This window comes from Rhipicephalus sanguineus, chromosome 8, assembly GCF_013339695.2.
Source record: "Rhipicephalus sanguineus isolate Rsan-2018 chromosome 8, BIME_Rsan_1.4, whole genome shotgun sequence".
Classification (NCBI taxonomy): domain Eukaryota; kingdom Metazoa; phylum Arthropoda; class Arachnida; order Ixodida; family Ixodidae; genus Rhipicephalus; species Rhipicephalus sanguineus.
Window position 1 is genome coordinate 27604347 of NC_051183.1, and position 71590 is coordinate 27675936.

General features: G+C 45.6%; 3 protein-coding genes, 2 long non-coding RNA genes and 1 pseudogene across 5 annotated transcripts in view; 5 read left to right on the forward strand and 1 right to left on the reverse strand.

The window, feature by feature from the left end:
• The window catches only part of LOC119402645 (uncharacterized), a 3340-nt gene extending 1732 nt beyond the window's left edge, over positions 1 to 1608 (forward strand). Inside the window, exon 3 of the long non-coding RNA XR_005185860.2 lies at positions 1555 to 1608. This is a non-coding gene — a long non-coding RNA (uncharacterized LOC119402645). The remainder of the gene's footprint in view (positions 1 to 1554) is intronic.
• A 105-nt stretch (positions 1609 to 1713) lies between these two features.
• On the forward strand, positions 1714 to 4182 carry LOC119402644 (TNF receptor-associated factor 5-like). The gene is made up of 3 exons (XM_037669765.2): positions 1714 to 1751; positions 2921 to 3163; positions 3821 to 4182. Exons 2-3 carry the CDS (start codon positions 2984 to 2986, stop codon positions 4049 to 4051), a joined length of 411 nt encoding a protein of 136 aa, XP_037525693.1. The 5' UTR covers positions 1714 to 1751; positions 2921 to 2983; the 3' UTR covers positions 4052 to 4182.
• A 2603-nt stretch (positions 4183 to 6785) lies between these two features.
• LOC119401587 (uncharacterized) lies at positions 6786 to 40319 on the forward strand. The gene is made up of 18 exons (XM_049418797.1): positions 6786 to 6807; positions 9894 to 10131; positions 10942 to 11046; positions 11778 to 11849; positions 12445 to 12513; positions 23918 to 24034; positions 25995 to 26048; positions 26126 to 26170; positions 26231 to 26293; positions 27956 to 28006; positions 29128 to 29190; positions 29484 to 29510; positions 29574 to 29630; positions 32702 to 32761; positions 32849 to 32917; positions 34394 to 34453; positions 35786 to 35842; positions 40078 to 40319. Exons 2-18 carry the CDS (start codon positions 9898 to 9900, stop codon positions 40165 to 40167), a joined length of 1293 nt encoding a protein of 430 aa, XP_049274754.1. The 5' UTR covers positions 6786 to 6807; positions 9894 to 9897; the 3' UTR covers positions 40168 to 40319.
• LOC119401586 (uncharacterized) lies at positions 16363 to 18894 on the reverse strand (annotated as a pseudogene).
• Positions 40320 to 47546: 7227 nt separating the features above from the next.
• Positions 47547 to 53625, forward strand: LOC119402646 (uncharacterized). Its single transcript, XR_005185861.2, has 4 exons — positions 47547 to 47615; positions 48250 to 48309; positions 51845 to 51901; positions 53548 to 53625. It is a non-coding gene; the product is annotated as an uncharacterized LOC119402646 (long non-coding RNA).
• Positions 53626 to 66046: 12421 nt separating this feature from the next.
• LOC119401589 (beta-parvin-like) overlaps positions 66047 to 71590 on the forward strand; it is a 48971-nt gene continuing 43427 nt past the window's right edge. The window contains 2 exon segments of the mRNA XM_049418796.1: positions 66047 to 66102; positions 67642 to 67993. Of these exon segments, the coding sequence (XP_049274753.1) occupies positions 66062 to 66102; positions 67642 to 67993 (393 nt within the window). The 5' untranslated portion in view covers positions 66047 to 66061.

Consider the following 71590-nt stretch of genomic DNA (forward strand, 5'->3'; position numbering starts at 1 on the left):
TATATATATATATATATATATATATATATATATATATATATATTTATTTATTTATTATTTATTTTGTTATCCTAAACAACTATGTGGAAAGGGGTAGCCGTCACCAAGCAATGGTGACACTCCTTCATTTATTTTCCATTTCAATAAAAAGAAACATAGGGGGCGTTGTCTGAAGCCTACAGTTGTTGTATAGTAACCATGCCACAGAGGAAAGTGAAAGTGGATAAAAAAAAAAGCAACCGAACCCACAATCTTTGCTTATAGCAAGACATCGCCTACGGGTCCATCCACTCCCGTTTCACATCTCAGAGAAGCCTGTTCTGATCAAATTTCGTGGCAAGTGACCTTCCACAGACGTCAACCGTGCGCTTTCATTTTCTCTGTAACAAGGCAGTGAACTAAGCAGAGCCACGAGTGAGTGGTGGTAATGATTTGCTTTACTTTTACCGGACTGAGCCTACAAGAAACGCCCATAACGCAACCACTGAGCGACTGTTTGCAAGGGCAACGCAGGTCTGCGTTAGTGGACTATAAAGGTTCAGTTGAAAGTCTACTAGTTTGCACTTCAAGAAAGAGAAAGAGATACCAAGAGGAAAGGCAGGGTGGTTCACCTCGCTTGCAATGGGAATATAGCTAGACATAGATTTTGTTACAAAATGAAATGGAATGCAATGAGATTTCGCTATAAGGAGCAGCCGCCATATTTGCTCAAGGTAGACGGCGTCTTCAGTCTATGATGCCATGGGCCCTGGTTGTTCGCTGCGCCCTGTCCACCAGGCCCCCCTGGTCCATAGCGTGCATCGATGCTTTTCTTTTTTTGCACTTGCTATACCACCAGAACGTACCTTCAAGACTCAATTCAACTGAAACATACATGTGTACTTCAGAGTAGGTGTCAACACTCATCGTCGATTCGTGCAACGCTATTGTCTGAAAAAGCACGAAAGATGCAAACTCTAATAATAACAATAATAATTTGTAGAGTTTTATATGCCACAGCAACGATATCATTATCAGGCACGCCGTAGTGGAGGCTTCCGGAAATTTGTACCACCTTGTGTTCTCGAACATGCACTTAAAGCACACGGACCTCTACCATATCGCCTCCATCGAAATGTAACGAAACCGCCACTTTGCAGGTGAGCGCCTCAACCACGCACCACCCTGGCAGCATAAACATTCAAACTCTGTAGTCGAGTAAACTTCATCTTCGTTTGATGAATGAACGAGATGTAACTGCTTTATCTCGCTTTAGCTGAATACAACCGTTTCCTTTGAAAACTTCAACTTCGCGATGCAAATTTCAGCAGAAGTAGATTGGTTAGCCACATTGGGCTATGCATTCGTGCCCTTTGAGTGTTATGAGATACAATTTTGGCTAGCACACAATTTATCAAAGTCCTGATTATGATGTCAGATAGATAGTGCAACTACTTACTAGCATTAAATAGAAAGACTTGGTTACTGCACTGCCCTAGCCTAATCGAACAGCTACATTCACGACGTTTCTCTAAAAGCAAGCACTGAAGTGATCTCTTTCCTTTCGTTTGCCAGGCACTAACAACGAAACAGAACATTGAAAATGGTCAACTTTCCGAACAAATTGCTTGCTAAGTATAGGTTTCAAGCCATAATGTCGGTTCTGTCAAGTTCTCTCTAACTTTTTTCGTTTTACCATATTTCATGTTCCATCATTTGCAGGAGACAAAAATTCTGTGGAGCGCATCACCCGCGATGTACATCTGGACCCCGTATGTAATTATATAAACCTCCTTCACGAATGAATTGCGAATGTCACGTGCACATTAGAGTGTGCTATTAAGCCATATATCAAGTTAACGTTCATCGTTAAATAGCGTTCGGGAAACTTCATCGTGATTGTTTTTTACCAAGGAAATGCTTAAGTTTGAAAGAAAATCGTGCTTTAGCGGTCCGCATGCCGTTAGCATCATTCAAACTACCCGCCTCCGAGAACGGCCTTGTGACGTAGCATTCGCCATGCCAGCCCTTTACTGCCCGACAGCCCGACTGTGTGGCAAACACCGCACTGCCCGACAAAAACCGAACTCGCGTGGTTCTCAAGGGTAACGTCTAGTTCTTTACTTGAATCAGACTGAAATGCACAAGTGCACTTTATTCCGTCTTGTAATCCACCGAAATGTTCTTTTTTTGTCGTGGGTAGCTTTAAATACTTGTGATTGATTGTACTGAGGCCCTACTACGTCATGGCGCTTGTGTTCCAGAATGTCCCACTGGTGGCGGAAATCGTGTTTTACATTTAGCTTTATTTCTAGATTACTATAGCGCTGCTGTGAATAATAATGACGTGTTAGACGCTCCAAGCCTTGACCTTTCACTCACCATGAAACCTTAAACATTCTCAAGAATGCTTATGACCGTGATGCGATCTTAATCATGTCCTGCGTAAAGTTCTAGATACAGCCAGGAAACTGGACCTTGTTGCTTAGTTTCCCTGGTTATAGCTAGCACTTTATGCACAATCCGAATAAGAGTACCCATGTGTTTGGGGTAGAAGAGCGGGAATTAAGGAAAGGCTGGGAGGTTAACCAGACGCACGTGCGATTTACTACTCTGCACTGGGGAGGGCATAAAAGGGCAAAAAGAGAGACCGAATAAAAAGGCAGAGATTGACAATAAATACGCGCACATTTGGGGAGCATGTCAAGCCTACAGGCGGTCCTACATACGTGTTTCACTCTTAGGTACGTCACCAACGTTTTCGTTGGCTTCTACGCCTTTGAGGCACATGTCCATGGTCCTAGAACTTTTGGCTACAAAACTGCCTACACAACTTGCACAGAATGCACAAAACAGACTCCACTACGAGAAGATTTCGCTACGTGTATTTCTTTGTCTCGTTTTGCTATGAAAAGTCGCTTTTCATTATTCCCCTGTACAGGTAAAACCAGGCTTCGTGCACATCTGGAAACTGCAGCCGTACTATGCCCTGAAAAATGCAGCCATGACCTTTTCCGAGGAAATCTCGTCGGGCACAATGTACATCAACACACCGGGTTATCACGTTGAGTTCACAGTCGGCTTCGGTCGTAATTCAATTGTGTCGTCGCCGCACCTGTCGTTTAACTGCCAGATTTGCCCTGGCCAATACGACCACATGCTTTCCTGGCCCTTCAAGAACAAGGTGAGCACTATATATATTGAATTACGAATGCTTTCTGTCACGTACAATTGTGCAGCTCTTTATTGCAAGCAAGAAAAATGTTGGTTACAAGGGCAAAACACAGATGTGCTCTGCCTGACAGGGAACCCCAGTACCCGAATACAAACACTCAGAAGATGCAGCAACAAAAACAAGAACTTTACATACTATCAAGCATACAGATTGTAGTTTCAATCAAAGTAAACAGGATAACAAAGAGGATTGTTTCACAACCATAAATAAAGATTTTAAAAATTTACAAATCAATAACGGGAACCTCAGGACGATAACATTTCTTCATGCACAGCTTATTGATTATTAGGGCAGGAGAGGAGATAAGCTTCAACATTTTTCTTGAAAGAGTTCAGGGCCACGCATTTCTGAATAATTTATGGCCTGTGTATGTCTGTTGATAAGACTGAGGATTAAGTACGAAGGATTTGCTCATACAGACCTCTGCATGTTTACGCTTTAGTCGTAGGTCATTGGCGTGACCTGTGCAACAACATCTGTGCAGCAACAACATTATAATGCTTTGCATTAAAATTCTTGTTTAATGAGCTTTCTCGTGGGAAATGATGTTCCTACTTCCAACCATTCGCGGCCCGTACGAGAAACTGTACATTTGGCCTTTTCCAGATCATTGTGGTTCTTGTGAACCAGCTAGAAGAACAAGCCCAGCGATATTTCGAAATGCACGCGGCCTCTGCTGAACACGCCGTCGAGTGCTTGAAGAGACCGGAATCCGAACAACGGAACCCCAAGTTCGGCGTCTCTCAGATCATATCCGTGCCACTACTTGAGAATGTCAAGAAAGGATTCCTCTCCCAGAACTGCGTCGTATTCAAGATCATCGTGCCGCCAATTTAATTATTACCTCACCATAACTACTGAAACGTTCCGTACACCATTCCAATAATTCCGTATGCTTCCGTAAAATTTTTACGGAAATATATGGCAAATATATGTAAACATATGTATTCATTCGAAAAGACAGGGCGTGCAAACATGGACACAAGAAAGAAGTCAGGACACCACAAACGCCGTTTGTGGTGTCCTGACTTCCTTCTTGTGTCCGTGTTTGCACGCCCTGTCTTTTTAGAATGAATACTTACCAACTAGCTCAGCTCTCTGTTATTCTAAACATATGTACTATATTCAAATATATGGAGACATATGGACTGCGTATGGATTCTGTAAGGAAACATGAAATTATTGGAATGGCATACGGTGCGTCTCAATAAGGATTAGGGAGTGCAGTACGTTGTGGCAGCGAATACCAAAAAACTTAGTTCCATAACACAGGGACCATATGGAAACATATCGAATTATTGGAATGGCATACTGAACTTTTCAGTAGGCATTATGGAGTACTACGTTGTGACAGCGAATATAAAAAAACAGTTCCTGAGCACCGGGACCATATGGGGACATATGGCAAGATATGGACTCTATATAGAAGGGAGTACAATACGTTGTGACAGTGAATATAAAAAAAAGTTCCTGAACATATGGAATTTCTTCAGTGCTTAGGCGCAATACATGTACCTTTGAAGCTACAGTTGATCTTTCACGTTTTGTCCGATGGAGCTCCACCTTGAACACTGCAAATCAAAACCTGCAGGTCCTGTGGCAGTCTACAGTTCTACGCTGAAACATAGCGAATCAGTAGTGAGTAATTTACTGGTGACTGCCACTTACTCTTCTTTTTTTTTTGTTCGCGAAGTTTTTAACTTGTTTTCAACATGTCCTCCCGTTTGTGAGAAAGGCATCAAAAATGTAGTCTCGTGTGCCTGGGCATTGATGCTGAATTTGTAATAAAGTATTTGCTACGTGTTCTGTCGTTCATGATGTGTAACAAACGAATTCGCCGGGTGTACCTGAAACCAATTCCTGCATCAAATACAACGCTTATGTATTTACACAACCTAATAATTCCAAAAATGAAGCCAAGGGAAGCATAGGAGACATTAATTGTAGTTTTTAATCGCAGCGTAGTAGTTACGACGTAAGCTGAAATGAATTGGAGCAGTCGAAAAAAACACCGTTGACGTCGGTGGGGCTCGAACCCACAACCTTTGAGTAATGCGTCCGATGACCTAGCAAATTAGCTATGACTTTGGGCGTTCCCCCGTCCACTTCGCTACGTATTTCCGTGTATGTTATTCTGGGAGTGTTAGACAGTGCAACTCGTGGCCCGCGCGGCGTGCGCAGAACAGTCTTTTGCCAAGTGACGCCACCGGGTAAATAGGGTGTGCCGCACTATCCGTGATCAGCGCTCATCGTGGAGGCCACGGCTTGACAATACAGCATCACCTTCAAAATAGGGAAGCAACGCTAGAATCCGAGCTCAGTGGTTCGAACAATGCAGTGTGGCGACCACGCGTCAGTACATGTTTCTATTTAAAATTCTTGCCAACCAATTAGCTACCTCACGAAATGCGGCCGCCGGGACAGGGAATCGAACCCTTGCCCTCGTGATTAGCAGCACAATACGTTAGCCACTAAGACATCACGGTGGGCAGTGTCTCCATTTCATTTAAAACATTTCAGAGCCTATAGAATCCTGCATAATGGGAAGTTCTCGAACAATGAGGAAAATAATTTCGTCTTAAATCAAGCGTTGACTTGACGAGATAAGCGGTGAAGTTATAGACCATGGATCCACCCTAGACCCGTTCTTTATCGCAGGTCTGATGAGCGTCGGTAAATTCTCGGCGCTGGGGAAGAGGGAACAGGGAGCTCTACACACTCGCTAAAGTGACGTCCAGCACGTTGCTTCGCGGCGGGGTGAACGCGATTCTTTTTTTAATAGAATGTAAGCATTACGTCTTCGGCTCGACCACAATTTTCATTTAAAAAATAATCACGTTGGTTGCTGCGCATTGGCGCGCCCTGCGCTGGCGACATTGGCTTTGACAGCAGTGATGCGTGTGAATGTCTAGAATGTCTAGAGCGCCGAAGGCTCACTAAGAAATGGGAACCTATGTAACTGGCCCCACAGTGACGCGGGCCAACCACTGACAATGACGAAACAGCGAGGACCGAAGGCAAAGCGCGAAGCAACATGCTAAATGTTCCCCAGCGCCGCGGACTTACCAACGCCGATTACACCTGTTATTTTTAGCTATGGTATAATTTCGGTACAGCATAGTTCAAGAGATGCGCGATGCTTTATAGATGATCGGCAGCGACCCGCAAACGGAAAGTGATAAGCACTCGTTTTGCACGCGTCTCTCGTTTCCTGCTTTCGTAGCGCTTGTCAACTGCGCGACCGGAGAGCAACGATGCAGCCAGGAGACCTTCGGTTCCTGCTTATCGTTCGTTGCTATGGCAACGGATATCGCACCGCGCCGGCTTCTGTAGTAAGGCCAGCTTGCCGCCTCGAAACATCGCTCCGGCAAAGCAAGGTGGGTGCTGTTTTTTCCCAGTTTCCATTCTGAGATTTCCGTAATTGCCCCTATAGCTATTGTGTATTCTTGTGTTCGACTTCCAGTCGTTTACTAGTTAGGGTAGGGCGCGAAGCCTTCGTTTGACACGCCCAGCGGCAAGTGTATACAAAGGACAAAATTGCAAGAAAGGCCTCGCTATTTCGTTCTGTTGGCACTCGCTGCACACCTTTTCGGGTAAGCCTGCTCGTCGGCATTCATCGCTATTGAAACGAAGACGGAAGTCTTGTCGTTACATTAAGTGTTGCGCAGAGTTCGCGCTTTTGTTGTGTGGGCGTAAACACTTCGAAGTTCCCATCAGTACTCAAGCTGCATAGACTAGGCTTCGCGAGCCAGGCTCCGTTAGTCGCATCATACCGGTCAGTATTCGACGCGTCACTCTCGCGTTCCGCCATGGTCTCACCCACATAAGCAATACGATGTATATACACCCGCCAAATGAGTATTTCTGCTGTGTTAGAGAATGACGCTATTTATCTAGTGGGTAATTGTATTGGTGGCAATGACTACTAAAGTATTTGATCGGAGGCTATGTTTACAGGGAACGCAGGAATATATGTTTTCTTTAAATGTCATGTTCCGTAAACTTTTGCTCTTGGGTGTACGCTCTTCACGCAATGAAACTAGACATCGACACTTTTTACCATGACGACTGGTATGCACAATTGTTCGAGATGACCGCGTCATGTTGATGACCGCGTCATGGCAGCACTTATGTAAGTGTTACAGTCAAAATTACGCCGATATGACGCGATCTGCAGACACCGGAATCAAAAGCACCAGCATTACTTCGCCCTAAATTTTCGCGTTTCAATGCGTGAGCACCGTACATAGTTACTTCCTTAATTTAAAATGTAATTAAATGAAATAAGGTCCCTTAATCTTGCTTTTTTGTTGTTTAGGAAAATGTCCCCTGCAGTTTATGCGGATACGCCTCCAATGATGTGCCCAAGTTTCGAATTCATCGGTTGCCGTATATTTCCTCGTAAAACTCGCACTTTAATAAATCTGCTTCAGGCTGAAAGCTGCATGTCGCTCTAGTTTGATTCAGTCGACGCATTAAATCTTGTTACCAGGTAGCGTCACTCTTGCGAAGCATATTGTTTTCGTAATCTGTGAGCGATCCGGAACTGTCTGCGATAATTTTCGGAGCAAATAGATGCAATTTTCCCTGCGAAAGCTTCGGCGCTGCTTAGCGATGGATTTATAAGTTCCGATCATAAGATTACCTATGCCGTCCTTTCACATACGGTCCATGCTTATAGCTCGTCATTTCTTAACTGGTTCCCAAACTTCTATTAGATAGCTTATAGCAGAAGAATCGAAAGCTGTGCCGTCTGGTGTAAGTTCGTTACCAGATTTCAAAAACTAGCCCAAACACTGACATAGAAATAAGAGTGCAGTGTTGTGTGTTTGTTCTACTTCTGTCCGTGCCGGTTTTCGCGCTGGTTTTTCAAATATGTTCAAAAGCTATTACTACGAAACACTGCGCAAACTAAACACGGACAGGGAAGACACACGCACAATTGCAACTAGCAACTGGAAGTTTATTGAAGGAAAGACAAATATAGATAACAGGAAAAACCACGTGAACCACGTGAATTATTCGCCTCGGTCAGTTAAGCCCATTCTCAATTTTCATTCTTGTCACTCCATGTTAGTAAAGAATGGCATCGCCACATCGTGCTTGGAATCTGCTTTGCGCAAGTCGTGCCCGCATCAAATGCCGGTGGCTTTTGATAACTTTCCTGAAGGAAACTTGGCGTGTCTTAGTGAAAGTTTATTGAATAAACTCAAACAGCAAAGAAAAGGAGGTGGCGACAGGGTGGACACTGATAAAGATATGCCCATCGCCTGCATTCCGTATCTTCCCGCTCTCTTCCACCGTATCAAAAAGGTGGGAAGCCGGTATGGTGTTAAGGTGGTTTTTTTCTTCTAGGAACAAGTTGGGCCGAGTCTGCGCATCAGTAGATAGGAAAGTAGAAGGCAAAGGGAAAAAGTGGAGTGGATGTGAAGTCAATCATCGGGAGGGGTTAGTTGAATGCAGCAAGGGTGTTGTCCTTATCCTTTGTCTTGCGGAAATGCTATATCGGGCAAACCGGGATGTGTTTGAACAATCGTCTAATGGATCACAGGGCTTCGCTGAAGGCTCAGCCTTCGTCAAATTTGTGCTTGCATTGCAAAGTTTGCAAATGTCACCCGTTGCTGCATGAAACAAAGCTGCTGCCTCGGCATTGATATAGGACAGCGCGAGAAGTGGCTGAGGCATTTTATATCCACAAGTAGGGCAGCATGCGCGTTGCCAGGTCATCGGTTACGTTACACAAACCAGAGATAGATTATCTGTATTAACGTCTTGAATTGGGCTTTTTTATACATACATACTGCGTTATCGCTGCGCAAATATGAAATGTTGTACTTTTCAAAACGCTGATTTGGCAATTTTACAGCGCTATCTTGTTCCCCGATGTATATACTGATTGTGTTTCCCCTGTATATATTGACGTGCAAACGCAATAAGATATGTTTGTTAGTCAGCGCCGCGTTTGTGTCCTCTCGTCTTCGTCCTCTTCTAGCGCTGTTTCTCCGTAAAAAAAAAAAAAAAAGATTATCTAACCGCCAACCTCTAATCGTTCACGTGGTTTTTCCTGTTATTTATATTTGTGTTTCCTTCAATAAACTTTCAGTTGCTATTCTGCGCTTGTGCGTGAGCTATTCGTATATCTTGTGAACACAATATGCGAATATAGTCGCGTCGAATGAATGTGACACGTAAACACCTACATGCTTTTATTTATAAAACATTACGGCACATTCCTTTCGATATATTTTCCATGATTCGCATTAAAGAAATGTCGTGGGAGGGAGGGAGGGGGTGGGGGATGCTCTAGACTAGTAGTATACCGCTAGAATGAACCTCGCGTACACAAAGTTGCGAATTTTTTATAAAAAAGTGCAGATTTATTTTCTCTACCTGACTCTCCCCGCACAGTGAACTGTTAGTCCGTCTGGCTCCTGGAAAGGGCGGGAAATACATCGACCAGCAAGTGTCACATAATCATCTAGCATAGATTTCTGCCGTAGCGCGTGCTTCCAGGTGTTGTTATTAACTAAATCAAGTCAACGGTGTTAACACTTGCGAGGACAGTGCACTTGTCTTAAATGTTTTTTTTTTTCTAGAACGCCACTTCTCGTTCGGTGACTCCTCGTCACTCCGATTAGAAACAGTCGCGTCACGAAGCACTTACGCGCACTTTCTGCAGAGTCATGCTGGACGTCGTGCTGCTCCGGGACTTTGAGGACGGTGTTCCCAAGGATTTCCGGGTCGCTTTCTGCCACGCCTTACCGCAGGATGCGCTGTGCGTACTGTGTGAAAACGTGTCGGCCCGTCTGTACAGGGATCCCCTGGGACACGGTTACTGCCATTCCTGTCGTGAAATGTGTAAGCGTGAAGATATGTTCGACTGTGCTACTTGCGGTGAGAAGTGGCACATTGCCCAGGTAAGCAAAAGGAGTCCCCCTGCCTTCTCCTTTTGTTTTCCTCCTTGGAGGGTTGAAAGAAAACTGGGCGTGTGCAACTACCCGGCCAATTTAATCTATCTATCTATCTATCTATCTATCTATCTATCTGTCTGTCTGTCTGTCTGTCTGTCTGTCTGTCTGTCTGTCTGTCTGTCTGTCTGTCTGTCTGTCTGTCTGTGTCTGTCTGTCTGTCTGTCTGTCTGTCTGTCTGTCTGTCTGTCTGTCTGTCTGTCTGTCTGTCTGTCTGTCTGCTGTCTGTCGTCTGTCTGTCTGTCTGTCTGTCGTCTGTCTGTCTGTCTGTCCTGTCTGTCTGTCGTCTGTCTGTCTGTCTGTCTGTCTGTCTGTCAATGCATTATTAGAAAGCCGTGCAATATATGACATATATGACAAACTGCTCGCACATTACGTAAGGGCTGCAACTTACTGTTGTTTCAGCTTACAGTTGAAGAAAACTCAAATGGACAGAGCATGTTGCAATTTACCAGTACTCTTATCTAAAACTTAATACCCAATGATAATAAACTGGCACTTAATTTCACTCCATCTATGCTATGATGAAAATGCTTTACACTATGAACACTCGATCGTTTTTGAGGCAGCCGTCATATTTCGCCGGCTGTGGAAAGCCAATACGTTTTCATAGCTGCCTAGTACTCCTCCCAATAAGTTTCGAAAGGTCGCTAACAAGCTCTCACTTTCAAACCTTTTGGAAGTGTAACCCAGCTCACCTTTTGATGACAATTTCTTGATGCGAAGAACTCCTCATAGCAGTGATCTTCTTTTTTTAAGGTGAAGCGAGAACAATCTGTACACGAAGCGATATGGAATGCTCGAGTTATCTGTCCCAAGAGCAGACCAGATGAACCTGTGAAGATCCCCTTTATTGCTCTAAAGGTAAGATGTACTTAAAATTGAATTGATTCTTTTGCCAAATTAAGACTGCAGAGCCTATCTGCATGAACTGTCCCCTTTTTTTATTTTTGTATAACAAAATGACACATTCCATGCCGCATTAATCCTAACGGATAAGGAAGCGTACTTATCATGCAACGGCCAGAGGGTGCCCCCAATGGCGCACCAAGGGGGGGTGGCTTCACTCCCACCCCGAATTTTTTAAAATTTTTTGTGTCTCTATATGCTCGCACACGTAACAATGTGCGCACGAACATATATAAAGTATACCTGGACCTGCCGCGAGGAAACGGCGCAATAAGCTGCTGTGTGAAGGCACATGCGCCAGACGTCGACGCCTCGGCACAAGGGAAGTCCCTGTGAACGGGTCCTAACGAGGACGCTAAACAACTCTAACACGACTCATCTAACACGAATCTAAATTGAATTATGAATATGCTATGTCGCTGTGTTGTCTCGTGCACTTACAGAGAACCACATAATTCGCTGTGCGAGATACCATTCTCGTTACCGCATGAGAAACCTGTTTCACTTCGTAATTTTTTCGTTCGTATCCAATTTGTTCGTGACTGTGGCTTAACGACGAGATGTTATCACGTTTCCTGGGATGGTCATGTGACGTTACTCTTCCAACAATACCGAAGCTTGAGTTCCGACTTGCTTCACTCGAAAAACAAACAAAATGTAGTTTAATTCGTGTATTTTTTTTTCAGGCCCACCTCAAGAATTGCTCTTGCAATGTTGCCGAGCGAGCTCCAACGGCCAAAATGTGGTCCTCTGACTCGGTAATTAGTATTTCCTTTAATCGTGGGCAGCAACGGCGCGATGGACATTTTTAATATTTTAGCATGTTAGCCGTATAATTTCTACACGTCTAATGCAGACAGTTTTCGTTTCCTTGCCCATTTCGGCATATTTAAGTGGCCGTTCATAAGAACCTTTAGGTAGTGTACATTTGAAATTAGGGGACATAATCTTTTGGTCGGGCATGCGAAATAACTCGAAAGATATTCAAAACAGCGCAGCTGTGTGTGGGTCTCTGAATTTGCGTGAAGACGATTATGTACGCTGTTAGGTAGGCTCCTTAATCTGTCAAATTTTGTCATTACAATTTTATTTTTCATTCAACACCGGAATGAATACACTTTTGCCAGGTTTCGCAAGCGTTTCTATCAGGAAAGCAACAACGCGCTGTTTTCCATGGCGATCCGCAAGATGAAAGCACCTATTCGAAGGTAAAAAAAAAAAGTTTGAAATTTCTTAAAGCAAATGTCACAACGTAAAACAAATTAACATGTCCAATCTATCATACTGTGTCGTTCGCACTTTCTGCGTCATCGCACAATCGGACGCTCACATATTTGTCCGCTTTCGATACAGCATCTGTCAGGAAAGGAACAAAGCTCTGTTCGCTCTGGAGAGCCTCAAGGAGAAAGCAAGAGTTCCAAGGTAAGAATAACAAGAAGGGTAAAAAACGCATTCCACAAGTGCGTCCAATTATGTGTTACTCAGTGACATTAGCTTGCGACATCCGGAAGACTCATTCCCGAAATAATCGCGTACACAATCCTGGAAGTCGTGAGTCGCCAATCGGGACTCTGTATTTGGAGTATAGCAGCGTCTCAACGGGTGTTATGCATCCTAGAACAAATAGGTCGCCGGTTCGATTGGCGGCCACATTCCAACTGAGGTGGAAAATGAATGTTTTACAGAACGACATAAAGTTGGCATAGTTGATAGCAATTTTTTTTTATTGAAGTAATGAATAGGAGGGGTTGGTGCCATTATGGTGGCACAGGCTACTCCTCGCTTAGCAGAGACAATATGTAGCAATAGATGATGATGATGATGGTAATAATAATAATAATATTATTATTATTATTATTAATAATAATAATATTACACAGCCGAATATAAGATGTGCAAATGCAGTGCAATCGAACACCACATGAGCCTCTTGTAGTCGAGCACAAGATCAAATAGGTAAAATAAGTTCATACGTATTCGCAATGCCCACGAACTATAGGTGGCGCGCCGTTCGATTCAAGATGGCGTCCGGAGGAGGGTCACCCCGTTTCTTAGCATGGGAACCGATAGGACGTGCAGAGGTATGGCCCGCGCCACTTTCACTGAATGAAGCCATGAGCTGCACTGAAATGGATATGAGACCAAAATACATTCCCAAACCTTGGAAAGTGCCAAGTGCTCGCCACCTAATTATCTGCTGCGGTGTGAAAGGTTATATTTCAGCTCCGTTACCGTGCATCAACGATGCTTTGCGAAATCCTGGGTGTGCTACAGAAGACTGCAAACTGAACGGCACTCCGAGGTAGTACGTACTGAGCCTGCCTAACGGATTTGGCGCAGTAGTAGGCCGCAGCGAGTAGCGCCATCGCTGCTGCACGGGACCATATGTCTAACGTGTTGATCGTTTCCAAACGTATAATACGCCGTCGTCGTTACTTGAGCAGTCAGGAACGATGAGTTACTTCGTCAACGGAACACAAGCATCCAACGTCCAGTTCAGTAGCGCTAGTGTCAGTCATGCTCAGCCGTGTGCAATTCACTTCACTGGGATGTTGCAGGTTCGATCAGCACAATCCAAAAACTAATATCGAAGAGAATGCACACGTATGCTTTCCGTAACATGGAAGAATTCGACGTTGCGAAATTCGTCGAACAACAATGCAGTTCGGAAGGTACCGCTGAAATACTGGAGAAGTTAGCCGAGAGGCGTGGATTGTGGCCGTGACGGCGCGTTTCATTGCTCTAACCATAACTGCGCTACATGCAATGCGCAAGAAAAACTATGATTTTATTTTGATCTCGCTCAAGGATATTATACATTAAATACAATCAGTTACTTACGAGCGTGAAAAAACATGAACGCACGAGGGGACGTGAAGTGCAACTCGCTCCTCGTTAGTTAGCAGCTGATTGTTCATCGTCGCTGTCACTCTCGGTGCTTTCACAACCTTCTATATCCAGTGAAAAATCCTCGTCGTCAAGATGGTTTCTTTGAACTGGAAGCAATCTGAAGAATTTCCACCGCTGAACATCTTCGACCACTCCGGGTCACCATGTTTACAATTAGACGTGTGGGCGCGGAGAACATTTTGCTTTCAAACCGGTCAACAAGCAACTCACTTGCAGTGTACTGCCACCTATCAACAAACGTACAAAAACAAGCAGCGCAGCGCTGGCTATGAAACCAACATGCTGGTGACGGACGGCGTTGAGAGCGTTCGCTCCACGAAAGGCGTGGAGTGGACGCTTCCTCGAATGACTGAAACGTCGCTCGCACGACTCATAACAGCGTTTTCCTGACAAAGGATAGAGGCCTTATTTTTTATGTATCGCCAACTTAAGACTGCTCAGTTGTAGAAGAGCACATCGCGAGCCCGTGTGACCTCCCGTGTACAATGTTATGGGATTCATGCACTACAAAAACACTGACGAGGGCTATATGCAAGTAAAACTGTTTCAACTGAAAATGTCAGACGATAACATTTAACTAACCTACGTGGCTACAGAAAACCTCGCGATGCTTATATGTGTATGCTTTGGGCTATCATTGAAAGCGCGAGTTGCCACGTACGTTTACGAAAATTTCGCGTCTCGCAAGAACGAATCAGATTTCTCGTGTCACGGAGGGCCCGATTAGTTCACTGATGCAGGAAACATGCAAAGTCGTTGTGTTCCTTTCTTGCCAACACGTTAACACTGAGCCAGCCGAACAAGGGAGCGACAGCGTAGTGCTGCCATTTTGTCTTCTACTAACCCTCCTCGAGCGAGAGGACGCTCCTGAATTCAGTTTGGTGGCGCGGCAGTCCATGGACATTGCGAATACACAAGTAGTCGAGCACAAGTTCAAATAGGTAAAATAGTGTCATGTGTGGACGTCCAGACTCAGATATTCTGTATGACTTATACACAGGAAAACACACTAAGACAAATAATTACACATAATATAAAACACACGACCATAACATTATACATTTGCTTCAGTATTAAGAGGAAGGAAACACCATCGCAACATTGTGTACGTTAATATTTCCATAAAATATTTGATTCTTCAAGAAGCTTCTTGAAGGCGACAAGCGCTGTTTCCTGAAGACCCGCTGTTGGTCATGGACTTAGTGTTTTCTTTGCAGTGAATGGTCTTCTACCTAAAAGCAACAAACTTGCTCGTGATATCTTTCGTGGGGAATCGTATGTCTCGCACTCTGGGAGTGGATTATGTACGTCTTCGTCTAGGTGGCCGCAAGAGCACTCAGGACTAGAAGCACGCTTTATCCTGCATAGGAAGTGTCGCGCAAATGATGTACAGTGCAAAGCCGCAGGCGGTGAACTAATGTTTCGAATTTTCTATTTTTCCTCAAATCCGATAAAATGGTTAGTTTTTTGCAAGGGTCTAGTAATTATAAGTACGAACTTTTAGATTGTTGATAGAACCATTTGTCTTTGGTGATACTACAGGATATCTGTGTCAGGAGGACGCGGATTTCATTGCGTGAAAGAGCAAGAAATTGTCTCTGCGTTATTGTGAATCCGACTTGCAGCTGCGTCCGCTGCAGTGTTTCCTGGAACGTTGCAGTGGTCTGGTATCTATCAAAATACAATCATGTGGTTCATTGCACTTTGCACTTCCTTTTGCGTGTTTTTTTATAGTGTGGTATAACAATTAAAGAAGACTTTAGATCATTTTTCATTGCTTTTTAGCGATGCGAGAGGGGCCTGCGAATCGCTACGAATGACCCAATTTTGTCTGACTGATGTTATAAAGCGCGACGCGGATAGAATTGCAGTTCTGCAACAGTAGAAGACGTCACTAGATATATTTTAAATGTTTGCTCTGTTGCCAAATGTGCAATGACAAAAGCTGGAGAGGAGGAATTTGTATGACAAGCACCGTCTGTATACACATGAATATACTGCGGATATAGGGTATAAATTTGTAATAGTGCCAGCTGCTGTGCGACTGTCATGAACATGTCCCTATTAGATATTATATCCTTCTACCGATAGCAGAATTTCGGTCTTGATAGCATCCAAGGAGGGTAATTGTTATCAACTGTGTTTAATTCAAAGCTCGGTAATAATGTTCTCTGTTCTTGAACAGTGCTGTGTAGCTTGCATTTATTTCTTTCGCCAAGTGCAAGGTCCAATGGATACTTTTCGTGCTGAGCTAAAATTCGGTAAACATGGCGACAAGTTTCGACCGTTCGTATGCCGGAAAATGGCGGTGGTGGTGGTGGTTTCTTTATTGCTCACAGAACAAACAAAAAAAATAATAAAGAGGGGACCAGTACGAAGACTAGTTGCGCTATTTCAGAGGAGGTCGGCGGGGATCCCTTGGGATACCGCAGCCTCCACCGCGCGCTGGATGAGCCGGCGTTGGTCTTCTGGCTCGGAGGTACGCAAGAGGGACTCCCACGACTCTGGAGTGTTTGTGTTGTCTGTGTTGTAGTGCGTGCACGTCCACACCATATGTATGAGTGTCGCCGGATATGAGCAATGTTTGCACCTTGGCGCTATCCGTTCCGGAAAAATTCTGCTGTATAAGAGGGGGTGTGGGAAGCTGCCTGTCTGTAGTTTGCGCCATTGGACGGCCTCACGTCTTGTTAGATCGTGGTGTGCAGGGGGGTATACGCATCTTCCGAGTCGGTAATACTGGAGGATGTCCGTATAAGTGGTGAGTAGTGAGTCGCGCGGCATAGTTGTATCAGGGGAAGCGGCGCGGTGAACCCTACACTCGGCTCGGCAGCTAAGATCTCGGGCGAGTGTGTGCACCTGGGCGTTTCCGCTCAACGACTCGTGGGCTGGAGCCCAACGGAGTAAACGGGATGTAGAAGAGGGGGAGCAGAATTTATAATGTGTAATGCCTGGCGGCAGATGCGGCCGGCATCGTACTTGCGGATGGCTTGTTGAGAGTTACTGATGACAACTTTGGTAGTAGGGTCAGCTAGCGCAAGCGCGATGGCAACCTCTTCTGCTGCGGTGACCGTTTCTGTTTTGCGAATGCTGCATGCTGTGTACCAGCTACGGTAGGGGGCGAGGGCCACCGCCACCATCGCTGGCTTCGAGGGGTGGTAAGAGGCGTCCGTATACGTGACGTCCGGACGTCCGCTGAAGCGCTTCTCGAACTGAAGTGCCCGGTCGGCCCGTCTCTCGGCGTGGTGTTCCGGATGCATCCGCTTGGGAATGGGAGGGATGCAGAGACTTCGACGATATTCTGTTGTGAGGTCTGCATAGTTGGGGGCCGCCCTCGTTGGTGAGATCCCAATTTGGTGCAGTATCGCTCGGCCGGCGTGTGTGAGTGACAGCCGCTCCTATTGGGCGGTGAGGGTAGCTTCAATCAGCTCGCTCACTGTGTTGGTGATGCCGAGAGCCATAAGCTTGTGAGTGGCTGTGGACATGGGAAGACTCAGGGCCGTTTTGTATGCTTTACGAAGTGTCGCCTCTAGCCGTTCGCTTTCGGCGCGGGTGAGACGTAGGTAAGGTGCAGAGTAGGTGATGCGGGAGCAGATGAAGGCTTGGACGAGGCGCAGGAGGTTGGACTCTCGCATACCTCGGTGTTTGTTGGAGACTCGCTTGAGAAGGCGTCCGATTTGTACAACCGACTGGTCGATGCGTTGGAGCGAAATAGTATTGCTGCCGTTTGCCTGTAAGTGCAGGCCTAGAATCCTGATGTGATCCGTTCGAGGGATGGGGTTACCTTGGACCTGGAGGTTCATCTCAGGAAGTACCTTTGGTGCACGTCGTCCTGGGGACGGGATGATGATGTACAGCGGTGAGCACTGTTAGGGTGAACACGCGAGCGCGTGGCCGACGGCACTATCAGCGCCGCGTAACAGCCATCGTTGGAAACATTGCACATGTGCAGCATGTGCTTTGCGATACACTCTTTCCACCACACGCACTGCGTCATAGATATGCTTGTTCGGCATACGCTTGTGCGCGCGCGGTGGAAAGAGTATTTCGTAGAACGCATGATGCGCATGCGCAATGTTTCCACCGATGACCGTTACGCGGCGCCGACAGAGCCGTCGGCCACGCGCTCGCGTGTTCACCCTAAGAGTGCTCACCGCTGTACTCTGACTTAGTCGCCGAACAGCTAAGGCCAACTGTATCGAGGTACCTACCGACACGATCGATGGCGGTCTGGAGAGCCTCGTCGATCTGGCCGTCGCTGCCCTGCGTGATCCAAAGAGTCAGATCGTCAGCATACAGGCTGTGGTGTAATTTGGGGATGTCAGCCAGAAGCTTAGGTAGTCCTATCAGTGCGACGTTAAAAAGCAGCGGTGACAGAACGGAGTCTTGCGGTGTGCCGCGGTTGCCAGGAGAGACGATGCAGGAATTTGCCGTGCCGACGCCCAGTTTTTTTTCGGTCGGTGAGAAAGTCTCGCACGTATGCATACGTACGATGTCCGACGCCAAGGGTCTGTAGTTGTCGAAGAATCGCTTCGTGGAGGACGTTGTCGAAAGCCTTGGCAACATCGAGACCAACAATGACTTTTGTGTCAAGGGTGCGTTGCATGAAGACCTGGTGAAAAAGAAGCATAACGTCCGGCGCTGCTAGATGAGGGCGAAAGCTGAACATCGTGTCTGGTAGGAGGTGGTTCTTCGAGGTAGCGAAGGAGTCTAGTCTGGATCACGCGTTCCATCAACTTCCCCACACAGGAAGTGATAGAGATGGGGCGGAGGTTGGCCAAGGTGGGTAGTTTTCCCGGCTTAGGAATAAAGACTAGATTGGCGCACTTCCATTCTTTCGGAATGGTACCGCTGGCCCAGCATTCTTGAAGGTAGTCGGTGAGGGCATGAATAGAGGCGTCGTCTAGATTCCTAAGCATTGTGTTAGAAAAGCGGTCGGGGCCTGCTGCTGAGTTGGTTTTAAGGCGATTAAGTTCTGCTCGGACTTCATCTAAAGTGATCGGAGCGTCTAAGGTAGGATTGTCCGAACCCTGATAAAAGGGGAGGCTGGTTGCTGGTTCGGGCCTGAATGTAGGTGTCAATTAGCTCTTGTTTGAGCTCATCTGGTGTGCCAGGATACAAGTGGAAGATTCGCTCTAGCTGTTGGCGTGCTTGGAGCTTTCCTCCAGCTGGTTCCAGCAGGTGTCTGAGAAGGCTCCACGTATTTCGAGTGTTAAGGGTCTTGTTCATTTGGCAACAAATGTTGTACCAGCTCTGCCGGGTGAGTTCGATTGCGTAGTTCTCTTGTTTGTGTGGGCGCGCGCCAGCCGACGGCGGATATCGCGGTCCCATTTTCGAGTGGACAGCAGGGCCTCGAGCGACTTCATGCGCTTCCAGAGATGGGCGTAGTAACGGTCGCAGTAAGGGACTGTGTCTTCCACGTCGACCGTTTGCGTGGCGTCCGCCATTTGTTTGACAATTTCGGTTGTCCATGCGTTGATGTTCGTAATGATGGGAGGCGCGTCCTGCCCTTTCCTGTGTGCGCGAAAAAGGTCCCAGTCTATCACCTTAGCCGGCCGTGTACGTTGCCTCGTGGGCTCTTTTATCACGATCTCGAGCATGAAGTGATCGCTTCCAAAATTTTCGTTAGTATGACACCAAGAAGCTTCGACTCCGGAGCTCGTAAAGGCGAGATCTGGCGTTGTGTCTCGGTGTAGGCCCGAACCGAGCCTAGTGGGGTAGGAGACATCTGTGATAAGGGTGAGCTGGTGGGTATGCCAGTCATTCCAGAGGCGTCTGCCCTTGGCCGAGTCGTAGTGGTAGCCCCAAGCGCGATGATGCGCATTGAAGTCACCGATGATAAGGAGAGGCTGCCCTTGCGCTAGCTCCTGGGCACTGAGGAAAAGGGGTCCGAAAACGTCTTTACGGGCCCGTGGAGGGCTGTAGACATTAAGCACAAACAAACTAGTGCGAAGATTGCGCCCGGCTCGAGGTAATACTTCTAACGATACGTGTTCGTGGAAGGTAGGATCCAAATTATGCTGCAGGACCGTGAGGTTACGTTTGACGAGGGTGGCTACTTGAGGCTTTACTCGTTCTGAAAAGTATGTTGTGAAACCGGCAAGTTGCGTGTTCTTTCCCCCTTCTTGGAGGGCTATCAGCTCGGGGCGATCTCTTGCGGTGAGAAACTGTTGGAGGACCGGACGCCTTCGTGCGAACCCCCGACAGTTCCTCTGCCAGACGGTTGTGTTAGCCGAGCTGAATGCCATGATTAGGCTGCGAAAGTTCTGGCGTTGGAGGGAGTGCCGGCACAGCGGCCGCGGGTTCAGCGATAGCTGGGGGGTTTTCCCTGGGCTTCTATGGTTTTTCTCAGGCTCTCAATTTGTTGGGCGACCTGTGAGCCGATTGTGTGAAGTGAACGTTCGATGTGCGCTTCTAGAGCCCTGATGTGAGTGTGGGTGAGTTCGTATTTTTTCTCGAGTCTGTCGAGACGTGTTTGCCAGTCTTCGGCTTTAGGAACGTTGTCAGCCGGGGCCTTGCGTTTGTGTTTGTGTCCGCTGGAAAGCGCGATTTCCATAGGTTCTACCGTAGGTGGTGACTGCGCGGCCGGCGGAGATAGGATGTGTGACGTGGCTCGATGTTCGAGAACCTCCACTCGAACTATGAGTTGCTGTATAACTGCTGTCAGTTCTACAATCGCTTTATGTGTGTCTGAAGTACTGGGAGTTCCCTCCTGCGTACTCACCGGTTGTGGATGTCCTTGTGGGTCGGGGGAAGATGACGGTGGCGCAGGTGGATGCTGCAGAGGAGAAGAAACTACAGGCTGCTGGGTGACTGCAGGCGGCTCTTTTCTGTTCTGGGAGGAAGTCTGAAATCGCCCTTTGGGGGTGGTAGACTCGAGCGGTGGAAAGGAGCTCGAGCGGTCCTGCCGCTGCCTCTGCCGGCTGCCGGAGCGTTGCTGGTCCCATCGACTGGTGTGCTGAAGCGTTTGTTGCTTGCCTGGCTCTTGTGTCTTGCTTCTGTGTGCCTCCGCTTGTCGGTGCTTTTCCCACTGTCAGCGCTTGACGGTGTAGGGGATCCTGAAGATTTCCTTGCAGCGGCTATCGCCCGTGAGGTGCTCCTTGCCGCACAGACGACAGGTTGGTATGCAGGTGTGGTCAGTCGGCGGATTTGGTAGTTCGCAGCCTCTGCATTTCTTAGTTGGGCTAGCGCAGACGTCAGCTCGATGACCGAGCTCGCCACAGCGATAGCACACTTCGTACTTCTTGAATAAGTTACATCTGTGTCGACTGTTGCAAAAGTAAATCCATGCCGGTACCTGAGGCTGAGCGAACGTGATGAGTACTGCGGTGGTGTTCCCGAGCCGCCGAAAATCCACGATGGGCGGGTTGCGGTTATCTTGTAATTCTGCTTGAATCGTATCTCGGTCCATTCGGAGGTCGACTCCGCGAATCACACCACGGCCCGAGCTATCATCGGGAGCACAGTAGACGGACACCTCGTAATCCTTGTTGTCGATGGTGATCTCTTTGACTTGTAGGACCCGCTCAGCTCTTTCGACATCTGGGGTGCAGCACGCGAAAGTGTTCTGAATTAGGTTGGCTTGTATTAGGTGTTCGTGACGCACGGCGTCTCTGGTGAAGCGAGCAGCATTGCACACCGCTTCCAGCAGTTGGTAGGTCGAAATCTTTGAAAGTAGCAGTCCGCCATGAGGGCGAACAATCAGCTTGAGTGCGTCGCTCGGTAATCGAGGCTGTTTTGAAGCTACAGAATTTTGGCTAGTACGCGTCCTCGCTGTCGAGGCGTGAGTTCGGTTGACGTCTTCCTTACAGGTGCACCCGAGGCACGACCTTTGTTGACTTGGGGCGGTTGATGCGGTCCCGCTTTATCTCCGGGGGAATTGGGTACGGCAGACCCTGGTGCTGTTCGCGCCACCCGGAGCTTGTTTACTTTCGTGAGCCAGTCAGTGGCGGCTAGTTCTTCACGAGAAATCGGGATGCCCTCGACGGCGACCTTCATGGTCGACTACGGCGCGCAGGCTCGGCCGACGGCGCGGCGCAGCTGGCGGACGCGCCGCTGCGGCGCCGAGCTCTGTAATCCTCGGCGCGGCGCAGTAGGCCTAGCGAGGCGTCCGGTGTGGCCGCGGGAAAAAATTGGCCTAGAATGGTCACTCGTCGTCGTACGTACTTCTGGTTGGTGCCTCTGAGTTTCTTTCGTCGTTAGGAAGCCGATGACGTCGATTAAAATACGCTAGGGTCTCACTGTCCGGGGTGAAGCCAGGAAATCGGCGCAGCCCATGTGAAGTGCGTCCTTCGTTGGTCGCGCTCAGTGGCGCCCCCGTAAAGTGGCAGATGACCACCTTCTGCGAGAACAAGAGAACTCGGGGAGGTTGCCTGTGGGACTCCTAGGCACACCCTTAGCCCCCTTGCCAGTAACCTCTGAAGATGCTCCTCGATAGATTGCGATAGCCCCTGCAGCATAGGTGTCGAATAAGCAATCTTGTGCTTTATTAGTGTGTCATGCACTTGCAAGAGTGAAAAGACTGACCCCTCCCCCCCCTCACCCCCCCCCCCACATGTTGTGCCAGCGAGTCAGCGAAGTACGTTTATATGTGTGTTGGCCTGGTATTCTATTTAGCGATTCATTATGAAGGAAGGTATGTGCAAACATGAACCACTTGCATAGCCAGAGGGGCAGTTTGAAAGGTTCGATCCCAACCCCCAAATATTAATAGTTCGTGCAGATATATATACAGGCACATACAAAAACACGCGCATGAGCATACATACAGAGGGGTCAGACCACCCTTCCTGAAACAATTTTCTGGCTACCCCTCTGACACGGACACTTTTAATAATTACTTTTTTGGTAAATAAAGTACATCGCATTTAATGAAATCGACAATCCATTCTGACAATAATTCCGTATGTTTTTTTTATTTATATGATGTTTAGGAAATGTTGGCGCATATGTATAGTGTCGGCTACTCCTTTTCTCAGGTGACAGGATGCGTGAAAATCAGAGTAATGAAAAAAATACTAAAGAGCAGCTACGCTGTGTTCATATAGGTCATTTCCCATAACAACACTAAACAAACACTAACTACTATCCCATCACATAAAATATAGTTACACGAACACCTTATATGCAGTAAATAACACTGTCGTGGTATTATTCGCTGTATGAATTGTCTCAGCTGACTCGGGCTAGGCAAATCTTTAAAAAATAGTGCAACAAGCTATGAAGCTGCAAACAACAATGTTTCCTTAGCATTGCGCATTATGTCACTCTCTTGCTATCATTGTCTCGCTAATTAATAGTAGTTAACGGGTTAATAATTACTTACTTGCATATTTGTAGAAATTCAGGGCGTCTAATTCTGCATCGCATTCGAATGAATTACACTGAAAGATTTTCACCCTGTCAAATAAATCATGCGTAATTACTTTTTCTGCGTTTCAAATATGTGGCGCGACAGGCGAGATGCAGAACTACGCGCTCGCTTCATATGTTTTCTAATAACGTGACAGGGGCCACACGCGTGAAGGAGGTGTTCGCGTGACGTAATCCGCAAGGGGTGCTGTCTCCATACCCGTGGTCGTGCGCGCGCTGTCGTCATCGTAGGACTATGACCAAAGTGACTGGCCACGTGTGTTCTTTCGATAGCATTTCCCATCATTTCCCATGACGCCATGCTGTCATATACCGAATCGCTGAACGAGCACGGCTATATTGGCAGGATATAGGCACTCGTTGGCACCGCCTGGCGGGCCGAGCTCAGTGAATACCTTATATAGGTCAGTTCATTTACTGCCTTAAGCAGCCAGGTGGTAGCAGTTAATGCCACTGTGAAGAAGACACATATTTTATTTTGCTGTTCACAAAAGGTTAGCGATCGCTCACACTTTTATATTCTTACTTTCTGACTGATTATTTAAAGGTGGCCGTGTGCAGCTACTGCAAAGAGGTGATACCTAAAAAGTCGATCCTTAAGCACGTGGAAGACTGTCGTCAAGAGCTCCAAAACAGCTTGCAGTACCAGGAAACACTCCCTGGGGTGACTATGCACTTTTCGTTACCTACCTTAGTCTTTCAAACGTCTAACAACAGTCACTGATGTAGTATGCAGTTTCCTTCACAATTTGTTAGTGCAAGAATAGAAGACAACTTTTAGTGTTAGTACTTTTATTTATCAAGGCAGGAAACCGGGGATTAGATTGCGCTAAGTACGGTGGTCAGGAAAGGTACGAAACGTAAAAGTGCACGCATAAAATGTCATAGGATGCAATCGTCGTTTACTCTGATCTGTATATACGTATACAAAGCTCGTCACCGGGTGCAACGTTAAATGTCGGCAATTAACGTAAATCGCACGTCGGTAACAAGGACGACATAAAAGAAAAATTCACAGGGTTCTTTATGCATTCGTCTAAGACGTCTGAGCTATCTTCTCCTTTTTCTTCTCAGTCGATGTATTGAAGCCCCCCCCCCCCCCCCGAAAAGCTTTCTGCACCCAACGTAGTTTTGCACCACCTCCGGGATCCGCCTACCGTTGACCAAGCGACGATGGCATGTGATGACAGCACGGTGTGATGTCATCATCACAGATTTCACCGATATGTGACGTCATGATGACGTCCCAATGACCTGTTAAAATGCAGATCACTTGGAGGTCATGTGGGTTTCCGCACCACTTTTTGCTCCTGTTGTTTCACCTAAGGTAACCGCGCAACGAGACACTTAAGACTTTCGTCTTAATGCATTTAAGGCTTTCGCCTTAATTGCCAAACATTAGCGCCGTTCTTTCTGTTCTTGTGCATCGTCCTTGTTACCGGTGCGAGCTGCCATATCCCATCATGCCTAACCAACTAGCTCACCAGTACATATTAAAAAAAAATTCTTCCTCGGCATGTTTCGTTGTTACCTATAGAACGTGTATGTCATTAATAGGCCGCTAAAGAGAAAAATATTAACTTCGTGTAAGTAAATTGTTTTCGCACAACACCAAAGGCACCACTCTTGTCTCGAGAAGGCGCTAGGTAAGCGAGAAAAGCGAGGCAGGTGGTGACACCGCCTTCAGTTTTCCCAGCCAACTCGATCCCCATGACGTCAGAGATTTTGACGGCGCATCCCAGGGTCTACAAAATTCTGTCGCGTTAAAAAGAATTGTTGAGTTCAAACAAAGTCAGGCGCTTAGCATAGCGAGATTCCGAAAGTTCTATTGAGCCAATGTGGCCATAACGCAAAAGATATGCCTCGAAATTCGTGACGCCACCCTGACGTTCAGGTGCTGAGGTGCGGCGCAAAATTTTAAAGAATGAAACAATGAGCTTCATTTCCGGTTCTAATAACGAACCTTTATGACGGCAAAACTAAGGACAATATAATTCTCAAAAAATAATTGATCAGCTAGCCTAAACCAATTTGTTGTTCCAATTTCTTTAAATAGTGACACTGCACATTTGAATGTTGTTTTTTTTTTTGTTAGTCAGCGACCATATGACTACACCGTGGACATCGCACGGTGTGCCATGGGCTTAGCTTACAGGTGAAATTTGGGGGCTCTGAACGCTTTCTTCAACGGAGTTGGACAAAAGGTCTGTGTATGTAGGTCTGAACAAGATTACAACGCGCTGGCGCAGATGTTGGTCATTTTGTATTGTTTTGCGTAAGCTTAGTAAGTACGCTATGCGTGTCGCTGTATTATACAGCTTATGTTTACGTTTTGTTGCCAAGTGCTCAATCTGCACTTCAAATTGTTTCATTTTTGCCCCTTCTTTATTAGCAAGCTACTCACCTCTTGGCTATTACATGACTAATATTGCATTAACATGGCTTATTTAGTGGTACAGAATATATCGATCGACCGATTGATTGTTTTATTTATTTATTTATTTATTTATTTATTTATTTATTTATTTATTTATTTATTTTGTTTGAGAGCTGGGCGTCTTGCTGTGAACAAAAAATCTAAAAAAATATTTTTCCTCTATCGTGTACATGCTATTTCATTTCAGCCTAAACTTGGGGAGAATCGCAAGACCACTGCAAGACGTGACAGCTTCGGTGACGTAAGAGTTTCAGAATACTTCCTTTAAATGTTTCACTCTCGGCTGTTTAAACAACTTTGTTTTCACTGTAACTTCAGAGGTCGGCAGATTTTCCGAAGGAGCGAGAGATGACTTCATGTGAAGTAAGTCGTGCCCTGCAGTACCTCTTGATATTAAGTTTTTTTATTCGTTATTCTCTATAGGCAGAGGATGACACAACGGATGCACCAACGAAGTTTACTGACAGGCACGCCGACTATTTCAGTGTAAGCAGAGCGTTAATTATTTAGGAGTACAGTTATCCACTACGGCAAGAGCAGTTCTGTTTATTTTTATGTATGACCATGCCTCACTCAAGAGATAGCATTGAGGACTTCATAATTAAAACTTAAATATGTTTTTATTACGAATATATCTGAATAAATAGATGGATGGACGGAATGGGGTGGAATGGGATGGAATGAGATGGAATGGAACATAATATAACAAAAGGGATCGAAACGAATGCGCAAGCTAGCTACTTATACAAAAGAATGTCGTTCATTCAATTATGCGTAATGCGTTTCTCGGGATGATACGTTTGTCCTTTCCCGGCTAACTACCTGTACGACCAATGTATGTTCGTACGCTTAATGCGATCGCGTTCTTTCCGGCGAAAACGTAATACGACTGCAGAAGTAGGCTTCTACTCGTGTTTCTCAAGCTCGATGTTTTATTTTCCAACGAGCTAGGTTAAATACCATTCCGATGACCCACGAACAACATGCCACACGCCCGAAGCTGTGCAGGTACTGCGGCAGCAATAGCAACACGGAGAAATCGCCACTAGTAGAGACCGCAGATATTCACTGCCGCATGGCCGATTCCAAAATTGGCGGCTAGGCGTTACGTAGCTGAATTGGGCAGCTACGCACTAGTGCTGCGAAGACTGAAAAAACAGCGGAGCTGCTGGCGTTTCCCTCCTCCTTTCCTTCCTCCTCACCCTTCCCTTTCTCACCCCTTGCTATACTATGCAAGACTATGCCATGCTTCGCTCTCACCACCTCTCCTTACCATCATACTCACCCTTACATCACTCCTCCTTACGTTCACTTACCTTTCCCACCCCCTTCTATACTATACTATACAAAAATATGCTCTGTTTCACCATATTCCCTCACTTCACTTTCCCTCCCCTTGCTACTATACGTGGCTATGCTATGCTTTACCATCTCCTCCTCCTTTCTCTCCTCCTCATCCTTACATCAGACCTCCTCACCCTCACCCTCACTTCCCTTTCTCATCCCCTTGCTATACCATACTGTGCATGGCTATGCTATGCTAGGAGCTTTCTTGTTGTTTAGTTTTATTTCTTTTTTTTTTTCGAACATTATGCATATAAGTGCCAGATCAAAATCCTCCGCTGTTAAAAACACGTCGGCTACGGTTCCGGTCGTCTCTATAACTTAAAGTGTCAGTAACCAACCCCATGTTAGAAAATTTGTTATGAATAAATAACTGCACGCTTGTACGACGGGAACATGTTTCCGAAAGAATTGTGCGAACAGGTGACGTAATAAGGAAGTTACACGGGCATAGAATAACCCTTTCTCGGCGACGTAGCCATAACATTTGTGTGCTGCCTCAGATGTCACAAGATTGTGTGCTCAATTTCCTACATGGACAATCCAGTAAGTACCAACGAAGCAGTCCCGTGCCAGAAAATTCTCACTGGTCTGGATAGTTTGGCATATTTTTATAAGCTCAGTTCGAGTTGTTGCATTTATAGTGGGCTCTGTTTTGTGACGCATTTTGCATATCGTAACTCCGGCCCTCTATTGGACTGAACGCCTTCGCGGTATTTTAACTTAGGGGTTTTGTCCCGTAATAATTATTTATCGTCGTTCATAATACTTTCAATATGCGTCTAAACTTCTTTTCCTCTTTAGGGTGCGAAACGTGCAACCGGAAAACAAGCCTTGCCTACGGACTCCTCTGAAGTCAGTAACTTTTCTATATTTCCGGCTAACCGGTTCTCTTCAGACTTACGTGCGGTGCTTTTATGTTAAGCGCGAACCATTCCCTAGCAAACCCCGTGGTTATTGCACGCCCCCAAAGGTTCTCTGAGAAATCGGCGCTTTCTGATAATTTTTGTGCATAAATGGGTTTGAAATACAAAATACAATATAGCAATTATATAACAAAACACAGTAGTAATTATGCAGTAATCACACAGAGTGGAAGTTTATATGCCAATCCACTCACTAGCAAATGCGCATTTTATTACTTAACATGCATATCTTTGAGTGTCTTCGAGTAGCATCTCCCCTTATTAAAGCATATGCCTGAAACATCAAACTTTGGAGACGTATATATCGAATTATTATATGTTACACGAGCCTCACGCCATTTGTTTCGTAATTTTGGCATTTTATGGGTAAAGATAACTTTCTTGTGCAGTCTTGATGTCAATGATATAAAAAAATACCTAAAATTAAAACCTTGACCTTCTCGCAATAGAATAGCATATTAGAGCGTTCCGACATTTTAAAGTTGCAAGGTTAATTTTGTATGAACTTTCAATTGAAAGAGTTGTGGTAGCCAATGTATATTTTCGATCAATACTCAGTGACAGTGGTTCATACATGCAACCTTTTTACCACCGCTAACACACACACACGCACACACGCGCGCGTTCACGCACGCACACATGCGCACATACACACGCACACACACACGCACACGCACGCGCACACATACACACACACATACGTACACACATACGTGCATACATACATACATGCATACATACATACATGCATGCATACATACATGCATACATGCGTACGTACATGCGTACATGCGTACATGCGTACATGCGTACATGCGTACATGCGTACATACATACATACATACATACATACATACATACATACATACATACATACATACATACATACATACATACATACATACATACATACATACATACATACATACATACATACATACATACATACATGAATGCAGCCATTTTCCTTTTCTCTTTTGGCGTCTTCCTCATGCTCATTTGGTTGGTACAGTATACTCATGTTAACGTGCTTGCTTCTTTATATTGCAGCTTGCTCAGCAGCTGAATGATGCCCTCTCGAAGATTTGCGACTTGGAAGAAGAAATCGCAGAGGTGAGTTCAGGGTCATGCGCGGATTCAGGGTGGGGGACAGGACTTCTTCGTATAGAGAAATACTTCCTTCGTGTAGCAACCCGGGAAAAAATGGAAGTACATTTTTACAGAGCAAGAGAGGAAGACATTTTCACAGCCTGCATCTTCCACTGGGACGTGCCGTTGTAAATGGCGTGCATTTTGGCCCATCGGCGCGAACATTTCACTTGGACGTTTTCCCGAGTTCGGTTCGATTGTCGTTGGACATGAGTGTATAACATAATTAATCATTTCCTTCAATTTCTTTCCTGCAGCTCAAGCAGACAGCTGCTAAAACAAAGGTGAGTTTCACCATTAGGAATGTAGCTGGCGGGGCTTGATATCAGCACCGTGATTTTTTCCAGGACGACACTGATTTGCTGAATGCTGCAGTCCCGACCATTCAAGGTGACATGAGGAATGTAAGGCCACCCTCTTGAGCTGTCCGTCCTTTAAGTCATTTGAGTCATATTAGCATACTTGCTTCCAGTGCAAGCTTTCGTTGAATTCGGCTTGATTTGTTGACAAGTACTTGACCGTATGATCGTATGTAACTTTACATGAACACTGCAAAGATTGACCTCGACGAATGTGATATACATTAGTACAAGCGGATAATTACAATATAAAGTGGACGTACTTCGAGATGTGTGCGCATCTCTATGGTTTTGATGAAAGACGAAGAAGAGGAGACAGGCACAAACTCGCAACCAATGGTTATTGATAAACAGAAAGGGGCCTCCACGCCAACTGTCCCAGCCTTGGCGCTCGACCATCTGCGATTTGAATGAAAAAAATCGATGACTCTCTATCCAAAGTAAGAAGTCTTCCGCCAAAATATTTGTGGCGAAAAAAAATTTTCAGTGCCGCAAACCGCATGTGAAGTCTTTCGGAAAGCTCGAAACTGTCGGTCGTAAAACGCGTATTTAAAAAATTTCTTCTTTCTAAATTAGGCTAGGACAAAATTTTCCCTACAGAACGATTGTAGGTTTTTCACGTAAATTAAGTTTCACGAACGTTTACGCTTTCGTAGGTTTTTTACGTGGCCTTAAATATGGACAATATGGCCCATATTGGGGATTTTTTCATGCAAAGTCGACGTTCAGTGAAATGTAATATTTTGCATTAACTGATCGCCGGAAAGGTTTACTGTAGCCAAAAAATAGTTTGAGATATATATTTCGTGAAATGGTGTGTACAGCTGGCGACAAAGTTGCAAAAAAAGTTCATTTTCACACATGTTTAGTCGTAAATTTAACATTGTGGTGGTCCTAGTAAAATTATGCTAAATATCGCATTTACTAGCAACATTAGTTGTCTACTCAATGAGAAAGTTTTATGCAATTACTTTGTTTTAATCAAGAAAAATATTTTTGCAGTCGTGTTCTGTCGGTGTCAGTTCTTCCTCGTGTTTTGTCTTCGCAGGAATGCGTCCAGCGGTAAGTAAAACCCACGTGGGCGCGAGGTGCGCCGCTGAACAGCTAGACAATATAATCATCTTTGCCCGTGCTTATTTGAATACATTACTAGCGAGTGTTGGCCTGTGTCAACGAGAAATGTGAACCTCGCGAGAGTGAATTTAACCACATGCAGCTGTCCATTGAAGGCCGGCATAGAGTGCTTACACACCGCGCCAGCTGTACACACCACGGCAGAACCACGCGGGAAATAATTGAAGCCTATTAAATCGACAAAAGGAAAGGAAAATGTGTGAGTGTGGCTTCTTTAGCTTTGTCAGCTAAAGAAAAGATGTATCTGGAATCATCGCTTTGTCGTTGGCGGGTGCAGATTGTTGTGATTAGTGATGACACGTGCAGGCTTTGTACTGTATCTTTACATGTTGTTCTCTCGGTTTTATCGATCCACTGTCATTCTATAAAAGGCATGTGATCGCAAATAAAACCATTAGTTGCAAGTTATCGCTGTGTGTGTGCATCCCTCTTCTCTGCCCCTGTCGTGGTGCGCTACGCCATATGAATGATTCCAAACCAACTAGCCCGGCGACGTGCCTTCACAATGTTAAATTTGTGACTAAACATGTGCGAAAATGACCTTTTTTGCAACTTTGTTGCCAGCTGTACACACCACTTCACGCCATATACATCTCAAACAATTTTTTTGCTACAGTAAATCTTGCTAGCGATCAGTTAATACGAAATATTACATTTCACTGAATGTCGCCCTTCTATGAAAAAAATCCTCAATATGGGCCATATTGTCGTTAAGGCCGCATAAAAAAAACCCACGAAAGCGTAAACGTTCATGAAACATACTTTAAGTTAAAAGCCTACGATCGTTCTGTAGGGAAAATTTTGCCCTAGCCTAGCTCAGAAAGCAGAGATTTTTTGAAAACGCGTTTTACGAGTCATAGTTTCAGCTTTCCGAATATCTTCACATTCGGTTTGCGGCACCGAAAAAAAAAATTCTTCGCCAAAAATAATTTGGCGGAAGACTTCTGGCTATGGATAGATAGTCCTCGATTTTTTTCATTCAAATCTCAGATTGTCGAGAGCCAAGGCTGGGAGAGTTAGCGTGGAATGAGCCGAAGATAAAAACAGCTAACATGTGGTACTTACCCCAATAACCTTCTGGAATCGTGTTTATTACGTTTTGCGCGTGCATGCGAAGTAGTTGTACTCATCATGGCCTAGTGCAGTAGATGGTTGTCTACTACAACCACCTTGTTTTCTTATGCGGAACACCTCGATCATTTCGCGTACAATTTGTATGTCTTGTCTACTTCTTTTCGTCTTTCACCAAAGCCATCGTGCAATGCCCAAGTATGAATCTCTAACAACTTGCTCAAGCCTGTATTCTAAGTGGACTTTTCATCTCGTTAAGACTAGCAATGATAGCCCATTAGACGGTATGTCTGTGGCAGGAAGTGAGCTTGAGCAGTTGAGTGTTCCTCGTGTGCAGATACAGGTCTACTTTCCTTCATTCAAATTATGATTGAAGCCATTGAACGATATGGGCATACGTAAAAATTCTGAAGACTTGTCCTATCACAAAATAATTATTAACACCTACTTCGACATAAGGAAAACACCCGAGGCACTCAAACACATTCATTTGAGCAGCCTATTCATTTGTGCTTGTTTGTTATTCATCGTATATCACCACGACGAAGATGAAGGCGGGCACGAAGACACACGTAGCACTGTGTGGCTCTATCTTAGCTCTTTTTTCCTTTTCTTTTTTGAATTGAAAAAAAAAATTGTCACACACTTCTTTGCAGCATCATGGCGAATCAGTTCTTCTGAACGGATTCGCCATAATCAGGGTCCACACGCTTGCAGGAATGGTGCAAGAAGGTTAATAAAAGAAAATATCATCCATACTTTTGTAGCCGAGATTTAACTGCTTTCTCTGCGTACTCCGTCAAACTTATGGCATTGAATGAGCAACCTGTGTTTTTGATGCATCTAACGTAAGGAAAGGAAAGCCCGATGTCAATATGTCCAGCCACTTTAAACGACGTCTCTTTCTGCAGGTTCAAATCCAGTGTGAACAACGCATCTTGAAATCAGAAAAAACTGTGTCCAGTCTCGAGGTAAGGGCAACGCGTCTCGTGTTAAGCGGCTCGGGCTACTTTTGAATTCAGCACCTCTTCATTTTCCTTCGGTTCTTCGTTATGCAGGAATCCCACACATCCCTCCAGGAAACTATGTCCGTCCTCAATGAAGAGACCAAAGCTCATCTGTACACGGTAAGTGCCTTTGAAAGTGCTTCAATACTAAGTTATCAGCTGCGGGCTAGCCAGGGCCAATAATTAACAATGTCTTCATTTGAATGTTGATAATTTCGCAGTGTTGTCTTCTACTAACACTGGATTAAGGTTATACTGTGATGCACCTTCTTCAGAACCGCAGAGAACTCAGTGGAATAATAGTTTTTCAGAATATGTTGCTAATGTGAACATTTTGTTTAAACAAATGGAATGCTGTTGGAAGCATATCTACGCACAAATTATCTACGTGCGTGATCCTAAAAACCACATGACCATGCTTATACTAAGTCATTATTAACCTAACCATACTTGCAGGCTTAAATTCAACGTCGCGTGGTGGGCCAGCGTGTTGACGCTACCCCTGAAATATGTGCCACATCGCTGTGTTCAAAACGCAGTGCAAAAAGGTTTTTCATTATCTGTGACGACACAACGCTCTCAAATTAGTTTGGGTTTTCACGAACTCTGATGGCCCGAATCTGAGGAGGCCACTTGCAAACACTTCCCCAAGCGTCCTCCATATCTTCAATCAACGTTTTACGTAAGCATTCTTGCGCTGATATTGCATAGAATGTGAGGCAATGCGTATTGTAATTGACGAGGAGTCTAAAAGGGTTATCCTTACGCAACAAATGCTAGTAGGCTTTTGGTGCCAAACAACGAATAACACAATGAGTGTGTCAGATGGCATTTTTGTACTTTAGTATATTATTGGCTTCAAGTACATTCTGCATTTCCATGCAGAGTGTGGTTGTCTGAAGCAGGTGTCGAGTTCTCGGTTCCTTGTTCTGGGTGCTGCAATATGAACCCATATTCGTGACACTAAGCTTATTACATATGTAGTGGCCGCTCAACCCCTAAAATACATAAATTGTATCAAGTCCAGTAGACCTAGACTAGCTGAGATAAAACCTAAGACAGCTGTTTTGTTTGTGACTCTTTCTATAGGGAAGCATAAGCCACGATGGGACCGTTATAAATGAGAACTGACACTGTGTCTAACAAAGAAAAACGAGCCCTTAAAGGTCATCTTCTTTCCTTCATGGGACAGTTATGCAATATGACTTCTCTACTTCATTTCGCAATTGGCAATTTTTATGAATGGTTTGAATGGAGAACAACAAACAATCATATTCCGAAATACGGTGCTTGTCCTGCTACTTTAGTGAACACTGCTCCATCGGTGCACACAAATGCCCCTGAGAAGAACCGAAGCGTCATTGTTGGATAAAAAGAAAGAACGCAGAAAAATGTTATGATTACGGATTTTTGAACGATTCCCATAAGTTGATCCCTATGCCGATCACTGAATTTAATAAGTCATGATATGATAATTTAAGTACAAGTCTGCTTAGCAGCGGAAATTGCAAGAAGCGTTGTTCCACAATGCATGCGATTATAAAGCTATGTTCCGTCTCTGCTTCAAACAGCTGTTGTTCATGTGCTCTGGTGCAGGTTGAGGAGATGGTGAAAAACATGACCGAAAAGCTTTCTCTTGATGTGCATAATTTACAGGTAAGCGAAACCTTAAAAGTTATTGCCTTCTCGTCTATCAACTGTTCTGCTAATCTGCACGCGGAGTGTGTTTAATCCAGCGAGTCTTTTGGCTCGCTAGTGTTCTTACTTATCGATTGCTTTAATTAAGCTTTTAATTCGCAATATATCTGTAAATTCTATTTATGCACAAAGTGCACTTAACGATCAGTCTGTAATATCATTTTGATGCTTGTGTCGGGGTGGTCAACACTGCGTAATTATGCAGTCCATTCAAGAAGTAGTTACACTAAAATTTAGGTTCCAACACACATATATCATTGTACCAGTATGCCACCATGACTAAAAGTAAGGTTCAAAAGGTTGTTTTAGTCATCCTTGATGGAAACGGTGTTTGGTCGTTACAAGAATCATCGGTACTTGTTTCCCAACACATTTTCTATCGCAAGCAGATAGTGAGTAAATGTCATTAGACTTTTGAATCAGACGTCCACGCAAGGAACTATGTGCAAAAAAAACATAATTACGTACACCTTTTAAGATTTCGTAAGCGGTCAACTACACATTGAACACAATTAGGTTTACTGTAACTTACAAACTGTTTGTTCGCAACTAGTTACCCTAAGGTGTAAATTATAACAGCTCTATAGTATCGCTGATGTTCTCGTGAGAAATCGGCGACAGATGATAGAAGATATGTCCAGAAATAACTGTTGAGATTACTGCCTTGTGAAAGGCTACATAGAATGAGTGAAAATATCAATGCCAGCAAGTTTATTCGCTCTCATTATGGTCTCTCATTCGCTCTCATTATGGCTAAAACATAAGATATTCAGTACCAACTAGTCCACCAATAGGCTTTATTGATGATCCTACATTACACTTCCACCAATGTTGAATCAGATGGAGAATATCTGTCTTCCGGTTTGCAGATGTTAAGCGGTAACAACCACTCCATCTTTCTAGAAACCGCCAAATTTAAGAATGTGAACGTTTCCAACTAAATGTTGCCGTAAGTTTTAGTAAAGTGTCAAGCAAAGAGTGATTGTCCTGTGCTAGTGCCGTCATCATATTCCATTTAGAAAATGCACCCATAAAATCCGCAGTAAGGATGAGATGATCCTAATGTTAATTACCTTATTTTTCTACGCGCTACCGCTACGCAACTTCAATTAAGATCAGTTTCTTACACGAAACAACTGAGTGGTGCAAAATATGAAGCTTCTTTTTATTATTATATCAGCTGGTACTTTTAAGAGAATCGAGTACTTGAATAATTAGTGGCCAGTTTGCATGGCAAATATTTTATTAGGATGTCGCGGCTAAAGTGTGAATATACCATTGCCTTTGCAGCAGCAAAACAACTGGTTCCATGATGCCTTCAACAAGCTTTCCGCGGAAGTGGAGAAGGTATAACAGGAATTTCTCTGGGTTCTGACAGCAGCACGGGGTTCACAGCAGAAAGCATGACACAATAAGCACCTGCCCTCATTATTATTATTATTATTATTATTATTATTATTATTATTATTATTATTATTATTATTATTATTATTATTATTATTATTATTAAGTAACGTAACAAGTACCCCGTGCTGTTGCACTCTTATATCAATCGGTACCAACACGCCCATCTGAAGTACTGACAGCACTTTAGCTTATTTTTTACAGTAGAATTGTTGCACTCGATGTTGGCCGTGTGTCGTAGATAGAAAATTATCGTCATCATGCACCGGCACGGGCTCTCATCGTCCTCTTCTGCTTCGCTCCCAGAACACCTGCGCCTATTTGCCGGCGTGGGATGCAATAACTGTGATGGGCGAGAGGACGGGTACAGATAGCGCGAAACATAACGAAAGATAAAGAGAAATTCTTGGCAAAAAATGTTGCTTCGCGAGGCGAGATTCGAACCCGCGTACCCACGATCCGAACGCGAGCGTGGTAACGACTCCGCTATCCAGGCACACTTGCAGAGCATAGCAATAGCCTTGTATTGTACAGTATAACAAGTGGGTGGGAAACGGAAGTGAGGGTGAGGAGGGGGGTAAGGAGGAGGGGAGAATGAGTACAGAGAGAGAGATAGGAAGAAAGAGAAAGATAGAAATAGATAGAAAAGGAAGAAAGAGAGAAAAAGATAGAAGGTGAGGGAACGACTACAGAGAGAGAGACATAGAAAGAGAAAAATAGAAAAAAGGGAAGAGAAAAAGATAGAGAGAGAAAGAAATAGACGTAGAAAGAGATAGAAAGAAACAGACACAAAGAAAGGGGGGGGGAAGAGAGCAAGGATAGCCATGTATAGTATAATACAGCAAGGGGTGGAAAAGAGACGTGAGAGGGTAAAAAGCTTTGGGGGTCTAAAGATGAGCCGCTCTCGGAACACACGGAGACAGTTCACGCGGCCGGGCAACCAACACGTGTGCGTGTGCATTTAATAACTTCCTTTGTATACGACGGGAGCTCGCCTGCCGAATCTGATACATCACTAGCAACACGCTAACCTTATACAATACTAATACAATACCCGGAAACATAACACACACCCAAGACAACATAAGACATACAATGCACCGCTAATGCGACGTCGTCGACGTTCGACTCACCACGAGGGGCCCGCGGGAAACGAGCCGCGGCATCGTCCCCCACGGACCTACCGCGGGAGACGTCCATCCACGCACGCCGCCAATCCCCTAAAAGACCGAGTGCCTGCCGTTTCCTGCACGCCGGCCTAACCTCCCAGGTAGAGTGTACTAGAATATTTTGAGTGGCGCAACCACAGCCGGCGCACCATGCAAACCGGGGTCCCCTATTTTGAAGAAAGTAGCGGCGGCGCTGGCGGCGCATAATCTTGAAGACGGCCGGGGACGCGACACGCGTAAATGAAGGAAAGCGCGCGTCTACCCTCTTGCCCGGCCGCGCCGAGGAAAGTTGGCATGTGCCGACTCGCTTGGGTTTGCGTCTGCGAGTTGCGCCGCGCATCAGTGACCAAAATAAAAAAAAAAGGAACAGCGTTTAAATCACTGCTACGCGCTCGGGTGCAAGACTGTGTACGCCCGCATGAACCAAGGCCGCAAGATATCGCTTTTAAAGCTCCGAATTAGTGTGTCTCGATGCGCGGAGAAAGCGTCCGTCAAGGCACCATACTCCCGATGATAAAGAGCGACAAATTGTGTGGGAAAGAGATTTTGCCGACTTGACAAGCCCCTCGGTGCCTATTGCGCTGTGTGTGAATTTGAGCCTCACTTCATCAAGAGAGATTATACGTGCGTGTAACTAACGGAGCGGAAGTTCGAGTGCCGAGAGGAAAGCCGTCTATTCGACCTGACGCGGTGCCGACAATTTTACCGAATGCACAGTCATATCTCTCCAAGACAACACCGGCACCGCGGCCTCGGACAAAACGGCGCCAGCTTGCGTCTGACGATCACAGTGAAAGGAAACGACGTCACCCGACGAATGTTCAACAGTCGCTACTGCGAACGAAGGCGGTGAAAGGGGGGTGTGGTCGTCGGCTTTGGTTCTGAGCAAGCCGCCTCCTAGTTATTTTAAAACAGCGCACAAACGGGACATGAAAGGTGCCACACTACCGCACAAACGGGACACACATGTCCCGTTTGTGTGCTGTTTTAGAATAACTACGTGTACGTACCAACAAGCCCGCCCGGCCACTGTATTGAAGTTCAAGCCGCCTCCGTTGACGACCTGCACAAATTCGCCGTTCCATTGACGTCGTGGGCAGTGCGTGAATTCCCTGAGCGGTGTATACGTTGCGTGCAAGTTCAAGCTATGCTTAGAGCAAATTTCAAGATACGTCAGGCTAACAACAGAGTTTTCTAGAACTGGATTATTGTCGCGCTTCACCACAGCACGACAATGTACAATCATCTTGCGCGTCGTAAAAAAAAAAGAAAAACGAAAAATAAAAAAAAAATCAGCAGTTCTGTGTACGAATACAACCGATGAGCGAAGCTCCGTAGACATGGAACGCGACCGACCATGCACGTTTCGAAACTGTTTATTTGCGCTGCGCGCCTTTTTTGTTGCGCGACGCGCGCCGTGTTTCTCTTTTTAGGGGCGAAGCTCCTTATAGCGGCACCCGTTCGTCCCTCGTAGCGTAGTATGTAACCATTCTTACGCTTTGACCTGCAAGGTGGTGCCGGTGGGAAATTTTTCCTGTGCGTTGTTGAACAATAAAAAATTCGCAGCGTTAGCTAAAAGCCGACTTCTTCTGTCTCTCATTCCCATTAGCAGCCATTCTTTACCTCCAAGGTAGTGCCTGGTGAGATTTCTCCTGTGCGTGATTAAAACAATAAAAATTTTGTTCAAAACGCCGTTGATTGATGAAATAAACCAACAAAAGACGCCAGATGTTTTGTAAAAGCAAAACGAAAGAACGCCAGATGTTTCTAAAGCAAAACGAAAAGACGCCAGCTGCTTAACGAAAGACGCCAGATGTTTTCTAAAGCAATGGTTTTCTAAACAATGAAAATTCACAGCGTACATGTAAAATTAAAGTGCGCTGCAAGTCGTCATAACTCATAGAATCTTTAGTATAAACGCGCCCGATCTCACGTCGGTGATGATGTACTGGGCAGAATTCACGGAAGATTCACGGTTTACCGATGAACCTCCGCAGCTTCGCCCACTCATCATCATTCACTCCGTGGATATGCTGTGCTTTTTTTCTTGCGCCGCGCGCGGCGTTTCACTTGTCTTTTCGCGCCGGCGCCGCATCTAGAGCTTCGACGGCGAAGTGCGGGCCTAAGAAGCGTCGCTCCAAAAAAAGAAAAAAAAAATTCCAGTCTGCCAGGGGCTCGCACGGTGCATATTTGTTATAGCCGGCACGTTAATGTAGTTCATTTGCGATGGAGCGTCCATTTCTACGTTCGTTTTTGTTTTATCTCAACGGCTCTGAAACGCACCGGCAGGCAGCTGCCTGCAATGCCGGGGGACCCTTTCACGAGTAGTCGACTGCAGCGCCGCCGCTATTTTCTTCACAAAATGGGCCGCTCCACGGCAGCCGGTTGCGCCACTCAAAATATTCTAGTACACTCTATCCCAGGCGGCGCTAAGCCTATATCGCGCGAGTGCAGCGCCACTCTCGCTCGGCGGCTTTTAAACCCAACTGCGGCCAATACGCGAGACGCGCGTGCGCCATGAGGCGCCAACGACTTTACAGGGGGTAAGAGCACCCCCACAAAGCCTACCGAATCCAGCACAAGCTAGGTTCCCACCAGCTTTGCTGTGACCGAGCCTTGCACGACTTAGTGTAAGCTGCGCTAAATGTTTTTTTTTTTTTTTAATCTTGCGACCACTTTGCATTTTACAGTCCTGTTTGCATCGGTGTCTCCATGTGTCGCTATTCCGTCAATGTGATGTTTCATCAGTAAGAAGTGATTCATAGAGGGTATCAATAGAGCTTTGTGTGCGCGTGTTCCCAGAACCACCGCTTTCTACCTATATCATCGTCTTGCTCTCATTCATTTCTCCGGTCTGTTTAACGAAGCAAAAGACACTTTTAGCGCGTTCTTGCTTTTCGGGCAGCAAAAAGCGCTTTTGGACCTTCTGAAATTACGTATATTACAAAAAATTATTTTCTGCTTCGTGTCTCCAAAAATCTACCACCTTTATTTTTTTTTTACTTGCAGATGAAAAACAACCAACGTGAGTTTGTGCAGAACGTTTCTGCGGCTCAAGACGACACTAAGAAGGGCAAGAAAGGTCCATTCCGTCAATGATAGTTTGACCTGGAGCGCCGCAAGTCGACACAACGCTTTCCTTGAAATCTGTGCCTAGGAAAAACCTCTTTCATGATTTCGTTTCGATCGCTGTGCAGTCACTGACGCTTTAATCCTCCGTTTTGTGGGACACGAAATAAAAGAAGCCTATTACAATCAAACCACCTGCGTCATTTCCTTTACTTTACGTTGTCAGGCAGCGGCGAATTGCCGGAAGGAAAGAACGTGATACGAGCACTTAGAAGCTGATGTATTTACCAAACTACGACATAAGGCCCGAGTGTAGCTGGTAACTTGTGCCATATCGTAAAAAATATTCAGAATCCCGTGCCCTATCGGGAAATGGGGCCAAGCGAAGCTTGGTGTGTACATGCCTGATATACTACTTTTCTTTTTCTATTTTCATATCTGTCTCATTTCGCAATGCTCCCTGCTGTTTCCTTCTTCCCTGCCGGGAATGGACCGTCGTCAGCAGCGCAACATTTCAATTACTACAGGCAACAACGATGGTCATGCGTTCACATCCAGGCAAAGATGAAACGTAGCAACGTGAAATGAGAAGTGACCTCGATAACCTCGATTAAAAATAAAATTGCCGTATTAGAAGATCGCCGCGGCAAACCCACAATCGAGATGGCATCAATTATTGGCTATGGCGCCTACATATACGCATGTGAACGGCGCACTTTCGAGGGCCGCATTTCATCGGGCTAGCGGGTGCCGGGTTTTTTGCGGTCACACCTACGATGACCTATGTAAAGCAATACAAGGTTCGCTTACAAAACATACACAAATGCCGCGTACAGCTGAAAACAACCAAGGTATAATGTTCGCCTAAGCTTGAAGCACGTCACACTTTTAAGGCGAAAGCCTTAAAAGTCTCATATGGCATTTTGAAAAAGAAGATACAGGAACACCTGCTATCTAAACAAACAATCACCATCATCATCTTTGTTTCACACTCCCTGAAGTACCTTCGTGTAAATCACATTAACGTTTGGTTATGTTATCTAAACTGTGTTTCATTTAATGGTCACACATATTGCTTATTGATGTTTGTTGCCTTTTGATTTTGAAACCTTGTGTATTGAAATTTCAAGTTTCTTCAAGTATTTTAGATGACTTACATTAGCGTTTTTTTTTTATGTCCTCTACAGTTTGTTTCATTTGTCAGACACATATATGCTTCATTGATTTCATTGCCTGGGCAAATTTTCGCTGATTCATGTATTCCTGTACACACAGGTTTTGCGTGTAGAAGCTCATTTATCCTTAATGTCCTTATTGACTCTTTACACTGAGCCCTGTGCCATTTTGGTGGGTTTTGGGTTTACAGGGGGCAGGCGCTTTGTCAGGCTTTTATGCCTTTTCGCCGTTCCCCTAGGCAAATTGTACCTTTGTTCTTTTTTTTTTTGCTTTTGCCTGAAATAAACTTCAAACTTCAAGTGTGACGTGCTTCAAGTATTTCATCAAAGTGTGACTTGCGAAGTGTGGGATGCTTCAAGTGCCTCACCAGGCGGTGTCCTTGAAAATGCGGCTTGCGGTACAGAAACTGTGGCTGCGCTCTGTCGGCGACAAGGAAGGACGGAGCTTGGTTGATCTTGTGACGTCATCATGACGTCGCAGATCACCGAGATTTGTGACGTTATTATGACACATGCGACATCATCTCATGACATCGTCGTTTGGTCAAAGGTGGGCCGATCCCGGAGGCATGGCAACAACACGTGAGGTGTAGAAAGCTTCAGGGGAAGGAGGGTGGGGGTCAATACATCCCACTGAGAAGGGAACGAAGATGAAAAGGAGTAGAAGTACACGTTTGTGTCATAGTAACATTTGTATTTACTCCACTGAAAGGAGACAGCGGCAGTAAGGTCACTCATATCGATCTGTTTACATTGTCCGGCATGAGAGCACATGTGTGTTCATGCTATAGTGAGTTCCCGAAGGCGGGCACTCAATCTCGTCTAAGTGTACAGCCTGTAGCAGTAATCCTGAGATCCCAAAAGAATATAACGTCATCTAGAAAATAATGGCGAATTCCACTGGTCGAGCCGGAGCAAGTTTTCTTGCTCCGCGTTCGAGAATCTACGTTCCACTGGTCGATTCGGAGCAAGTTGGCGTTTTCCACTGGCAGATTCGGAGCAACCCACTCCGCGACGGAGCGTTCCGAGTTGCTCCGTCTTGCAGAGGTGGATTTCGCCGGAACTCCGGCAACGCGGTGACGTCATTTCCGGTACAGTCGTGTTCAAAGCGGGGTCTGATCATCCTGTGCACTTGTTTACATTCCTAAAATGGCGTTGTTTGACTCTTCCGGGCGAGCTTCTGGTTTGCTTCTTGCTCTGAGCGACAGCGAGAGCACGAGTTCTGACGGTAGTAGCACCAGCGATGACGACGAACCGTACGTGCTCTACGAAAGTGTGTTCAAAGAAACGTTTCCTGACCCGCTGTGCGCACGCCCGAAGATCATCGGCTACATCGAAGAAGAGATTTCCATGTGCTCGTCCATATTTGTCAGCGCAACACAAGAAAATGGCACGCCTGCTTTACGCCACTGCGGGGTCGAAATGCGCGCTTTGCAGCGGCGACCCATGGAAACGCGCAGAGCGGAAGCAGAAATAGTTCCCGGAGTCAATTTACGTGACGTATGCATAAACAACTTCCGGAGCGACCGTGTTCCACTGGCAGATTTGGCTTGGTACAATCCGAGTGCTCGCTCCAGAATTTCGGCGGCCGCTCCGGATCTCCCAGTGGAATTCGCCATAAGAAAATAACGAAGTTCATATACTTGCGTTTAACTGGAAAATTCCATAGCTGAGTGAATAGCTCTTGCTTAGCTTGGTTCTCATCATGTTTTTTAGCGTACACTCTTAATCAGGTACCGCTTAAAGTGCTAGATATAACCAGGAAAACGGATATTTCGTCTGGTTTCCTGGTTACAGCCAGCATTTAACGAGGACCTGATTAAGAGTGTAGGCTTGGATTTTGCGAAACAAATGTTCTTGCTTACCCGCAATATCAAGTAACAGTAGTCGACTACCTGATAAGTCGTTCCTATAAAGATGAGACAGTGTAAATATATGCTGCATAAAAATTTACTCCTATCCTCACAAAGGTGGGACATTGGAAGATGAAACGTATCCCTTTGCCGCTCTAGAAAGACTGACCCGGTCTGAGCTGTCTACTCTGCGCGCAGCGCCGATGGTTTAGGACTGCGCGGGTTTAGAGAGTCATCATGAAAGAGGGTAAAGCGTGAGGATACGGACACAAGGTAATGGAATCAGATAACACAAACGCGTTTTCTTCGCCTTGTTCTCTTGTGTACAGTGTTCGAGCGATTGAAACGCGATACTCCGAACGCGTGGCTGCTGGCAGTGAGGGTGACGATGAGGGCAAGAGCGTTCGTGATGCATGGTGACTGCATCCGGTAAACAGTCGTTCCTCGGTGGCGCCGGCGGTGCGCTGCAACGCTTCGTAACGCGCGCCCGGCAGCTCCAGCCGCTTCGCGCGGCACGGCACGTGAGCGCAGTGTATTGAAGCCGTGGCAGCAGCGCTCCGCCAACACCACCGAGGACCACAGATGCAGTCACTACGCAGTCTATCGGATGCAGTCGCCATGTGCCACGAACGCCGTAGAGTTTCCTAATAATACACTGGTGAGAAATCTGGCGCTAGTGTCTATAGGAGCTGCAACGCATGGCGCTTCGGCCAGCATGGGAATGATGGGTATGTACACGGATTTTTCTAAGCTTCGTTCTTTCGGCTCCGTTTGGCTCCGTGTCGTATGCAGCCACATTGGCGCAATACAAAGTTCAGCAGCAGTTCCACTTAACCACCTTGACCTTTTAGGCTCACCAATTCGAATCGAGTCACGAAGTTCGCAAATATCCATTCTTTTATGCGAAACAAACGCCAAAACACAAGAATAAACAAAGCCACAAATTAAGTGCGTTTGAAGCCGCAAGCACGAAGACTAGGCAAATCGACGTGCTACCCATCATTCCCATGGTGGCTGAACGATCGCAGCGCCAGAGTTCCCTCTAGTAAATATTGTAAGAAACTTTATGACGATCGTCCTCGCCATACCGTCATCCTCTCCGCCAGCAGACACGCGCTCCAAGTATTGAATTTCAGCCGCCGAGTTGTGTGTACGTGTATGCATATCGGCTACGGTAGCAAAAGGTGGCCGAAGGAGAACGAGCTCATCATTATATCAGCTGCTGCGTGCAATGCTTCGCTATCGCCACTGGTTTCCATAGCAACCGAACCGATAAGCAAACACATCAGCTGCTTCATTTAGGAACGCGAAGCCAGGGCTCGCTACAGCAGCTTGCGGGGCTTCAGCGCGCCCGGCGCAAAATTCACTCCGTAACGGAACCTTGGAGACTAGGTAAGTTTCACCTATTGTATCAATTGTGTGTTCGGATGAATATTAAGTCATTGCGATCCTCATCATAAACAGAAGATAAAATAATGGCCTTGCGAATAACTTGAAGAAGCGCGAAAAAATGAGGACAACGAAGGACTATATCGCTGGACTGCCAACTGAATGCCTTATCACAAAAGGCGCCAACATTGATCAAAGATGGCAGGCATGCGTATTGCTATATCAACAGGTGTTTATCAAGAAAACATCTCTCCTGAGTATAGTCAGACTAAGTGACGCCGCGCTGACACATTTATATTCAGTTTTGGTAATATAATGAACTTCCACGATTTCTTTCTTTTTTGCTTTTTCCAAACATCAGGAATCTGGTGTCCCCGAACTTGGGTGTGTATGCGCATTTTTTACAATGCGGAGCTGTGTGGCTACCATACCCATTTTTTTACATTGTTCTTATGTTGCCTTGGCCTATCATTAAAACAGTGCCCAGTTCGTCTAATGCATACACTGTCCCACAACTTTATGGTATCTGTTAAACATCACAGGTGCACTTGGTGCATTTCCTTTCGTGGTTGATAGTGCATAGCTGTCGTTTTTTTTTTTCATAGCATTACACACCATCGAAAGTTTAGAGGGAGCAGAAAACGCGAGGTTGACATGTTGCCTGTTGGCTACTTTGTTCAGGTTGTGCGGTAACCTGTGAACGTACGGTATAACGCGAAACGGACTTCTTTTTCTTACATATCAGTTTTTCTTCCTGAACTGCTGACCCGAAGGCCACGAGATCGAATCCCGGCCGCGGCGGCCGCATTTTCGATGGAGGCGAAGATGCTTCCGGCCCGCGTACTTATATTTAGGTGCACGTTAAAGAACCCCAGGTGGTCGAAATTTCCGGAACCCTCCCCTACGGCGTCTCTCATAATCATATCGTGGTTTCGTTATTATTATTATTATTATTATTATTATTATTATTATTATTATTATTATTATTATTATTATTATTATTATTATTATTATTATTATTATTATTATTATTATTATTCATTCGCTCCCCAGCTTATGCGTTCTTATGCGTTCTTCTACGTTCGTTTACAGCAGCGTTCCATTCATCGCTATTTGAAAGCCTATTTCATGCCCCATGTTGCTCTTTGACCATGTATGGCTCATTCAAATGAAATCTATTGAACTTAACTATTATCTTACGCTAATTAAGGGGTAGCAAATCAAGCACTCGCCTGTTAAAAAATCTATTTTTTTCGGTTGTTTGCTTTGCACACGTGTGTGCCTGTCCTGCTTCCTAGTCAAAGCATGTCATGGTATGGTAGTGGGGCATGTCATATAGCATGTCTCACCCCAGTACCATGATCTGTTGATCTGTCGATATCATCAGTTCAAAGGAGACAAAATGTTTTGCCCATAACCATATGTTTTACTATACGACTAGTAAACCGTACTTCGTTCGACACAAAAATAAAATTCACTTTTCTTACCTCATTCGGCCATTAAAAATATTCTATCGTAAACGCAGCGCCTTTTGATTACAACATCACCCACATTTTGCTTGGACATTTTTGTGAATGCGACGCGATTGTCGGCATACATAAACGTAAATGAACGCCTATATTAATGATTTCTTCTGAATTCTCTCTTGCAGTTTAAAGAGGCGACTGCTAAAACAAGGGTGAGTTTTCGCCATTTTATGAGAACTGTTAATTTCATAATTACCGCTGTCGACTACAGGGCTTTATACAGGCCCCATGAGCTTTGCAGGAAGATACTGAAATGCTCAAGGCTGTTCTACCGATTTTTCAAAGAGATGTGAGCAACGTAAGATCACGTCTGAGCAGTTTCTTGATCAATCCTTTCGAGACATATCTGCATATGGGCTCCGAGTTGAAGCTCCGAGTGCAAGACACCAGCAGTGCAAGACACTAGCAGCGCCGGCGTTGTTGGTGCTTTCCTCTCGTCTGTGGTCTTGTTCGCCTAGTGTCATATTACTTGGATACAGCCATAACCAACTAGCCCAGCTGCCTAGGCTTACTATAGCATAACCATTTATGAGGCCGGCAGATTGCAACGTGATGGCGCATCAACCAACCACCCGAAGTGAAAGCACAGTGAATATTGCAAGTAACTTCTGCGGAAACCCGCAGTCTAGCGCAAGGTTCATGGATGGAAAGATTTTCATCCATCCTTCTATATCGGGCATTGAACTCTTTGCGGTAAATTTACAGCAGGCAATGTACGCTCCCCCGTGCAAGTGTTTTTTTATTGACATAATGAAACCTGATAATGTGCGCAGCCACATTAAAGGACAAAGGTCATACAACTGGCATAAGTCTTCAGCAGGTTCAAATGCTATGTGCACAGGCACGTAGGCAAGGGGGGGGCCCGGGGGGCCCGGGCCCCCCCGAAATTCGTCCGGCCTTCTATATTCCCGGGCAACTTTTGTTTTATTTTTGCCATGGAAATACTTTCTTTCGAACAATTAGGCCTTGGGCCCCCCCCCCCCCCCCCCGAAAAAAAATCCTGGCTACGTGCCTGTATGTGCACAATGTATTTTGGAATCTGCTAAGGTTGTCTCTAGCAAAAATTTGGAGGCACAAAGGAACAAGGACAAGAAATGACAGGACTGGTGCCAAACTAACAACTGTTTTATTGGAAAGAACATTTTATTGGAAAGAACAAGTTTTGATAACCCGAATTAGGTTGTCATTCTGTTACTGTGATTGTCAATGTGACTCGCGCATGCGCGTGAAGCTACCTGGAATGCAATGTTCTTTCCAATAAAACAGTTGTTAGTTTGGCACCAGTCCTGTCATTTCTTGTCCTTGTTCCTTTGTGCCTCCAAATTTTTGTCAGACCATGCACCAACTAGCCCAAGAACGCGTTTTAGTTGTCTCTAGTCTTGATGAAAAGACAATACCAGTTATGTCTATCTTTACGGGTGATTCTTCAACAACCGTTTTCGTTGTTTCCCTTATTTATTTTGCAAGCATCACAGGCGCCCCTCCTGGAAATTTTGTTCCTCACCAGTGAAGACATGAAAGTTCGTCCGGATTCAGTATGTGCCCTTGAAACTGTGTCTACACTAAGTTCCTAGTGAATGCTAACCGGGCCCAGCATTACTCAAGGCTTACGCTTAGAGTTGGGTTTAGGTTAAAGAACCCCAAGTGGTCAAAATTGATCCCCATTAGCACTTTTTGTCTCAGTCTTAGCACTCAGCACTTTTTGGCTCTAAAAACACCAGAATTCAAATTGCGCAAGATTTTATTTGAAAATTGATTTCAAAGTTCTAAAGTTACACTGACGTGCTTTGACATTTATTCACACTGCGATCAGCTTTATCATTGTAGTCCTGCGATACATCTTTCGAAAGCTCAGTAGAATAATTGCTTTTAGAGTCGTGTTTTGAATGTGATGATGTCTTTCTTTTTTGCTTAGACGGATCTGTAGCTGGTGGAAGCGTCTTCATGCACACAGAAATTTATCTGTGCACGTGGACTAATTAACCATATACTCATGTTTCTTGTAGTAAGAACTGCTCAATTCTTCTCCTAGACGCACCAAACGTGGTACTGTAGGTTAGCGTATTGACGCAGCATCTGAACGCTTCATGCAGTGTCTGTAGTCTGTAGTGTATAAAGTGCAGTTGTATCCCCGTTTCAACAGTTTGTTGTTCATTTTTGCTGGCTCAGATTCAAGAGACGGTTAAACAGATGAACGAAAAGTTTTCTGCTGACGTGAATGAGTTAAAGGTAAGAAACTTTGGAGCTCGTTGCCTGTTTCTCTCTTAACCGGTTTGCTTATGACCGTACGCAGTGCGCTTATTTATGTCAATGTCTCGGCGTGACAATGCTGTTATTTATCGATTACTTAAGTTTGTAATTTCCAACCTATATGGAATTCGCTTTTACAATTCCTCAAAATTCAAATTTATGCAGAATCAACTTAACGATCAGTCTACCATAGGAGCGTTCTTTTATTTTGATTTGCTGGTGAGTGTTTTCAACTGTGCATCACTATGCAATTCATTCACTAATAAACACTGCAAAGTTAGGTTGCAACTTAAATAGCATTTCACTTTTTACTCTAAAAAGAGACAGGGCGTGCAAACACGGACACAAGAAAGAGATCAGGACACCACAAACGCCGACTAACAACTGAAGAGACGCACAACGGCTGAAAAGAAAGAAGGCACGAAAACTTATCTGCGCATGCCCATGCAACCGGCGAACCTATCAATCCGGCACGCGTGGCGGTCTACGTAGAAGATAACTGTTAAGGCATTTGATTTCATCTTTATGCAAGTTAATCGACGGTTGGCTCACGCATGCGCTACCACTATTCTCGATATGCCATGCTTCAATCATCAGGCGCGTTTCTTCATTTCTATGCCGGTACAACACTGCGCATTCATCGAATTTTGGCGTGCACTTACAATCTCGACAATGTAAAGATAGATTAGAAGGTGAGCCTCCTGTTAGCGATCTCTTATGTTCCAACAATCTCTGGTTAATGCATCTGCCCGTCTGTCCTACGTAGAAGCGGCCGCAGCTGAAAGGGACCTTATACACCACACTCGTACGGCAATCAGTGAATTTGTTGGTGTGTTTTACGAAACAATTATCGGTCCGCTTCTTGTCTTTTACTCGCTCATTCTTCCTCTGCACAGCGGCACAAATCTTACCTAGCTTATTGGCAGCCGTGAAAACAACATTAACGCCGTATCTACTTCCTACTTTCTTTAGCCTGTGAGATATGCAATGAATGTACGGAATACCTACGACACGTTTCTTCCTATCGCTTTCTGCAACCATGCTCGGACTTAACACAATAGACTTCTTTAAACGCTCAGCGACCGTGGCCACTGCATCACGAGGATACCCTACATCTAAAAGACGCGTAACCTGTGCGCTAAAGCTATCACTCATTTTGTGCTCACATGACTTGGTGAGGGCTGACTTAAGGCAAGACATGGCGATGCCGTTTTTTACAACCTTCGAGTGCTTCGACGAAAAATTTAACAGCGGTTTGGAAGATCTAGGAGAATACTGCCAGCACACGTGGTTCTTCTGGAACGTTAAGGAAATGTCTAGAAATTGTATTCCATTATTCTGAGGCACCTCTTTAGTAAAGCTCAGCCCTCCTCCATTTAATTCAAATTTTTCGCTCACGGAAGTTACCACCTTTTCAAAGTCCTCATCACTACAAAAAATCAAGTAATCGTCCACATAACGAAAAACCTTAATAACCGAATTACCTAAGGCGCCTTCCAAAAGATTGTCAATCTTGCTAAGGTATAAATCACTAAGAACCGGAGCAACCTTAGAACCAATACATATCCCTGATTTCTGCACATAAACGCCTTCCTTCCAACCTACCAGCGTCGACTTTAAATACATGGAAAGGATTTCTAGAAATGCCCCGGTAGAAACACCACATTTATCGATGAAAACCGTCTGGTCGCCTTGTTCGTTAATACATTCATTAACACATTTTAACAAGTCCTTATGCGGCAAAGAATAATATAGGTCTTCAATATCCATACTAAAAGCTTTACAACAGCCGGGGTTCTCCTCTGAGAGGAACTGAACTAGCGCCTGAGAATTACGCATACGAAAAGGGTCTGAAAAACTCAAATAGGTTAAGCAGTTCTGCAAATAACTAGATACAGCGACTTGCCAGGTGCCTTGCTCTGAAACGATTGCTCGAAACGGAATCTCGTTCTTATGTGTTTTGGCTGAAAAAAACAATTCTAAAGTAAGTGATTTAGCCTTCTTGACATTACAAGCTATTCTCTCAAGATTATGTCTTAACAAAAGGTCGACAGCACGTTGCCTAACTACCGATGGCTTAAGTTTTACCGTCCTAAAATTCTTTTCTATGGCTGTTAATGCTTTTTCTGAGAACAAACTGTCCGGCATAATTACAAAATACCCTTCCTTATCTGAAATTACTGGCCTGAGTTTCTTCTCGACACAGTAATTAACCAAAGGCCGGATAGGATCAGAACACTTGAGATGCATATTAGAACCCTTGATGCTAGCAACGCAGTCTGAAATGCAGTGGGAACGCTCTTCTTCAGAAACAAGTCTAGTGATTGTACGCGGCAAACTTAAAACGTCTATTGGTTTCAGGTTCGGCTTAAAACAGTATTTAGGACCTAAGGCTAGGGTTTTGCAGCGACTATCATCTAAGGCAGCTCCTCCAAGGACTAGCAAGTTATTTTGCGGTGAAACAGTAGAAATAATCTTCCTCTTACATGGTTGAAGTTCTCGAAGTTTTACCCTCCATATGAATTCCGCATGCTGGTTAGCTACCCTCATCCAGTCGGCGTATATCTGCTTCTGGCGGCGGTCGTCACGTGAAGTCGAGCAACGGACCTTGAGGCATTCCTGGTAAAATCTCACTTGACGCCATGATTCCGCGGTCAATATGGCACATATCCTCCTGGCATGTCCGGTAGATGGTTGCAGAAAGCCGCACAAAAGCTGAACTTCAACTGGGCAAACTCTATTCTTAGAAAACCATGAAAAAGTTCTAGCACGGACCAAGCAAATAGCAATTAAAGAAGCCAAAGAGGCAGGATTGTTCAGATAAGTAGGAGAACACGGAAAAGGGCTCAGAGTACTAGAAATGAAGCTTAGAATAACAGAGAGCTGAGCTAGTTGGTACGTATTCATTCTAAAAAGAGACAGGGCGTGCAAACACGGACACAAGAAAGAGATCAGGACACCACAAACGCCGACTAACAACTGAAGAGACGCACAACGGCTTGATAGGTTCGCCGGTTGCATGGGCATGCGCAGATAAGTTTTCGTGCCTTCTTTCTTTTCTGCCGTTGTGCGTCTCTTCAGTTGTTAGTCGGCGTTTGTGGTGTCCTGATCTCTTTCTTGTGTCCGTGTTTGCACGCCCTGTCTCTTTTTAGAATGAATACGTACCAACTAGCTCAGCTCTCTGTTATTCTAAGCTTCACTTTTTACGCTGTACCTATATGCCACCATTGCTGTCAAACTACAAAAGCTGTTCTTCTCGACCTTCTCGACCTTCAGTTCGCTCGTTGCAAGATTTATTCCACCCAGTATGTCTTCTAACGCGTTTTGAATAGCACGCTCACACAGTGTAATGATCCTTGAACTTTTGAATTTTGACAGGCATGCCTTTTTTAAATTTTCTAAGTAAATTACTCATTGAATGCTGTTACGTTCAATGTAACTTAGTACAGTTAGTATGGTTGATCTTTTCATTAGATGAAGCGGCTAAAATCGGGATGTGATATCGTCTTCCCAGGAACAGAAGACGTGGTCACTGGGTGCCATCAACCACATTTACGGAGAGCTGGCCAAGGTATACGCCATAACAAAGACCTCGCTTCGTTCTGTCACCTTTGCTGTGGCTGACATAATGGACCACCGCGCGTGCGCGTTACTGCTGGACTGGTTCGCATTAACAGCGCAAATGCACGGGGACCACACAAAGAAAAGATTACATCATGGAACATACTCGCCGCGCTGTTGCGCGGTAAATGCAAACTCATTGAGGCGAGTTGACCAGTGCCAACTCGCCTAGCTACCATTGCTTCTGTTGAACTTTTAAATTGGTTAAAACACAAGAAAAAAAAAAACGCCAGCTCCACCCACAAAACCGCGGCGCGCCTGCCCTTAACCTGCGAAATACAGTCCTTATAGATGGTTTCCACTGGAACCGGAAGTACTTTTTTCTCATATTTATGAAACGGCACCACGGAGTAAGACAAGTACACTAAGGAGCAAACCAAACACTTGTGTTTCATGTGCTCACGAAGCGCACGAATCACACGTCAAACACAAGCACATGAAACGCTCGTGTTCCGTGTGCTCCTTCGTGTTTTTGTTTTATTTCGTGGCGCCGTATCGTAAATATGAATCCTTATCAACTAGCGCAATTGTCAGTCCTACTATACTTTTTTCTCGGCTTATGTAAATACTACGCATATTAAGAGTTAAAGGCTCTTGGTTACTACATAAAACATTACGTTTGGCTGAGCAGGGATGTCAAAATCTCTCACGAAATTCGCCAGGACGTTGAAGTTTCCGTCCTAAAACCAGCTATAAAAAGGTGGGTCTGTAAGAGAAAGTCGACTACCTCAAACATTCGAGAAGCGCTCGACGTCACGAAAATGAGGAAGTGCTATTGGATGGAGCACTTATGGCAGTTTTCTGTGGAAGGGACAGCAATGGTTGTGGGCGGAGCTGACATCCTTTTTCTTAGCATGTAACCGAGTATATAATCTAGTGAACGTTTTAGATGTGAAGCATCTTATAGCGGAGTTCAATCCGGTGGTGGTGGTGATGGTGTGCGGCGTGACCACCCTTACTGCGCATGCGCAAGCCCTCTCCACACACCTCCCCTCCCCCTCTCCACTTCCCATTTCCCCTCCCCTTTCCCTTCACCCACTCCCCTTCCCCTCTTCCTCCCCCTCTCCCATTTGCCTCCCTCCCCTCTCCACTCCCCCTCTGAAACGCGGGCTCTACTTGCCGAAACGCTGCTTCGCATCGCCTCATGGTCCCCTTTAGCGGGAGATGGTGCGATTTTTTTTCACATGACAGACGTTTGTGCATCCATTTCTATTGTTTTGATTTCGCGTCAGTGACATAAACGTTAGCGTGTGTGTGTGTGTGTGTGTGTGTGTGTGTGTGTGTGTGTGTGTGTGTGTGTGTGTGTGTGTGTGTGTGTGTGTGTGTGTGTGTGTGTGTGTGTGTGTGTGTGTGTGTGTGTGTGTGTGTGTGTGTGTGTGTGTGTGTGTGTGTGTGTGTGTGTGTGTGTTCAACACCATTATTCGCTAATTCTTGTCTGTTTGTCAGCTACGGTCAGCAAAGGAAGAACAGAGAGTCTTTCTTTCGCTAATCCTTTCTCGATCACTGCGTGTTGTTTATACCCTGTCGAAGTGAGCATGTTACGAAAAATTATTTCCTTTGTGTCTTAAAACAAACACATTTTTTCTTAACTTCCAGGTCGAGCATTAATTCCGCGAGGCTGTGCGAGACTATTTTGCTGCACGAGACGAAACCTAAACTGCCAACGGATCTCAAAGGAGTTCCGTCTTAGAAATGTTACAGCGCACACAGACGGGGACAAAAGCAAAAGAAAAAAAAAACAGAACACAAATCACAAGTCTCCTCTGTTCCCGTTTGTGTGCGCTGTAATGTTTCTGAGATTCAATACCAACTAGCCCACCAAGCCATCCTCGTGAAAGGGGTTCCAGTTAGATTGCCTGGAGCTCCACAATTGTAATGGAGGTTTTCTTGAATAAAGTCCCGTGGAAGCGGGCCCTATTTCATTATTTATTTTCGTTCTTTCTACTGTCACCTACGTTTTTATCCTCCTTTTTTGTAAGAGTGATTGAAAATTAAAGAAGTTCATAGGGATTGAATCGGTTGTCATTTTTTCTTATTTTCATTGTTTGGAAGTTGCTAATGATCATAGGGCAGAACATAGGATGAGGACTTAATGTGCGAAACGGGAATGACATACGCCGGGCACTCCGCGCTACTCGTGCCTTAAAGGGACACCAGAGAGGAAAAAAAACAATTTTGCTTGTATTACCGTTTCACACAACCGCAATTACGAAGCTTGTCGCGAGAAGACACTTGGTAAGCGAGAAGATGCGTAAGAAGAAAATTAGCGGGGCGATGCCACCATAAAGTTTCCGCACCAATCGCTGTGACGTCATAGATTTTGACGTTGTCTCCCAGGGCCTGCGTACTTCCTAATAGGTAAAAATGAAGTACACTGCCCTCTGAGCCGGCCAGGTACTTTCCATAACAAGTTTCAAAAATTTGGTGACGCCAATATTGCCACGAAACGAAAAATATACTTTGAGATCCGAGACTTGAGGCGCGGAGATTTCGGTGGGAAATTTAACACTGAAACTTTGACCTTGATTTCCTCCTCTATTAATAAGTCTATGATGGTGAAATTAATGTCATTAGAGTTTTCAGAGCACCTTTTATCAATATAAACTGATTCTTTGTTTCACTTTAGTGTCCCTTTGAGGTGTCGCGTGCGTAGACAGAACCAAGGTGATAGTGTTGGCGGTCGCTTGGAGTAAGTTACAAACCGTTTTTTTTTAAATGCGAAGCATTTCTTAGCGAACCTCAGGCCCTTTGGGCGTTTCTATCTACGTATCTATCTATCAATCTATCTATCTATCTATCTATCTATCTATCTAGCCGCCTACGTCTGGGCGCTCTCCTGGCCGTCTCCATAACTTCTGATATACCAAAATTGGCATAGCAGGGGATCAGTGTATGGTGAACACGATTCGCTGGTCATGACATGAATAACGCAAAATACCTGTCGCGTACGTCATGAAACCCTTTCTCTCAGTCACGTGTGGCACATACCCGCATACCAGAGTTTATGTTATGCGGGTATGTGCCACTGGTGATACAAAGTCTCAACCAACAAAGTAAACGCGAACACACATATTGACATGCAAGGAAAGTGATAATATAAAAATTGTTGGGGCTTTAATTTTGACCTTCTGGTTTTCTTTAACGTGCACGGGATCGCACACTACACGGGCATCTAGCAACCATCGAAATGCGACCGCCGTGGCCGGGATCGAACCCGCGACCTTCGGGTCAGCAGCCGAACACCGTAACCGCTACACCACCGTGGCGGACACAAGGAAAGTGAGGAAACTGAAAACAGAACACCCCTAGAAGACGCTCAACTACCATGCACTCGTTCACGTGTTCCGCAACGTGGACCACGTCGATTACGCAAAAACCGGGGTCAATGCTTCCTACAATAAATCTGCCGAGCGAACCAGGCCGCTCATCATTACCGGTGACTTCAACATTCATTTATCAAGACCCAACAACGCTTGGTCCTATACTGCGTGAAAGACGGCTTGGATGTGGACAGGGAATCAAAAGACCTCGCTGCCACGTCCACGACAGGAGGCATCTAAGATCATTTCGTCGTAAGAGGCATCCAGGATTTCCACCAGCTGCACTATACCGCGCACTTCACTTCACTTAGACTCCTCATAACCGCGATCACGAACGGATCCGATTAACAAGTCCGGTCCAGCTGCTGGTGCTCACTGATCACGGTGATGATAACCTTATTCAAGAACTGTCGAGAATCTCTTCTACACATACACACGGGTTTGTGAAACGTGCGTGCGTTGTCCGTCATAACGGACAAGTATAAGCATAACAACTGTAATTGTGACTCTAACGTACGTGCAGTGTGCCTGCGCGTGCCACTCGGATGTGTAAATGTGTACATATCCAGGAGAACTTTCCTGAATGAAGCTTAGTTGCGTGTAACGCCGGTCCTGTGCATTTGCGTTTCGTCTTTGTGCTGTTCGGATTCGCGTTATCCACTATTGAAGAATATAAGCACTACATATCAGCTTACCGCGTCTGGTGATGGTAACACCCATGTTGCTGTTGGCATCATCATGCAACTGTAAACAACTGGTTATATAATACATATGCGACTCTTCAGCATATGAGTGTGCGTATACCACTTCCACATTTCTCTAGCGTCATTCCTTAACATTTCGCTCAATGTGAAAAATTACGCCGCAGTCACCATCCCGCGCATGCTTCGCATAACATCGATTCCCATGGTACGTGGGATCTGCCGAATTTTTTTCTATTTAAAGGCGCCGCTAAATAATCTCTGAAAACACAGAGAACCAGCGCGTTATTCTATCCGGGCGTTTCCCGTTTTTGGGCACATTTCGCGACGCCAGCATTCTGCTCACGTGACGTCATGAGAAAATAAGCTCTCGATTGGTCCATATACGAGGGATATCAGTTGTGGATTGTCTCCTACCCTGCTTTGTCACGCCCGTTCTGCCTTGTCTCACGTGAGTCTCGTGAGAGATCAACTGATTTTACTTCGTTTTGTGCGTTTTCGACTGCGCAAGCGGAAACAACAGCATGCAGCCGAAAAGTGCAATATGCAGATAGGGCCGACGCTTGGTGCTTGCACTGTCCAGGTGTTTTATTTAAGGAATAAGCGGCGAGGAGGAGATATCGCCTGTATGAAGGGTAGGGAGGCGACAAAGAAACCACTCTTTCTTCTTTGAACTCGGAGTGGTTTAGGGGCCCTTTAACTAACCTACATAATTTGACAATAGCGAACTTTTGGGTCGTTATAATCAGACTGACTACGGGTATCTGAAAACATCTCTATGTTGCAATGTCACATTAGCTTGGTTCGTATGTGTAATCCCTGGTAGTGTTAGCCAGAGCCACGCTGAGAAATGCTCCCTGTGATTGCATGCACAAAAATTCCCAACGAAGCGGACGGGGAAGCGCCTTCCGTCGTATCTCAATTTGTAGAGCATAGGAAGCGTTCTTCGAAGGTTGTGGGCTCAGACCCTATCGACGAAAAGGGTTATTTTTCGTCCACTTGAATTCATTTCAGTTTAAGTCATAATTAGTGCACTACTGTTAAAGACAGCAGTTAATGTCATCTATGTTTTCCCTGACCTAAGTGTCTATTCGGTTCATTTGGTTGTGCCTAACATATGAACGAACCCCTCGAAAGAAATTTGCTCTTAATTCATGTACAGGGGGGATAGACAGAAACGCGAACAGCGCGGCGCGCTGTTTTTGTGATGCTCTGACCTTGGTTTCAATAAAAAGATGCTACATGGTGCTTGATTGTATCATGGATGACTATAGTGGCTTTCTATCACCATCCAAGCTAATACCGCTTTAAAATAAATGCGAAACAGCAGAGAATGTAGATGCCGCATGTTCGCGTTTCTTTCCATCCCTACTGTACGTTAGTGGACATACGGGTGACGGAACCACGTCAGTGCAATGGAGTCGCTGCCGGGTAACGAGCGCATGTTACGTCAGCGTAACCCCTTGCAGCAAGGCTCGCAGGAAGCACGGCCTCGCCCCCGACAGCTCCGCTCGAACAGGAAACGTCGCCCGTCCCTCCGCTTATCGGCGTTCATTTCCTGGCCCCCGGATACAGCAACAGAGCGCGAAGAGCCGACACGGGAGAAGACACATTGTTCCCGGGGCACAAACGTGCCGAACGGTCGCACCGAAAGCCAACGCACTTGATCTGCTTATAGCCAGGCTGAAGAAGGCTCCTTCAACCCAGCTCCTCAAGGCGGTGCGTCAGCGTGCTTCAGAGAGTGCTGCATGCTTCAGCGTGTCATTCAGTGTCGAACAGAAGCTCGCCAACACGTCTGCATCGAAGTGTACCACACGATTGAGGAATATTCACGACTCCTGCCAGCCACTAGACTAACCGAGGTGTCAGACAACAGTGCCACCGAGTGTCGAATAGAAGCGCTTCTGGACGTGTTAAACAAAACTCTGCATCTGGACGTGTTAAACAAAACTACTGCGGTAATAGGACGTATCAACAGCTTCTGCGAGCTTCCGCTAGAAGCAACGCTTCAATCTACAGTGCTACCCTGAGTGGATTCGACACCTTTCTGTGCTCCTGCATCGATATGTACCAAAGGTAAACACCACAGGATTTGGTAATGTCGACAGCCTCTGCTAGCTGCTGCTCATACCGACGTGTCAATCCAAAGGGCCAAGAGAGTGCTGTCTGACGTCTCAGCAGCGCCACATAGTGTCTAGTCGGGGCACTGTCTCCCCGCGTTTGAGTGCAGTAAAATATCTACAAAAGGAACAGGTGATACCGACAACCCAGGGTGATTCCACGAGAGATCGAACATGCCTGTCCGGTCGCAATTTTTGTTTTGCCTGGGTTTTTTATATGTTATGTGGGCACATTCAAAGTGCACGGAATTGAAAATCTTATTTCCAAGAAATGCTCCCAGCGCACCCAAAAAATATTTGAAGGTGGCGGCGCATGCCTCCTGTTTTTGCTCACTGCATTGTTTTCGGATTTCACGGCCGAATTTAGCGCGAACTATAAATGATGTGTCGAAAATTTATTTTGCTGGTTTTAATACGCACTACTGTGAATTACATCCATGCTTTTTTTATGCCGTCCTCATTAAGAAGAAAATGTGAAAAAATGGCAAACACGGCCGAAATCAAAAAAGGGTCCTAAGTTTGAGGCGCCTTGGCGCCTTTACTATTTCAAACAGAAACTTGAAAACAGTGTCAACTATAGAAAAGAGCCTTTGCAACATTTATACAGAAGATAATTTTCCTACGGGCAACGCAAAAAAAGAAAAAAATAGTTAAACAAGCGAGTTTTTTCAAAAAAGTACATTTTCAAAAAATAAAATAAAAAAAACTCCGGTCTCAATTTTGACGGCAATTTTTTATCGAAGAGCGCTTATGTCAATGAACATACGGTTTTAATATCATATGTCCTCATTTGCTTTGTTTACGAGATATAACTGGCCAAATTGACCCTTGCTGTGAGTGCTCACTTCAGGGCGACTGATGGTTGTTAATAGCTTGCATTGTGCGTAAATCGCAGTTTTAATTATTCTGCTGCAGCAAAACCTTGCTCTGGTGGCTTTTCGTCAAGAAAAATGTGTTCTCAGATTTTATTTGGTTCTACCGTGTGCGAAAGTGGGCTGCTGCCGCCCTCTAAAGGGTGATTCCACGAGAGATCGAACATGCCTGTCCGGTCGATATTTTTGTTTTGCCTGGGTTTTTTATATGTTATGTGGGCACATTCAAAGTACACGGAACCCAAAATTTTATTTCCAAGAAATGCTCCCAGCGTGCCAAAAAAGTATTTGAAGGTGGCGGCGCAGACCTCCTGTTTTTGTTCACTGCAATGTTTTGGTATTTCACGGCCGAATTTAACGCGAGCTATAAACGATGTGTCGAAAATTTTCTTGTTGGTTTTAATATGCATTACTGTGAATTACATCCATGCTTTTTTCCAAGTATTTCAAGGAGCCTTTGGAACATTTATGCGGGAGATCGTTTTCCTACAGGCAGCGCGAAATAAGAAGAAAATAGTTAAAGAAGCGAGTTTTTTTCAAAAAAGTACATTTTCGAAAAATAAAACAACTCAGGCCTCAATTTTTGACATTTTTTTGTCGAAGAGCGCTTATGTCAGTGAAAACACCATGTTAATATATATGTCCTCATTTGCTTTGTTCACGAGATTTAACGGGCCATAATTACCCTTGCTGTGTGTGCTCACTTCAGTGCGATCGATAGTTGTCATCAGCTTGCATTGCACTTAAATCTAGTTTTAATTATTTTCCTGCAGTAAAACTTTGCTCTGGTGTCTTGTCGTCAAGAAAAATGCATTCTCAAACTTTAATTATGTCTAGCGTGTGTGGGGATGGGCTTCTGCCGCTCTCTAAAGGCCGAACGCGTACGCAGTTTGCAGCTTACAACCTCAACTAACCCGGCAGTATTCGTTAATCAGAAGCACGCGAGACACCGCGAACACATGGTTTAGGTCACTTTGTCAAAACTCTCCTTGCACACAGAATAAAGCATCTGTATGCAGCGAAGGCCAACTTAATCTGTAACTAAATGCCACAATCAGCAGGCGCGCTGTTATGCAGTTGTTTTCTCACTGCCTGCTTGCTTCCCTTCCATTACATGCATTGTACGCTCTAACCATCTTCCCCATTCGACGCACACTGTGCCTAAACAACATTTGTAAAAAAGTTAGCTCAATGATTTCCGAGCCGTTTATTTCACTTCCCGCAATCACATGTTTTCGGCGTCGCAGATAACGTCTTCCTGTATCATCTCGACCTTTACCTCAGCGTTTCAGCAGCCAGAAAACGTGCGGTGCGGCATGATTAAGCCATGAGTGGCCTAAGCTTCCCAATTGATGATGTTTTGTTGCTACTTTACTTAAGTGCTTTCCCACGTCGAGGACAGCAAAGGTCATTGGTGGCTCCAGACGGACATTACCCTTAGTTTTGACAATGAGTGCGGCCTGCAAATTAAATATTACAGCCCAAAGCGCTTAGACACCCTTAGTCATAAAATGTTAAACCGTAAGCAGTTCTGGAAAGGCATTCATGACAGCTGCGCAGATGTGAGATAATTTGTGCGGCGCCGTTCAGTATAAACGTTTCGGCTTGCTCTAGGTCTAGCTGTTCACTACACGCGATGCGCGCGGCCCATGGCTACGTCCGATTGTTCTGTGCCGATTATTTACGCGTTCACAAAAAGAAGATTGCTGAGCAAAACGTTTTCGTTGCGCAAATTTTTTTCTTTGCTCTTTTTGTTGTTGCCTACCTCCAGAAGCTACTGTCATAGGCTGAGGATCTTCGCGACACCTGCGAGGTTTGCTTGCATTGCTTTAGGCTCCTCATGGAAAACCTGTCTACATCTAACCGCGATGAGGTAGACCAGGCATTCCTTCAGGAAGAAGAAGCGGTTGATATCTTGAACAGGCGCACCCATCTTTCCTCTGATGATTGTAGGCGATGTTGTAGGCTGCAAACTGTTTACACGTGAGCCATTTAGAGGGCGGCAGCAGCCCACTTTTGCACACGCTAGACACAAATAAAATCTGAGAACACATTTTTCTTGACGAAAAGCCACCAGAGCAAGGTTTTGCTGCAGCAGAATAAATAAAACTGCGATTTACGCACAATGCAAGCTATTAACAACCATCAGTCGCACTGTAGTGAGCACTCACAGCAAGGGTCACTTTGGCCAGTTATATCTCGTAAACAAAGCAAATGAGGACATATGATATTAAAACCGTGTGTTCATTGACATAAGCGCTCTTCGATAAAAAATTGCCGTCAAAATTGAGACCGGAGTTTTTTTTATTTTATTTTTGAAAATGTACTTTTTTGAAAAAACTCGCTTCTTTAACAATTTTTTTCTTTTTTTGCGCCGACCGTAGGAAAATGATCTTCCGTATAAATGTTGCAAAGGCTCTTTTCTATATTTTAAACTGTTTTCAAGTTTCTGTTTGAAATAGTAAAGGCGCCAAGGCGCCTCAAACTTAGGACCCTTTTTTGATTTCGGCCGTGTTTGCCATTTTTTCACATTTTCTTCTTTTTGAGGACGGCATAAAAAAAGCATGGATGTAATTCACAGTAATGCGTATTAAAACCAGCAAAAGAAATTTTCGACACATCATTTATAGTTCGCGCTAAATTCGGCCGTGAAATCCGAAAACAATGCAGTGAGCAAAAACAGGAGGCATGCGCCGCCACCTTCAAATATTTTTTTGGCGCGCTGGGAGCGTTTCTTGGAAATAAAATTTTCAGTTCCGTGCACTTTGAATGTGCCCACACAACATATAAAAAACCCAGGCAAAACAAAAAATGCGACCGGACAGGCATGTTCGATCAATCACCCCCCATTCGATTTACAGCTCAAAACGACGCGTCAATCAAATGTGCCACCATAACAATCGTGCTGCTTGAAGCGCGCATAAAGGGGGTCACCAAATGTCGGGTCAAGCCCTTACTTTTAAAAGCGTGGGAACGTGTTGAACATAGGTACGGTACGGTACGAAGAACTTTATTTAAAGATCCGGAGAAGTGCCACCCCTTAGGGTGACACCGCGGGCCGCTCCCACGTGGGGACAGTTAGACCTAGCCTAACCGCCGCATCGCAGGCTCTCTGGACAGCCCAAAGTTGTTGCTGATATTCCGAGCTCTTGAGGGCCGAGCTCCATTTCTGCTCTGTGAGGTCCTTATCCCCACGTAACGAGGGGCACCGCCAAAGCATGTGCTCTAAATCGCACGTTCCCCCGCAGCCAGGGCATTGCGAGCTGAAGTCACTTGGGAATAGACAGTGCATGAAAGCAAGATTCGGATAAGAATTAGTTTGAAGCATCCTAAGGGTCATCGCCTGTGGTCTCGTGAGCTTTTTGTGTGGTGGAGGAAATACTCTTCTTTCCAGATAAAAATGCTTCGTGAATTCATTAAATGTGAATAAAGTGTCGCGGAACTCTTGAACCCTGCTCTGTGACAAGGCTTCTCCTCCCACGCGGAGAGTTAGTACGCGCGCTTGGGAGTGGGCGATGTCGTTGAGGTTGGTGAGGGAGTCCAAAGTTTGACCTAGGTGTGCCGGGAACCAAATGATTGTGTGCATAGTTATGGTCCGGTTCTTAAGAACGTCATGTGCCTCTTTCGCTATGGAGCCCGAGGCAAACGCCCTGACTGCCGATCTAGAATCCGAGTAGATTTGCGTCCTGTTATCATCCAAGAGTGCCAAAGCAATAGCAACCTGCTCCGCTTTAGAAGAAGTGGTCCCAGTCAGGGAGGCCGACGAGATTATTTCACCTCTGTTATCTATTGCGACCACGGCATAGTGAGATGAGCGACCATATTGTGCCGCATCTACGAAGCAGACCGATTGAGGATCATCCTTGATCTTCTTCAGGATCGCAATCGCTCTTGCTCTACGCCTTCCCTCATTGTGCTGCGGATGCATATTGCGAGGGATCGGTGCGACAAGAATATTTTCTCTTTGCTCCTCGATGATTGGATGGCTTCTCTCCTCTGCCAGCACTGGATTGAGGCCCAGAATGGCTAAGATTCTTCTCCCTGCCAAAGAGCAGGATAGTCGAGCAAGCTGGGCTGATTCTTGTGCTTCGATGATTTCATCCAGCGTATTGTGCACACCTAATTGAGAAAGGCGTTCTGTGCTAGCCGTCATCGGAATGCCTAGCACCCTTTTGATGCTTTTCCGAATGAGGGTGTTAAGCTTCTTTTTCTCGAAGTTGTGCCAGGTGTGCATGGCCGCTACGTAGATGATGTGGCTCATGAGAAAGGCATGGAAAATCCGGAGTAAATTGTCTTCTTTCAGGCCTCCTCTTCTATTAGACACCCTAGTAATGAGTCTGATGACCATTTCCGTTTTCTTTGTAATCCTATCTAACGTAAGCCTATTGGATCCATTGGATTCGATAACCATGCCCAACATGCGTATGGACTCGACTCTAGGAATGAGGTTTCCATCACATGTGGTTAGCCTGATATCGACATCTGCGAGTGGCTTCCATCCCCTGGGCTTGGGACCTCGTCTGATTGGTCTATAAAGGAGTAACTCGGACTTACTGGGGGAACATTTTAGTCCCGTGTTTTCCAGGTATGATTCAACCTCATTGACTGCCGACTGGAGACTCGCCTCAACATCTCCTTCACATCCCTTGGTGCACCATATAGTTATGTCATCTGCATAGATTGTGTGACTAACACCGTATATAGCAGAGAGCTTTTCCGAGAGACCTCTCATTGCTATGTTAAACAATAGCGGTGAAACGACCGCTCCCTGCGGTGTTCCTCTAGGGCCAAGCTCGAAAGCCTCTGTTGTTAGGTCTCCAATTTTAAGTGTCGCTTTCCGCCCCTTGAGAAAGGAGCTGATGTAACCGTGAAAGGATGCGCCCAAATTGAGATCCGATATGGCATTCAGAATGTGTGCGTGAGACACGTTGTCAAAAGCTTTTTCCAAATCTAAACCCAGAATAGCCCGGACGTCTCTGGTTGGATTGTCGATTATTTGACACTTGATGAGCTTCATCGCATCCTGCGTCGACAAAGCCGGACGGAAGCCAACCATGTTGTATGGAAATAAATTGCTCTTCTCGACGTGGTCCGAAATGCGTTTGTGAATGACGTGCTCTGCAACCTTCCCCACGCATGACGTGAGGGAGATGGGTCGAAGGTTTGCGAGGCCTGGGGGTTTTCCCGGCTTCGGAATGAGTATCACCGATGCGGACTTCCAGGTCTCTGGAACCAAGCCCTGCTTCCAGACCCGATTTATCTCTTCAGTGAGATACTCGATGGAGTCGTCATCCAGGTTCCTGAGAGCCCTGTTGGAAATTCCGTCCGGACCAGAGGCAGACCTTCCATTTAGGCTATGTAATACTGCCCTGACTTCGCTGGTACTGAATGGTTCGTCAAGTGTTGGATTCGGCTCGCCCTTGTACGTAGGATAGTCCGTCGGACGCACGCTACCAACCGGAAGATATCTGTTTGCCAACTTATCCGCAATGACGCCCATGGGTTCCGACCGCTTCGCTTCATGAAGGACCTTTTCTATCGCGTGCCTCTGATTAGACTTAGAATTCGTGTCATCTAGGAGGTGTTTTAGCAAGTTCCATTTTCCTCCGACTCTCATCTGACCATCCACAGAGTTACAGAGTTCGTCCCATTGCTGCTTAGCTAGTACCTGACAATGCTCTTCAATGGTCCCGTTCAGTTCTGAAATCTTTTTTCGAAGCTTCCGATTGAGCCTCTGCCCTTTCCATCGGTCGAGGAGTGACTTTTTAGCCTCCAGAAGATGCGCCAACCGGCTGTCCATCCTGTCGACTTCGAGGTCGGTCTGGATTGACTTCGTGGCTGCCTTGACGTCCTCTTTTAATTGTTCAGACCATCGGTCCAAATCAGGAGGTGAGTGTTGGGACTGCCCACGCTTTTCTCGGAGTGTGCGAAACAGGTCCCAGTCTGTGACGGTAAAGCTTCTCAGTCTTTTCGTCTCCACAAACATGCTAGTGGCTAAGATATGGTGATCGCTGCCAAGATCTGTCAATAAGTTTGACCAGGTCATCGAATCGACATTTTTGACAAATGTAAGATCCGGCACAGAGTCTCTAGAGCACGAATTGCCAATTCTAGTTGGGAAAGCCGGATCAGTGATTAAAGTGAGGTTATGATTGGCTGCACTTTGCCATAGGTCGATGCCTTTGTGGGTATTCTGCGGATATCCCCACGCCCGATGCGGCGCATTGAAGTCCCCAGCTATGATTAGAGGGGAATTGCTTTACTAGCCGCTCTGGCAATGATCGCTGCGAATCTCTGCCTGAGATCCGAAGGCGTACTGTATATATTGAGTACGAAAATGCTGTCCTTGTTTAGATTACCGGGTATAATTTCTATTAGGGAGTACTCTACTTTCCTTACGGGATCGTTAATGGTGTGAGAGATAAAAGTGCTTCTATTGGTTACAAGAGTGCTGATGCCCCTTTTCTCTTTATCGTGAATCGTGTACGCCTTGTAGCCCGGTAGTGAGACCGAGTCTGTGAGCGTTTCCTGTAGAAGAATGACATGCGGTTTTTCCTGATGCGAGCGGATGAACTGCTGAAGGACATTCCTCTTGCGGGAATTTGCCGTACGGGAACTGGCTACAATGCAACGCTCAAAGTGACACGTAACCAGGGTCCTAAGCATCAATTCAAGCTTTTCCCTTTTTTTTTCCGAGTCCCATCGGAATCGAAAATATTGATTTCTTTTCTGAGTCCGAAGGAATGATTTAGTAGTATTCATGTGTGTGTTTAGTGTGTGCCAACTGCAGCTTGGCAGCGCGGAAGCAGGCGCCGTTGATGCCGAAGATATGATGTGAAGACATCGCTGCCTCTATACAGGACGTGCTTTCCCGCTAGACCTGAGTGGCAGTGCATGTGAAGCGTGTTAAGTTGTCGTGAAATTTACGTTGCTTTCGTTCGAAAATTCTATGCGGGTGTTACGGTGGACGTGAACGTTTGCTCATTGACTGGTGCCTCGACTGCGGTCTTCTACGTGCAGACGATACCTACCAATATTCAAGTAGCAGGATTTCGGTGAACTGTTTTAGTGCGCGACATTGTCCAAGCTGGCCCATCATGGATTACGCACATCGCCAAACAGTGCCGTCGAACCAAAGGTAACTAACTCGTTTGGCTTATCTTTTGTAGTGCTTCGCTTTACCGTTGGGTCCCAGTTTATTCTTCTCGTACATGCGTTCGACTTTCCCGGCTAATAAAAAATTACCCTTGACTTTCTTTGTGCTGTATCTTTCTAGTCGTCAAATGTGGAGATTTTATAACGCTCAAGCCGGTGATCGAGAGATGTTCTCAAGCAGTAGTCCCTACTCATAACGTCAGTCAGACCACCTAAAGCTCCGCCCTAGAGGGGCACAGAGCTCACAGCGCTCTATGTATTAGTTATCGTATTCGTTGCGGCATCGTTTGTGCGCTGCAACCGCGCACAAACGGCTGCAGCTGCCTTTTAAACAAAGCGTGCACTGAGCCTAGCTGCCTTGTAGTAGCCCAAGACTTAAATGACGTGTCTGGTCGAGTTCACTTAGCGTATTTTCCAGCGTACACCTAATGCTGTCGCCTAGTTATTGTTTTCCTCCCTGCATGGTGACTGCACCCCCCGAGCTTAAAATCTCCCTTTGCGTAAAGAAGGGGGCAGCGGGAGAGGGTGGTAGCTTTCTCGATGGTAGCCTCCAACCAAAATAATCAGCTTGCATTTATGTATCTGTAAAGGCAGTGTGCGCGTGTGTATGTAGTGCTGATTACGAAGAAAGAGGGCTGGGACCTACCTTTACACTTCAAAAATAATCAGAGCGCATACACTGTAACACCACCCAAACACAGTGGTGGAGGACATAACTCTCCCCGGAGCCCCCCCCCCCCCGCCCCTCACCCTTAATCTCAGGCCTTTTCACACTTGCAGTGTTTTAATAATAACGCGCGAGCGTTGAGCTCCGGCCATGGTAGAGCGTAATATAGGCGATAAGTAACGAGATTTCCTACGTGATGCGCAAGCGCAGAGAGCCCACTCCTCTGCGAGCGCCGTGTCCTACGCTGTTTGCTTAGAGATTCATACACATTATCAGCCCTATCTGCGCAATCATGTGTTCAGAGAGCCGGTGTGACGCTGATCGTCGTATCGCTGATCGCGCTGCTTGCCGCCGATATTAGAAACTACCGTATCCTGTGGTCGACGCTCGCGCGATATTATTAAAAAAGTGGCAAGGGTGTACAATCGGCGTCAACTTGAAACGCGAACAGCGGCAAGCAATAGCAATTGTATAGTGCGCGCCGTCCAGTCACCACCATTCACAGGCGCGGTCATCCGGTTTGGCAGCACTGCGCCATCCCACTATATCGCGATATTTTCGCTTCTGTTCTGTTCTGATATTTCAAAGGTAGAAAATGAAACCAAAAGAAAATGAAATTGAAACGACCAAAAGCGCACTGCACGTCCACGCCGGTCACCAATGTCCCCATATCAGAACTAGAAGAGAAGCGAAAATGTTGCGCTATAGGGAGATCGTGCCGTGCTGTCAATGCTAATGTGCGCCCCCTGTCAGTAGCGATGGCTGGACGGCGCGCACTATACCATTGCTAATGCTCGCCACTGTTCGCGTTTCGATTGACGCCTACAGTACATGCATTCACGATCTCGAACACAGGTTCGCGGAGGCGGCACCGGAGGGCGATGCCGTCGCCACTCGTCGCAAAATGTCCGCTGAGGAAATAAGGGCGGTGAGCAAGCGACTCTTCCGGCGCTCTACGCTCCTGGACGCCCACAGTGCCGCTGCCGCCTCAGAGATGGCGGCCGCAGAAGACTCGTCTTCCGACGAAGACCCGCCACCGCCTCGCGTCGTCGGCGTACAGGTGGTGCCCGAAGGTCCCATCTACGAGCTGCCTCCACCCCCGCGCAAGGTTCCCCCGCCACCCCCGGTCAGAAGAGACTCCCTACTGGCACCACCAGGAGAGTCCCTCTTGCCTCCGCCTTCCCTGGAGCTGTTCACCTCTGACGACGTAAGATCCGTGAACGTGTGACGTAATAGAACGCTTTGCGGGGAGAGTTGGTTCATGGTCTTTAAATAAAAGCAGAGCGCGAAAACGACAGCTCAAGAGAGATAAGTGAGCGCACGTCCTGTCGTCTTGTCCCTCTCGTCCAGTCTTTTTTGTGCCCCGCTTTTATTTTAAAGCGTGTGCTGTTTGACGGCTTCTCCATTAATACATTAACTGTGAGCAAAATGGGACGTGGTTAGGGTACGTATAGAGACGTAGGCGGCTATCCGAAGGCACGTACAGCTTAATATTTTGAAATTGTGCGTTTTCCCGTAGAGATGACCACACGTTCTCTAAATATGTATCTGTGCTATATATCTACGAAAACTGGGCGTAAATGTAGGCGTAAACATAAAAGCCGGCGGAAACACGAGCACTATGATTTGCAAAAGTTGTTCGGCCAGCTGACGGTAAAGTGCAGTTGCAACTACAATAAGAAAAAGTCAAAGTCCAGAGAATAAAAGAATATTGCAAATATAAACTTGACAACATTCACGAGTGCTAGATAACATTATCTATAGTAGGATATAACTTTAGAAATCCGCGGCATTTCCCCTAACAGACGTATGCACACGGCAGGTGCCCGCGCCTTCGGAGAGCATTGCCGAGTGCGTGAGCGGGACTATTTCTTTAGTCGCGGAGGGCGATCGGTTGCCGCTCTTCGGTTATCTTGGTGGTGCTTCACCGGACTTCTTAAGTCTTATTCGACTATGGTGCCGTATTGCGCCGTACAGTAGCTTCTCACTGCTCAGTTAAAGTTCATAAGGTTTTCCTGATTGTTTTCTTTCAAATTTAATTAATCATCGAGTTTATATTTCGTTTTTGTCATCCTTTCATAAGACATATATATTGTTGATATATATACTGTATACATGATATATATTGAACAATACCCTCAGAAATGGTATTGTTTACCATTTTACACCAGAAAACGCATTTATTTTTCTTTATGTGAACCGAGAGGCCGCTTAATAAACCACAGTTCACTTCCCAAAGAAGGGTTAATATTAAAACTATGACGCCTGATAACACCTGTGTCCATAATTTAGGTAATCTTATCGTCCATGCAAGATCGTGCATGCCAACCCGTACGGTTCCTTGTAAATCGATATAGACTACAAGGTCACATTATGGAGAATGTCGGTCTATTTGAAGGTTGATAGGTTTATTAACTCATCGACTGAGTAGCACCTTCCCGTATCGATCAAGCTTGACGTGATGGAGGGAAATACCAGGCGAAACGATAAGGTATTGAACGAGTGAGTGAAATGAATCAATGATGAGTGAATGGGCTTATTTTCTATATTTCCTATCATATCGAATACGGCATATGTACATGTGTGCATACTTTCCTTGTTGCATGTCTTATACAGGGGAGCCCGAATCTTCGTTAAGTGGAAATTACTCTTATTTTGCAATGCCTCCAAGATCGAAGACATTTAAAGCCTTCTGCAACTCACCTGGTTTCGCACTGCCTCCGTGATCGGCCAACCTTTGACCAAGCGACGATGTCATGCGATTATGCCATCATGTGACGTCAAGTTATGTGACGTCACCATGACGTCACAAATTTAATTTAAATTTAAAGTAGTGTAAAGTGTAAATTTAAAGTAATGATGACGTCATATGGTGACCTCATCACGTGAGGATTTCTTGCATCACTCGTATTCACGCTGACGCCGCGGGACACCGACGCCGGTGGTCAATTTTCGCGTTTGATGAAACATCTACGGCTTCCGCCTTAAAGCGGCCATGAACCAATTTTCAATCATAATCTGTTTTATGTGAGTTAATCATTGTGCATTCACAAACAAACTGGTGAAATTTTAGCGCGTTTGGTCGAGCACTTAATTTATAATCTGAACTTTTTAAGAACACGCGAGTGGCCCCACAGTCGGGCAACACTGGCGCACTAGCAAGCCGTGACGTAACAAGCTGCCTGCTGTGCGAGCGTCTGCATTCCGGCGGACGATTTTGTTCCGTGGTCACCTGCGCCTGCAAATCACCTATTTCAACTCTGTTCAGCTTGACATTGAGATTGAAAGAGTTACAGGGGCTTAAACTTTGATAGAAGACGATGGCTCCGCTCCATGAAGCACATGACGTCACACACGCCATGGCATAATAGCGGTCGCCGGCGATGGGCGAAGTTTATAGCCGGTGACTTGTGGGGCTTATTTTGCGCTGAAATATTATTTTATAGTCCATTTTTCATTAATGTATAGGCGCAATAGACCTACTGCTTCTATTTTTCACCGAAAAGCGCAGATTGTTGGGTGACCGTGTCATGGCCCTTTAATAAAAATTGAAATTGAAATTGAAACTCAGTTGCGATTTTTTTTTCAGGAAGACAACCGATCACCGGCGGCGACTCCGGATTTTCCTCTGCCGCCTAAGAAGTTTCCAAAGCACGCCGGTCTCACTGGAACGACGACAGCCGCGGCTGACGAAGAAGCGCATCCGTGGCGACTTAGCGGCGCTGAGATCACCGCGGATGCATCGGCGGCGACGCCGTCCGAGCGCCGTCCCACCAGACCCGGGGTAGTCCACTTCGCCCCCGTAGCTCCCACCGTCGTGCTGCTTCCCCTGAGTCCCGAGGACGTCAGCAGTCCTCGAAAGAAGTCGGCCACACTGGGGAACTTCTTGGACACCCACGAGACCAGCTGGAGGTTCACGCCGGGCCACCGGACTGTGACAGCCAGCGGAGCGTCAGTTGGAGATCAAGCAATGGCGCCCGGCGCGTCGCGCAAGGACAGCAAGGAAGAATTGTGAGTCACCTCGTTCGTGGTTTGCCGAAAAAATGCAACTTGACAATTCGATTGGACTATACTCGGTTACAACCACGATTATTTTTCTTACACCGTGGTTGCAACAAAGGAGGTTTTCAAAGATTGCTGGAGTGGAAGCTTCGCATCTCCTTACCGGCTAAAGTGAGGCCAGCGCTTGCCCACCCTGTATTTCTAAAGTATGTCCTCTTCCGGTGGTGCCCGGTTAGAGATCAAGTTGTTTCGCTCGGTTGGTGTAAACGCTAGGCCAATTCTAAAATGAGAGATCGTTCTTTAGAACGAGAATGACATATCGAGATCAGCGTTAATGCCTTGATTTTCAATAAAATTTCACAAGAAGAAGAAAACTTTTATTCATTTCCGGCACATTGTTGGGCTGGGCTCCCACCTAGGAGCTAACGGAGACACCGTGTCTCCTGGCAGCTTCCTCGGCCTGCTGGATCGCCAAGAGTTGCTTGTCCAGGCCCGAAATGAGCAGCGTAGTCCAACAACGTTCCCGAAGGCCTTCATTGGAGGTCGCGACCCTAGTATTGCTGATTAATGCTGGACATGCCCATAGGATGTGATCAAGCGTGGCTCTGATGTTACAATACTCGCATAGATTAGTTGGGTATAATTCAGGATGTATGTAGTGCATGATAAGACTGAGCTTTTTTGTGGAAATCAGCGACATAAATAGACACATTGAGCAGTATCAGTCCGGAGAAAATTTGCCCTATTAAACTAAAAAGAAACGCCCCCTTTTCTTCACTGAACGGTAACGTTTAATCCTGCC

What these genes read in the sequence shown, in the direction of transcription:
- LOC119402644 (XM_037669765.2), top strand. Translation starts at nt 2,984, where the DNA reads ATGACCTTTTCCGAGGAAATCTCGTCGGGCACAATGTACATCAACACA. An exon ending in CCTGGCCCTTCAAGAACAAG is followed by an intron (nt 3,164 to 3,820) that starts GTGAGCACTATA and finishes GGCCTTTTCCAG; the next exon opens with ATCATTGTGGTTCTTGTGAA.
- LOC119401587 (XM_049418797.1), top strand. Translation starts at nt 9,898, where the DNA reads ATGCTGGACGTCGTGCTGCTCCGGGACTTTGAGGACGGTGTTCCCAAG. An exon ending in AGAAGTGGCACATTGCCCAG is followed by an intron (nt 10,132 to 10,941) that starts GTAAGCAAAAGG and finishes TCTTTTTTTAAG; the next exon opens with GTGAAGCGAGAACAATCTGT. An exon ending in TGCCTACGGACTCCTCTGAA is followed by an intron (nt 28,007 to 29,127) that starts GTCAGTAACTTT and finishes TTTATATTGCAG; the next exon opens with CTTGCTCAGCAGCTGAATGA.